This window comes from Perca flavescens, chromosome 16 (genome assembly GCF_004354835.1).
Source record: "Perca flavescens isolate YP-PL-M2 chromosome 16, PFLA_1.0, whole genome shotgun sequence".
NCBI classification, from domain to species: domain Eukaryota; kingdom Metazoa; phylum Chordata; class Actinopteri; order Perciformes; family Percidae; genus Perca; species Perca flavescens.
In genome coordinates, this window is record NC_041346.1 from 33815642 (window position 1) to 33887730 (window position 72089).

A 72089-nucleotide genomic window follows, 5' to 3' on the forward strand; every position below is an offset into this window, starting at 1 on the left:
CATGAGCTTTGTCATGTCTCAAATAGGAAGAATATAGTAGCAATGATAAATAAGGGGTTTAATAAATGGTAGGGAAAGTAGCAGAAATAAATAGTGTTTGTTAAATAATTTTATTGTTAAAATATTTTTTTTTCCACTCTGATATAGGTTGATTCTTCGAAAAGACGTTTTAAAAAACATTTGTTGTGACATCACTGTAGCTCCAGTTTAAAAGATCTTGAATAACCAAAGTGCTAGAATAGTTAACAATTGTACATTTAAAGTAAAAATCTGCTTAGGTGTGAACAAAATTGACAAAATTGATAGTTCAACGGTAAACAAAAGGATCATCTACCCCCTGATTGACACAGTAGTGGAAGGGGATGCAATAGTAATTTGTTTTTGTTTTATTGATTCTGATTTGCTCCAAAGAATTCTGCTCTAAAGATTTTCTTTATTTATACATAGGGAGAGGCCCATAATAAAAAACACCTATTTCTTCCATGGCAGTGGTTAGGTTAGGTTATTGCGTGAGAATTTTCTTCTGCTCTTCTGGATATAGGAATCCAGTTGTCAAGCCTGGGGATTCTGTGGTGATAACAACTTCAGGAGGAAGGATTGGCAGATAGAAGGGGGAGAGAAACCATCAAGATCCTTCCAGTGACACGGAAGTGAGAGGTTCCAGGGAGAGTCACCTGGATACACGCATCACCTGGGTAAAAGGTTCCGGAGGAGAAGAGGAGGACAGGTTTTTCTACAACCTGCAACAAGTGACGAGCAGATCTTCTGCTGAGTCACCTACGAGGGAAATGGATTCAGAGATCAGCCTGACAGACGGCGTTTCTGTGCTATCTCTGAAATCAATCGGGGAAACTGGAGTTTTTCTCACTGTTTGCAACACATTGAGAGAGGAGGAAAAACAAGAAGTTTTTACAAAGGGGGAAATACCAGAAGCTACATATTGGTATTGTAGCCTGCTGTTTAAAATCTTTTCAGAAGACAGCAGTGATACTGATCTCTTCTCTGACAACCACAGCACATTTCAGAGTACATTCTCTGACAGTGACAGCAGAATACATTTCACAATTGTAGAGGACACACCACCTCTCTCTCACATTCTTTTGAGGAGCATCTGACATTCCTCTGAGACAAACACACACACTCTCAGCAGAGTGCCTTGAAACACAAACGCACACATGAAGCAGATGGACAGAAAGGACTGAAACAGGTACCCTTCAAGAAGAACAAGGTTTTTTTTTTTGCCAAATTTGTAGTGTTTATTCTTTGTTACTGCATTTATGATTTTCTATTGCATTTATGGTTTTTGCATTTTATTTTTGATGAGAGAAAAGTGATAAATCACGTGTAGCCATTCTTCCCAACATTTACATACACAAACACACTAGGACGACTAGTGAAGAACATGGAGGGAAAGACGAGTGATGCGTTCACTACTTTCCATGTCAAGGAGAAAATGGTGGTTGGAATACAATAAGTATTAGTACAGAGCTAATATTACTGTAATGATTAACTTACGTCCACTCTTAGGTTCCAATAACAGGCATTAGGATGGTTGGTATACGAATGCTACTAAATTGGGGCTAATTGGGGTTTTGTACCTTATGTGGTTCCTCATGACCACACAAACTCAACTGATAGATTATTGATGAAAGTAAATTATTCCTAAACAGCAATATTGTTAATATTGAACAAAGTTAAGTACACAGATCTAGGTTATTTTGTTGTGTGCTTTATAACTTAAGAAAAGTTCCTTGTGGATCTTCTATTACATTGAAGTAATTTCACTTTCCACATTGACGACACACAGACACCACATTTGACTAAGACTCTTGAAAGATTATCTAATAGATACATTTTCTACTAATGTATGACTTGGGTTTTAGTTAAGAACTGTATGCGTGATGTAGGTTATAATGATTTTTGTTATGTTTGTTCACTATTTCTTCGCTCACAGAAATAAGCTATTTCCAGTAAAACCACACACATTAATAACTGAATTTTATTGGTGCTCTGACAGCACTTAATGATGTCAGAGACAAGGAGGGGTCAGTTTTACTCTGATTCTTCTCAACTTTCACTCTGTGAGAGCTTTGATAATTGCACTGAGCGTGATTCAATTGATTTATATTAAATAACCAAATAGGAGGGAAGCATTTGGTGGCATTGGGTAAATTAATTACAGCTTTATGGAAAATTTGAAATGTACTATACATTGAATGACTTCGCCGTATGGGTTTGCAGTACTTGGGGTTTAACCATGGGTTGTTAATGAATTTGAACTATACATACTATGGGTAGATATGAAATTAGTAAATGTTCACACTTCACACCAGGTTATTTTAATGTTTAAATACATAACACATTCTTTACAAAAATTACAAGGCAATAGTCTGATGTGACATTAACCAGTGACATCCAGGTGCAGGGTTTGTAGCAGATTATGTTTGGTTTTAGGATTTGTTTTTTTGTTTGCTATGTCGTTACCCTAATCAAGAAAAAGAGTTCACTTCATTCTTATGATAAATATGATTGAGCCTTCTGACGTTTTTCATCTTTCTAAATATGATAATAATGTTTGGACACCGTCTCTGATACTGTGTGAGATTGATTAATTTGTTTTATTTTTATTCTTTGACGTGAATGCTTGCTACTATTTAAAAGGTTTTTTTGTACCTTTCCATTTAACAGGTAAGAAATAGACATGAAGATCCATAAGGTTAAATCTTAAGAAGTAAAGTTTGGTTATGTGATTAATTCTATATGGGTTGAATCTTTAAAAGTAAAATTTATTTTGTGTGATTATTTTGTAATCAAAAGGGTGAACTGTGGTGTCAAATTTTATTTTAACCATTTGTTTGATACTAACCATTGGTTTAAAGATTGTTCTAAACCTCCACATAATCCTGTAAAACTATAGCCTAGAGAGTTATTTAGTTTTACTAGCCTGAACTAGGGATGAGTGAGTACAGCATTATCTGTATCTGTTTACCATATGAATTATCTGTATCTGTATCTGTACTCGGACTGGGCGGGGCCTAACCCGGAAGTGGGCGGGATTTAACCCGGAAGTCGGGTCATGTATTGAAATGGGCAGGGCTTTAACCGGTAGCTTATGTTATTTTAAGCATGCAATTGATATGGGTAGATCAGAAATTGTTCTATTTATTGCAGAATTGAAAACTATTTACATGACAGCATTAGCATTGAGCTTCAGATCAACGGTTTTGATCACAATAACAAACAAACTATATACAGAACAAGTTTTGCAACAATGAATACAACACATGCGGTTGCAATTATGAAGTAAAATGTAATGAACAAGAGTTCTTACTCAACATAAACTTTCTTTTTTTAACTTTAAATTTTTTTATGATCAGTGTGATTTTTATTTTTGTTTTGGTTCTTTTTTTTTTTTTTTATTACCACACCAGGTATGTGTGAGTGTGTGAGTGAGAGACAGAGAGAGAGAGAGGGGCGGGGGGACTGTGTGTTTTATACCACTACTTCCTTTATTTTTTTAAAGAAATACAGCAAGAAAGTGTCAGACACATAGACAGTATATAGGTCAGACACTCAGTGCGTGAAGTAAAAAAAACTGGTTAGAGCCAGCGGACTGTTTAAAAAAATAATAATCTGCGACAGGCAGAGTCGCATTCTACCAAGCACCACGGCTGAACAAACCCCATGTTTACCAGAACTCTACTGGTTTATAAGTAACTACAAACCGAAGTAAAAAACAAACCTGAAGCTGAAGAAACCCTAACGTTAACGGAAAAGACCGGCGAACCTGAGTGAATGCAGGAGAGACAGAGAGAGCTGTTCTCTTCTCAGTGTTCTGTGAGTGAGCAGAGCGGAGCGGGACACAGCAACACAATACATCTGTATGTGTGTAGGGGAGGGGCTCTGTGTGACCAGCCAATCACAGAACGCAGACACAGTAAGCTACCTAATGAGGATTTTTATTCAAACCAAGCATAGATATTGACTCGTATTACTTGTACTCGGCAAAAGTGCTTTATCCGTACCGGATACTCGTTTCAGCCGAGTATCCGGCTCAACTCTAGCCTGAACCTTCTCACGTTGTTGACTTTTTCCTTAGATAGAAGTGGAGAAGGCCGATGACTGTTTACAACAGTGAGAACTACGTAGGTTTCTGTCTCCTGAGATAAACCGTTGTTTAGGCTAATGAAAAGAATAGGAGCACAGGGGAAGGTGATCAACTATGGCCATGCTAGAAGATAAAGTTAGAGGGGTGGCTTAACAGAGGTTTTCACTATATGACGTGTGGATGTTTAGAGTTTAGGTTAGAAGACTTTTTCAGACGTGCTGTGTGTACCTTTGAAACTGTGTTTTCTCCATTTGCGAATGTAAATAAATACTCAAAGACCAAACTTTGGTTTAATTCTCAAACAGTCTTATATTCGTTTTTGATTTTATCATGAATATCACTAACTCTGCTGCTTCACGGAAAACTTCCACCACACTACCACAGCACCCTCAGTACTACCACAGCACCCTCAGTACTACCACAGCACCCTCAGTACTACCACAGCTCCCTCAGTACTACCACAGCTCCCTCAGTACTACCACAGCTCCCTCAGTACTACCACAGCTCCCTCAGTACTACCACAGCTCCCTCAGTACTGTGAATCTATCTTTACTTTACAGTGAAGTCTTTGAGTTCTTTCTTCATCTGATCAAACTTGACAACAACCTCCTGACAGCGATCAGCTGACTGGATGATGGAGTCTGTTAACTTTTTATCCTCTTCAGGGGTCGCAGTGACTCTGAAGATGTTCACAAGGATCAATAACATGCCCTGGATATTTTTTATCAGTATTGCAGCTGCAGACAAAACTTCTTCACTCCTTTCTGCCAATTGAGAAACTCGTGTCAGAATCCTCTGAAAGTCCTCCATGTCTGTCAGAGTGTTTCCAGCCTGAAGTTCAGCTGATCTTTGCTCCAACTTCTCACACGTCCTCTTGATTTCTTCCAGGTTGTTCGTCAGCCGTTCAACCATCTCCATGAACTCTTTCCCCAGCTCCTCTACTTTCTTTATACTTCCGTTCTCTTTCATTGCCTTTGTTACATTTACACCAACAACCACAGCCCCTCCTACTGCTGCTAATGCTCCTGCTACTACTACTGCTAAACTCGCCCCCCCAGTGAATGGAGCTGCAAGGATCGCGAGTCCTATTCCTACTCCTCCAGCAACAGCTCCTGCTTGTCTGACTTTATCTGTTGTCTCCTGCATCTTTCTGACTTCATCAGCGATCTCCCTAAACTCTCCTGCAATCTGTCTCATCTTCTGTTCACGGCTGGCAAACTTGCTGATGAATGAAACTGCATGTGTTCTAAATTTGTTTATCAATTCAGACAGATCAGGAGGGAAGTCTTTGCTCCTTCTTCTTAGAACGAAGGCCATCTTCAGGAATCTTCCTCCTCCTGAATGTGTTCAGATTTCCTCTGCAGAGTCTGTTAAAAAGCTAAACTTCTGAGGGAAACAAAGAGACGTCATCAGATAATTCTCTTCAAAGCTTCACAGTCAGTCTGATCTCTTCTTAGATTCAGTTATGAACAGTTTTAATGAGATTATTTGGTGTTATTTGTTAGTGGTTGTTCTCACCTGTTTGCGTGCAGAAGCTGTGTGTGGCTGAGCAGGTAGAGTCTGCACTGAGCGTGCTCAGTCTGCACTGATTAAAGTGCAGCTCCACAGCCAATCAGCGGAGGGCAAACACTGTCCTATCGACCAATCAGCAGAGAGAGAGAGAGAGACACACCTGCAGGTAATAAACAATTAAGATATAAAACATGCAGCATGTGATAACAGAGAGGGTCATGTAGAAAACCACAAATCCACAAAACATGTTTTAAATGTGCCAAAGCTGTGATTATTATTATGATTATTCATACACGGTACGCGGTAGGTTCAAGGAGCTGTACAGAGAAGTTAAAAACACACAATACAAAGTTAAAAACATACAATTTAAAAAGATACAAACATGGAAGACATTTCATTTATTAGTATCTCTACATGAGGTCAAATCACCACCAAAATAAATGATATTCAAACACATATAACACCGACCTAACAGACCAAACAATAATTAAAGAACAAATACAGTTATATAATTAAGTAATAGCTCACAACATGTTGTTAACCACAGTCAGCTCATCATGAGGCGTTTAGGGGTTCCTACCTGTTAGTGAGGCGATGCAGGTACAGCAGCTCAGTCTTCATGTCTGTTTATCAGCATCTGAAATCACATGATCAGAGCAACCAATCAGACAGCAGCAGTGTACTGAAGGTCTAGAGAAAAGTCAATAACAATAAAGTAACCAACAGTCTGTGATAACGGTACTGAACCAAAGAGGCCAAAATATAAAACGCTATCCATCCCAAAATAATCAACCCTAGTGACATGGTTAATTTAAACCAAAGGCACAATTATTATCAGACAAACACTGATTTCAATCAGCAGAGTAAACTGACTTCAGCCCATATGAACAATAACTCTGATATCATAGTTGATGTGTTGTCTTCCTGCAACTGTTTGTTTTTCTAGGTCAAACTTTTTTTTTCAACACTTTGGTCAACTTTATTAACACTTTTTTGTAGTATTTTTTATCATTTGTTTTCAACCTTTTTTAAATATTTTTTCTTCAAATTCTTAAATTTTTTTAAACGTTTCTAGTTGACATAAGCTTTTTCCCAACTTTTTTTAATCACTTTTTAAAGTTTTCTTCCAACATTTTTGTCACTTTTTTTAACGATCTTTTATCAATTTGTTTTTCAAATGTTATCAAATCGAATTAAACACCCAAATTCAAGGAAAGTAGTGAACTGATCGTTTATTTTACTTAAACACGTAAAGAGTAATGGTTGTTTGGAACCATCTACGTTATTTATTTTGGACAATTTGGTTGAAAGAAACCCAAATTTCTGTTATAGAAACTTTTTGAAAATTGGTCAAATTTGACACAGAGAACAACAGTTGGTTTAATATTTAACTTTGGACTCCTGGACTGAGAATTATTTTATTGAAGCTGTAAATTCATGTTGCTTAACGGTTATCAGACCTGATCCTGGTTCATCCAGAGAGAGGAAAGGTAGTTCAGGTCTTACAGTCTCAGTAAAGTCTTAAATATGTAACATGGTTCATATATAATCCTTCCATAACTAATCTAGTGTGTGTGATATGTGGAGAGTTAATAAATATGTAACATGGTTCATATATAATCCTTCCATAACTAATCTAGTGTGTGTGATATGTGGAGAGTTAATAAATATGTAACATGGTTCATATATAATCCTTCCATAACTAATCTAGTGTGTGTGATATGAGGAGAGTTAATAAATATGTAACATGGTTCATATATAATCCTTCCATAACTAATCTAGTGTGTGTGATATGAGGAGAGTTTCCAGCCTCTTCTTTAGAAACTGTGTTGGGTCAACGTGAACAAATCCTGAACATCTAAGATCAGCTACCATGGTTACATCATCACATCACTGAATATATATTTAGTCTTCTGATGACATCACTGAATATATATTTAGTCTTCTGATGACATCACTGAATATATATTTAGTCTTCTGATGACAGTCAGATCTTCATCAAGAGGTTTAGAGGTTCTTACCTGTTAGTTGATGCAGGTAGAGCAGCTCTGAGCTCTCAGTCTTCCCCTCCACACCTCCTCTCTCAGTCTTCCCCTCCACACCTCCTCTCTCAGTCTTCACCTCCACACCTCCTCTCTCAGTCTTCACCTCCTCACCTCCTCTCTCAGTCTCACCTCCTCTCTCAGTCTTCACCTCCTCACCTCCTCTCTCAGTCTCACCTCCTCTCTCAGTCTTCACCTCCACACCTCCTCTCTCAGTCTGTCTGATCAGCAGCCGTCCACCTGAGATATTTCTCTGAAATCACATGACCAGAGTAACCAATCAGACTGCAGCAGCATCTCGCCCACAGTAACTGATTAACTTTTATAGAGATAAAGAACGATAAGGTTATCAACAGTCTGTGATGATGTTTCTGTTTCTGCAGAAAGAAGAGGTCAAAATATGAAATGTTAAAAATGTATTCAAAGTCACATGGAAAAGGCTGAAGCTGTAAGTTAATAAAAATCAAAACAAAATGTCACAAAGATTAAAAAGCGACAGTGCAAATAAAGTGGAACTGGGGAAAGACTTGATGAAGATAACAGAAGGAGCCCCCTCCTAATAGATACTCTGGTATTTGGTGAACAAGATTTGTTTTTTAACTTCCACATGATTCAGTATTTCCCATAAATATGTTCTATATCTCCAACTTGGCCTGGGAACACCTCAGGATCCCTCAGTCGGAGCTGGTTAATGGGGATCGGCAAAAGGAAGTTTGGGGTCCCCTGCTGGAGCTGCTGCCCCCAAGACCCAATGCATGAATAAGTAGAGGAAGATGGATAGAGGTTCTACTACAGGTAGATTAATTAAAGTGATGGTTGGGAGTAATTTTACCCTAGGGTCCTTTGCACCATGACCTCGAGCCAAACACCCCCCCAGAAGCTTTTTTCACCTGGGTCAAACATTGGGAGAGTTAGCGTAGAGTAGCGTTATCAGCTGAATAGCTTAGCGCAGGGGCTAATGGACCCACGTTTGTATCTCGTAAGTTACCCCACTAATAATGCCCGAATTTATACCAAACGTCTACACTAGTACATATAGGTTATGCTCTCATAAAACGATGGATTGGAAAGTTTGTAAGTACACCAGAAGTTTATGTAAATAATACTTGCCTGCTGGCTTCTGCTCTCTGCTGCTGTTGTTGCTGCTGTAAGATGAGTGCTTCGGGACCGTCTACAAATTACAACACCGAAAAGAGATGCAACAAAAATATTTTTTAATTTAACTTTTTTTTTTTAAGTAAGTGCTGTAGTATAACTAGCAGGAGACAAGTAATAATTGAGGTAAGTTTGGAGACATTACCTTATTTAATCATTAACTTAATAAATATTGTTGTTGTATCTCTTTTCGGTGTAGTAATTTGTAGACAGTCCCTAAACACTCCTCTAACTGCAGGTAGCAGCAGCAGACAGCAGAAGCCACCAGGCAAGTGTTCATAAACTTCTGGTGTACTTACAAACTTTACAATCCAACGTTTTATGAGTGCATAACCTATTTGTATCATTTCGGGCATTATTAGTGGGGTAACTTACGAGATACAAACGTGGGTCCATTAGCCCCTGCGCTAAGCTATTCAGCTGATAATGCTACTCTACGCTAACTCTCCCAATGTTCGACCCAGGTGAAAAAAGCTTCTGGGGGGGTGTTTGGCTCGAGGTCATGGTGCAAAGGACCCTAGGGTGAAATTACTCCCAACCATCACTTTAAGACCCACCCAGGTAGATAAAATCAGAATTACATTGTTTTCTCCAATCAACAATGTATTTTTAGAATGCTTCCATCCGGGCCTTAACATGGTTGGCAGTAAAACAAGTGCTTAGGGACCGTCTACACACTACAACACCTTAGGGACCGTCTACACACTACAACACCTTAGGGACCGTCTACACACTACAACACCTTAGGGACCTTCTACACACTAAATCACCTTAGGGACCGTCTACACACTACAACACCTTAGGGACCGTCTACACACTACAACACCTTAGGGACCGTCTACACACTATAACATCTTAGGGACCGTCTACACACTACAACACCTTAGGGACCGTCTACACACTACAACACCTTAGGGACCGTCTACACACTACAACACCTTAGGGACCGTCTACACACTATAACACCTTAGGGACCGTCTACACACTACAACACCTTAGGGACCGTCTACACACTATAACACCTTAGGGACCGTCTACACACTACAACACCTTAGGGACCGTCTACACACTATAACACCTTAGGGACCGTCTACACACTACAACACCTTAGGGACCGTCTACACACTACAACATCTTAGGGACCGTCTACACACTACAACACCTTAGGGACCGTCTACAGACTACAACATCTTAGGGACCGTCTACACACTACAACACCTTAGGGACCGTCTACAGACTACAACATCTTAGGGACCGTCTACACACTACAACACCTTAGGGACCATCTACAGACTACAACACCTTAGGGACCGTCTACAGACTACAACATCTTAGGGACCGTCTACACACTACAACACCTTAGGGACCGTCTACACACTACAACACCTTAGGGACCGTCTACATACTACAACACCTTAGAGACCGTCTACACACTACAACACCTTAGGGACCGTCTACAGACTACAACACCTTAGGGACCGTCTACAGACTACAACACCTTAGGGACCATCTACACACTACAACACCTTAGGGACCGTCTACAGACTACAACACCTTAGGGATCGTCTGACTTTAAATTGTATTTTGAGTGCATTTTGAAGTTTCTGAAGTGAAACATGAAGCCAATAAACCAGTGTATAGCCTAATCTTCATTGATACAACGCTTGCAGAAAAAAAAGCATTGCCTTTCTTTCCTTGTTTCACATGAAACAGCCCCGAAATCTCCATCACCAAACCCACCAGACGCCATGTAAATAATCAGGACTTTTAGTGTGTATAGAGCCAGGAGGTGAAGACTGAGAGAGGAGGTGTTGAGGTGAAGACCGAGAGAGGAGGTGAGGAGGTGAAGACTGAGAGAGGAGGTGAGGAGGTGAAGACTGAGAGAGGAGGTGAGGAGGGGAAGACTGAGAGAGGAGGTGTGGAGGTGAAGACTGAGAGAGGAGGTGTGGAGGTGAAGATTGAGAGAGGAGGTGTGGAGGTGAAGACTGAGAGAGGAGGTGTGGAGGTGAAGATTGAGAGAGGAGGTGTGGAGGTGAAGACTGAGAGAGGAGGTGTGGAGGTGAAGACTGAGAGCTCAGAGCTGCTGTACCTGCATGAACTAAGACTAAATATATATTCAGTGATGTCATCAGAAGACTAAAGACAACCCCAAATCAGAAAAGTTGTGACAGTATGGAAAACACAAATAAAAAAAGAAAGTAGTGATTTCTAAATGTACTTTGACTTGTATTTCATTGCAGACAATGTGAACACAAAATATTTCATGTTTTGTCTGGTAAACTTAATTTCATTAGTAAATATACATCCTTTCCTGTCATTCAGACCTGCAACACATTCCAAAAAAGGTTGGGACAGGAACATTTAGGGCTAGTAATCAGGTAAATTGGTTAAATAATGATGTGATTTGAAACAGGTGATGTCAACAGGTGATTGTAATTATGATTTGGTACAAAAGCAGCATCCAAGAAAGGTCTAGTCCTTTAGGAGCAAAGATGGGCTGAGGATCACCAGTTTGCCATTAAATACGTGAGAAAATTATTGAAATGTTTAAAAACAATGTTCCTCAAAGAAAGATAGGAAGACATTTGCTTATTTCACCTTCAACAGTGCATAACATAATTAAAAGATTCAAGGAATGTGGAGGAATTTCAGTGCGTAAAGGACAAGGGCGCAAGCCTAAGCTGACCAACCGTGATCTCCGATCCCTCAGGCGGCACTGCATCAAGAATCGTCATTCATCTATAAGCGATATCACCACATGGGCTCAGGACTACTTTGGCAAACCTTTGTCAAGTACCACAATACGTAGTTCATCCACAAATACCAGTTAAAACTGTACTGTGCCAAAAGGAAGCCCTATGTTGACCGTGTCCAGAAGCCCCGTCGACTTCTCTGGGCTCGGACTCATCTGGGATGGACCATCACACGGTGGAAACGTGTACTGTGGTCAGATGAATCAGTATTTCAGGTATTTTTTGGGAGAAATGGACGCTGTGTGCTCCGGACCAAAGAAGAAAAGGATGATCCAGACTGTTACCAACAAGTCCAAAAGCCAGGGTCTGTCATGGTATGGGGTTGTGTCAGTGCCCTTGGCCAAGGTAACTTGCACTTCTTTGATGGCACCATTAATGCTGAAAAGTACATAGAGATTTTGGAGCACAATATGCTGCCTTCAAGAAGACATCTTTTCCAGGGACGTCTATGCATATTTCAACAAGATAATGCAAAACCACATTCTGCACACATTACAAAGTCCTGGCTGCAGAGGAAAAGGATACGGGTACTTGACTGGCCTGCCTGCAGTCCCGACCTGTCTCCAATAGAGAATGTGTGGCGCATTTTGAAGCGCAAAATGCGACAACGAAGACCCCGTACTGTTACCCATCTTAAGACTTGTTTGCAGCAAGAATGGGACAAAATTACACCCGGAACACTTCATCACTTGGTGTCTTCAGTCCCTAAATGCTTTTTAAGTGTTGTGAAAAGGAACGGCAACATTACAAAGTGGTAAATGTTTTACTGTTCCAACTTTTTTTGAAATGTGTTGCAAGAACCAAAATAGGAATTTTGTTTTTTTGAGAAAAATACAATGAAAATCATGAGGAACACATTTAATTATGTCCTGTTGTATTGTCTGCAATGAAATACAAGTCAAAGTACATTTAGAAATCACAACTTTCTTTTTTTATTTGTGTTTTCCATACTGTCACAACTTTTTCTGATTTGGGGTTGTATATATTTAGTCATGTCATCAGAAGACTAGATATATATTCAGTGATGTGATGATGTAACAATGGTAGCTGATCTTAGATGTTCAGGATTTGTTCACGTTGACCCAATATATGCTCTTCCTTCATCCTCCAAGTACCCGGATGTCTGTCTCAGTAACTTGAAATTGAATTTGCTGAAACCAGCACAACAATGACAATTACCAGGCAACAAAACACTACATTCTAAACACACGTTTAATAAACGTAATTCATAAAGTTACATTTGTATTTCGAACAAACTGCAAACTTTTCAGCAAATTTTAACAAAACTCTATTTACCGCCTTGTATCATGGGAAATGGCCAGCCAATGAACCAGTTGCAGTCCTGACTGCAATTGGTTGATAACTTAACTTACATACCTAAGTTCAATCAACACATACATTTTTTTAAATAGTCAACCCAACAAATAAATGCAAGTTTAACTTTCAAAAACTCATAAAGTTGAGTTCAAAATCGACAACTTGTATAAGCTTGTTCAGTTAAAAATAAGAAATAAGTGGACATAACTAAATGGGTCTGTAATATTTTACAGTGTAGTCTTCATCACTGAAATCTGTTCTCTTTTAAAACTGGAAAATACTGTTTGAAAATATTTCTGATAAAACATAAATCTCACCTTTATGTTGTCTGTCAAAGTTTGTTTTTTGTTTTTCGTTTTCTCAAAATGATATCAACTATAACTGTCAGGAAAACTACAAGAAATTAGCATAATTTCTTCTTTGCATCTGAGCACAGAAAAACAAGTGTCTCTATTTCTCACAGGAGTTCCTCATCTATTCAGGCCTTCTTTATCAGCTGAGGTAGGACCACACACACACATACACACACACACACACACACACACACACACACACACACACACACACACACACACACAAAACGTCCCTCTATCTCTTTCACTTTCAGATTAAAACTTTTCCCCACCCCAGGTGATTTGTTATAATGTTATAATGTTCCACTTCTTTCTTTATATGCTCACAATATTAAGCACATCAAATCAAGCATGTCATGCATTTGCTTTTGTTTTTTGCTCGCTAATGTTTTGCATGAGCTCACAGAACAGACTTGTAGTGTTATTGAAACTTACTTTAACCTTTTACATCTTAGGATAACATACCTGATAACATATTCTATAGAAGGTGTGGCCGTTCAACCTTTGATTCATTCCTTTGCAGCTTTGTTATTTACAGCAGAAATATTCAATCAGGAAACAGTTCAGAGAATCAGAACAAATGGAAAAGTTTTGTGTAATCTGCACCAACCGGTCAGACTGTCAGTGTGCCAGTTTCATATCATCTCCTGATACTATCTTATATTGTGTACTTCAAAGACATTTCTGTTTTTTACTGACAGGAAATTATTTGAGATGTTGACATCACGTGACTTTGTAAAAATCACCAACAATAAGACATTCTGTAGTCAACAGGGCGATACTGGTGGAAGCTTTTATTATTGTGTCATTAATGTTCCCAGCCTGCAAGAAAATGTTAATTAATTTGAGCCAGATTCAGAGTGCAGCACGTACATTTATATACTACAATTAAAGTCCAATAATAAAAAATCAAATCCTACTAGTATCTTTGTGGGCTCTCTTCATACAAGGACCCTGTATACTCAGTTCCCTTTCCCCGCCTGTCTGATGACTTGGTACATCCCAGGTAGTAGAAGGTATATGCTACCAATATCGTTTTATAGTTTTTACACTAATACAACTAATGAAAACATAAATATTAAACAGGTATATAAATAAAAATAGCACAAATTTAGCATCTATCCTTTTTAGCTGTTTTTTTAAAACTATAAAGGAGATGTGGGATTGTATTCCACTCTAAAATCAAGGTTAGTGATCAGGTGAGCACAGGAAAACACAGACGTGACAAAAACATTTGACTAAATTCTTTTGAACAAAGCACGACCATTTACTGTGAGGTCAGAGACGGTTATCAAGACATGAAAACCCACAGAAGTGTGACCAACATGAGCTGCTCTTCTGATGAAACTTGCACGCAAAGATGACAACTTGATATACTGTACATGTGGAAGTTTGTTAATGATATGTACCCATAAGAGTGATCAATAACTAAATAATCTTTAAATGTAAAACACATTTCTGAAGGGAAAACATTTGACATGAAAACTGCTGCTGGCTGCAATCCCTGGAAAGGACACTGGGTCTCCTCTTCATCATCACCTTGAGTTTAAGGTACACAGACTCTTGTCCTCGTGTGAACCCTGAGGTTACATTTCTATTGCCTGATGTTTGGGCCATTACATTTAGACATGGCATTTATATCTTACCTGAAATAATTTTGACAAATTTTCCCAAAACTGTAATAATTCATGCTGTTATCTGACAAAATGTTCCAACATGTTAAATAATGCAATTTATATCACAAGAGTTTGGGAGAAAAGATGTCTGACACTTGAAATATCTTGTAGAAGATCCGAGACAAAAAAACTATCTAAACAATCTGATTCCTCATCAGACCTGTTTCTGTACGCTGCACTAACATGTTTAACCAAAGAACCAGATATGTTTCAACACAGCTGTTCATCTTTTGTGTGAATAAAGTTCAGCATTATAAGATTTTCTCCTTTCTGTTTATTTCTTTTTGCAGCTTGTACCAGCTGCTAGCCAAAATTACACATCACTGTGGTCTACACAACTGGTTTACCCAGTTTAAACAAAGCATAAACAAACAACTAATACAAATACTAAATTAATAGAGAAAAACTTACTGAGACAAAATAAAAATACTTTAATGCCGCCACGACCACAGGGAGTTACAAAAAGAAAAGAAAATTAAAATCCTTTTAATTAGTGAAAACGCTAAACTTTGTTTCACATCAAACTTTCAAACTCATTATTCTCTTTGATAAAATAATTGATATCAGTGTTTTCTTATTGGCAGATTGTGTCATAGTTGACGTACAAGTTGAAACACGAAAAATGGTAACAATAACAAAAGGTGAGTTTCTCAGAAAAATACTTATTGAACCATGCGAGGCAGTCATGAGAGAAACCAAGGTTGTTGAGTCTGTCGATAAGAATACAATGGTTAACAGAGTCAAAGGCCTTGGACAGATCAATGTAGACGGCTACACAGTGATGGTTTTGTCAATGGTAACGGTGATGTGGTTTATGACATTGAGGGTAGCTGTGGTACAACCATGACTGCCACGGAAGCCAGACTGCATAGCAGAAAGGACACGGTGGGATTCAAGATGGTTGGTAATCTGTTTATTGACCAAGCTTTAGAAGACTTTTGAAAGACAGGGTAAGACAGATAGGGGTCTATAGCAGTTTGGGTCTCCCCCTTTGAAGATAGGGATGACTGCGGCAGATTTCCAATCTCCTGCGATTTCTGAAGATGTGAGAGACAGATTAAACAGGTTGGTAATGGGTGAAGCGATAATACTTGCAGATAATTTATACAATAAAGTCTAGTGCCTATAGACAATGCCACAAGTTATTCCAACAGCATTTAACTCAGTGCCGTTCTTAATATAACAGAGGACTCTTATGTGATGACTTCATGAGCTTCTTTAATGATAAAATTATAACAATTAGAGATAAAATTCATCACTTTTTGCACTCAACTTCTAACGGTTCACCTTTAAATGCAGGACTGCAAAAAAGAAGACCTGACATATACTTAGACTGCTTTTATCCCATAGACCTTCAACTTTTAATGTTAAAGATCTCTTCAGCTAATCCAGTGGTTCTCAAACTTTTTTGGGCCAGCGCCCCCCTATCAATTATCCAGGCCCCTAACCGCCCCCCATCAAATAAGATGTAGGCTAATTGCCCTGAATATTAATGATTACGCCTTAATATTAGGTCTGTTATTGTTGTTACTATTGTTACCAAAAATAATTAAAAAATATCATTGAATGGCAAAGGACATATTTATTAGTTTCCCAGGGATAGAAAATCAATGTGAATAAAAGACAAATATTCAGACTTCATGATGCCAAACAACAAAGCACAGTCGATATCTCTCGCTCGTCTCTTTTCTTTCTCTCTTTCTCCGTGAAATGAAACTGCCTTCAGGTGCAGTAGGAAACGTTGAGTTCTATACACGATCTGACAAAGACTGTTACTGTAAAATATAGAGTCTACTTGTGATACATTGGGGGGTTAAAGAACACAACAGGACGTCAGACAAATGGGCCGTTTCACTGACACTCCCACCACCGCTCAACCCTGCGGCGACTGCTTTTATTTATCTGAACGCAGCTTTTACACTGAAGTACGGAGCTCATATAAGATGATGCTCTGATGTCCTGTTTCCATGAAGGCAGCACGGAGTTGTGCCAAAACGAAGCAGACAGAAGCACAGAAGAGAAGAAGAGTTATGACCGTCCTGTCCAGTTGCAGTGCTGTAAACTGGCAGCTTTTAATGTTGCAGACCAGTAGTTTAAAGTGTATGTATTGTTATTGTGAATCTTTGGTTTAAACTAGCCTTCAAATAATCGCCCCCCAAGGGCACCTCAACACCCCCCTTTCCAAAATATTGCTTCCAGCGCCCCCAGTCATCCTCTGAACACCCCCTGGGGGGCGTACCGCCCCCCCTGTTGAGAAACACTGAGCTAAGCCATCTACCTGTCTCTTAGATCCCATCCCAACGAGGCTACTTAAAGAAGCGCTACCCATGGTTAACACTTCATTACTAGATATTATCAATATGTCTTTAGTAACAGGTTATGTACCGCAGTCATTCAGTGGCTGTGATAAAACCTCTTCTGAGAAAACCCACCCTTGATCCCGAGGTCTTAGCCAACTATAGACCTATATCTAACCTTCCCTTTGTAATGGCAAAATTGCACTTAAGCATAATTCCTTATATTTTTATGTTTTATTTCTACTTTAATTCATCCACGAATTCGGAAAGAGTCTATCACATTTTCGACATGTAGATTCTGATTTTGATTCGGGTGGTGATGGCGCAGTGGATATGACACGTGCCTTTGGTGTGGGAGATCCAGGTTCGATTCCCACTGCGATACATCAACCATTGTGTTCTTGAGCACTTAACCCCTAGTTGCTCCAGAGGCAGAAACTAGTGATTTCTAAATGTACTTTGACTTGTATTTCATTGCAGACAATACAACAGTACATAATTAAATGTGTTCCTCATGATTTTAATTGTATTTTTCTCAAAAAAACAAAATTCCTATTTTGGTTCTTGCAACACATTTCAAAAAAAGTTGGAACAGTAAAACATTTACCACTTTGTAATGTTGCCATTCCTTTTCACAACACTTAAAAAGCATTTAGGGACTGAAGACACCAAGTGATGAAGTGTTCCGGGTGTGATATTGTCCCATTCTTGCTGCAAACAAGTCTTAAGATGGGTAACAGTACGAGGTCTTCGTTGTCGCATTTTGCGCTTCAAAATGCGCCACACATTCTCTATTGGAGACAGGTCGGGACTGCAGGCAGGCCAGTCAAGTACCCGTATCCTTTTCCTCTGCAGCCAGGACTTTGTAATGTGTGCAGAATGTGGTTTTGCATTATCTTGTTGAAATATGCATGGACGTCCCTGGAAAAGATGTCTTCTTGAAGGCAGCATATTGTGCTCCAAAATCTCTATGTACTTTTCAGCATTAATGGTGCCATCACAGAAGTGCAAGTTACCTTGGCCAAGGGCACTGACACAACCCCATACCATGACAGACCCTGGCTTTTGGACTTGTTGCTGGTAACAGTCTTTTCTTCTTTGGTACGGAGCACACGGTGTCCATTTCTCCCAAAAAATACCTGAAATACTGATTCATCTGACCACAGTACACGTTTCCACTGTGTGATGGTCCATCCCAGATGCCTCCGAGCCCAGAGAAGTCGACGGGGCTTCTGTACACTGTTAACATAGGGCTTCCTTTTGACACAGTACAGTTTTAACTGGCATTTGTGGATGTAACTACGTATTGTGGTACTTGACAAAGGTTTGCCAAAGTAGTCCTGAGCCCATGTGGTGATATCGCTTATAGATGAATGATGATTCTTGATGCAGTGCTGCCTGAGGGATCGGAGATCACGGTTGGTCAGCTTAGGCTTGCGCCCTTGTCCTTTACGCACTGAAATTCCTCCACATTCCTTGAATCTTTTAATTATGTTATGCACTGTTGAAGGTGAAATAAGCAAATGTCTTCCTATCTTTCTTTGAGGAACATTGTTATAAAACATTTCAATAATTTTCTCACGTATTTGTTGGCAAACTGGCGATCCTCGGCCCATCTTTGCTCCTAAAGGACTAGACCTTTCCTGGATGCTGCTTTTGTACCAAATCATAGTTACAATCACCTTTTGACATCACCTGTTTCAAATCACATCATTATTTAACTAATTTACCTGATTACTAGCCCTAAATGTTCCTGTCCCAACCTTTTTTGGAATGTGTTGCAGGTCTGAATGACAGGAAAGGATGTATATTTACTAATGAAATTAAGTTGACCAGACAAAACATGAAATATTTTGTGTTCACATTGTCTGCAATGAAATACAATTCAAAGTACATTTAGAAATCACTACTTTCTTTTTTTTATTTGTGTTTTCCATACTGTCCCAACTTTTTCTGATTTGGGGTTGTATCTCATGTTTTCCCATGCCAGTTAAGATGTAACTGGGGGGATGACAGTCGTACAGGGAGGAGGAGGTGAGATGTCTCCAAGATGTCTCTTGTATTGTCTTGATTGTCTTCATGTGTATCAGATTGCCTGTCAAAATTGTAGCGTCATAATAATCCAAGTGTGTGTGTGCTGTCACTCTGAAGATGCATATAAGCCTGGTGTTCTGTTCACTCATTGGAGAAACTGACTCCACACTGGGCTGCGGCCTTTTGTGGAATCATGTTGATCCTATTTGCAAATATATATATTTTTAATAAAATACAAAAACCCAACTTGGTTTTAGTCTCAGACTGTCTTATTTGTTTCAATTTACTAAACTCTGAAAACTCTTCCCCCTGCTGCAAAGGAAAATTCCATAACAGTTCATGGCGACGAGAATAGGGGATCATGTGCGGGTCAGATAAGAGTGGCTCCGTGGTTGACTGAGGACTCGCGATCCGAGATCCAACGATCTTCGCCTCTACCTCGCCCAAAAAGCATTCAGAGAGAGAGGATCAGAAACCACGGAGGCCTCTACTGACCCAACACTGATCTATTAAGACTGAAGCAATTCCACGCAGCAGGGTAAGATCACACTCTAATTTAAATTAAATTCAGAGTAATTTGAATTGGCTGTAGTAAAACATTCCAGAAACAAAAACTGACACTAAAATAGGATAACCACTTTGGGGTTGTTTGTATTAATTTTGGGTAGGCCTAGTCTTTTATGTTTGTGTAAATACATAATTGTGATCGTTCTAGCAGTGTTTTTGCACCATAAAACTGATCCACGCACGGGTGTGACTTGCTTTATAGATTTTCGGGGGACAAATCTAATTAGGTTTTGAAGTAAATCTAATAAACAGTTTTTTCAGAAACTGTTAGGTTTTTTTGTGCTTGGGTTTTTCCAAAATAAGATAGAAACCTGGCCTTACAGTGACGATTGTAAGTAGGATAGAAGTACTTCTTCCCAGTAAAATGGGTAACGGATCGGGTAGATCCGGCTCACACGTCCCTAACGGGAACCGTGGTGGATGACATGACATGAAAATACGGCTCAAAAAGCCTGGGGTGTCTGCCGTATTGGTCCAAAACTTACGTTTTTTCCTGAAAATGAGTCTTTTAGCACGTACAAACTCAAACTGTTAAGACAGGAATTAATTCAATTCAATTCAATTTTATTTATAGTATCAAATCATAACAGAGTTATCTTGAGATACTTTACAGATAGAGTAGGTCTAGACCACACTCTATAATTTGCAATTTACAAAGCCCCAACAGTTACAGTAATTCCCTCAAGAGCAAGCATTATAAATGGCTATTGCGACAGTGGCGAGGAAAAACTCCCTCTTGGGAAGAAACCTCGGCAGACCCAGACTCTTGGTAGGAGGTGTCTGACGAGGCCGGTTGGGGGGGTGAAGGCGATAATAGTCACATTGAAGATAGTGTGACAGTGACTTTGAAGGTAGTCGTTGTAGTTCGTGTCACAGCAGGACGTTGCGGGATGAAACGTGGCGCTGCAGAGCACGGGGGGGTGCAGCAGACGCAGCAGGACACGGCCGGGCGTTGAAGAAGAAACATAAGGACTCCGGGGAGTAAACTCCCCAGAGCTAGATTAGTAACAAGCAGTTCTGGGACAGGAGGCATACAAAAGGAAACACATGAAAACATTGATGAGAGGCTGTACTGACCTGCCCCCCTCAACTCACACTATATTATTGATTATATGATCAATAAATCTGATGACTATGAAGAGAAGCAGGTGGGCCGGGTTAGGCGGACGCTGCAACTCCTCACTCCACCATAGACCCATATCTAACCTAACTATAAGCTTTATCAAAGAGGAGAGTTTTCAGTTTACTCTTAAATGAAGCGATGGTGTCTGCCCCCCGAACCCAGACTGGGAGCTGGTTCCACAGGAAAGGAGCCTGGTAGCTGAAGGCTCTGGCTCCTATTCTACTTTTGGAGACTCTAGGAACCACCAGTAACTCTGCATTCTGGGAGCGCAGTGCTCTAGTGGGACAATAAGGAACTAAGAGCTGTTCTAGATAGGATGGTGCTTGACCATTTAGGGCTTTGTAGGTCAGGAGAAGGACTTTAAAGTCAATCCTGTATTTTACAGGAAGCCAATGCAGAGAAGCTAAAACAGGAGAAATATGATCTCTTTTCTTAGTTCTCGTCAGAACACGTGCTGCATCATTCTGGATCAGCTGGAGAGTCTTAAGGGACTTATTTGAGCAACCTGACAGTAGGGAGTTACAATAGTCCAGCCTGGAAGTAACGAATGCATGGACCAGTTTTTCAGCATCGTTTTGAGACAGGATATTCCTAATTTTGGCAATGTTACGAAGATGAAAAAAGGCTGTTCTCGATGTTTGTTTTAGATGGGCGTTAAAGGATATATCCTGATCAAAAATAACTCCTAGATTTCTGACAGTAGTGCTGGAGGCCAGGACAACACCATCCAGAGTAGCTATGTCTTTAGATAATGAAGTTCTGAGGTGTTTAGGACCCAGCACAATAACTTCAGTTTTGTTACAGTTTAACATCAGAAAATTATAGGTCATCCAGGATTTTATATCTTTAATACATGCTTGAAGTGTAGCTAACTGACTTGTTTCGTCTGGTTTGATTGACAAGTATAATTGGGTGTCGTCCGCATAGCAGTGATAGTTAATTGAGTGTTTCCTAATGATATTACCAAGAGGAAGCATATACAAGGAGAACAAAACTGGTCCAAGCACTGAGCCTTGTGGAACGCCATGTTTAACTTTAGTGTACTTGGAGGATTTATCATTAACATTAACAAATTGAGATCGATCAGAAAAATAAGACTTAAACCAGCTTAGTGCGATTCCTTTAATGCCAACTAAGTGTTCTAATCTCTGTAACAGGATTGAATGGTCAATAGTGTCAAAAGCAGCACTAAGATCTAGTAAAACAAGGATGGAGACAAGTCCTTTGTCTGCAGCAGTTAGAACGTCGTTAGTAATTTTCACCAGTGCCGTCTCTGTGCTATGATGCTTTCTAAATCCTGATTGAAAGTCTTCAAATAAGCTGTTGCTATGGAGAAAATCACATAACTGATTAGCAACCACCTTCTCAAGGACCTTGGAGAGAAAGGGAAGGTTAGATACAGGTCTATAGTTTGCTAAGACCTCAGGATCGAGGGTGGGTTTTTTCAGAAGAGGTTTTATCACAGCTACTTTAAATGACTGCGGTACATGACCTGTTAATAGAGACATATTGATCATATCTAGTAGAGAGGTGTTAACCACGGGTAATGCTTCTTTGAGTAATCTCGTTGGGATGGGGTCTAAGAGACAGGTAGATGGCTTTGCTGAAGATACCTTTACCATTAGTTGTTGAAGGTCTATAGGATAAAAACGGTCTAAGTAAATGTCAGGTCTAGTCGTTCTTTCTTGCAGTCCTGCGTTGAAAGGAGAACCATTAGAAGTTGAGGGCAAAAGGTGATGAATTTTATCTCTAATTGTTGTAATTTTATCATTAAAGAAGCTCATGAAGTCATCACCACTCAGAATTAGAGGAAGTAGAAAGAAAATTAATGGGAAAATCAATAATTAAGACACAGGATTTAAAGCTACTGAGTAGCCTACAGGAAAAACAAAGAATGTTTTAAGAAAACAGTGATCTAGGGAAAGAATGCCAACACACATGCACCAATAACCTGATCAGTTCTAACCAAAGCCCATGTTCTGAAGCTTTCTCTAAAAATCAGGAAGACAAGTTGGAAAAATGGAGGGACGAAGAGGACAAAGACTCAACTATCGGACAGGACCGACAACATCAGTCACACCTGCATCGGGTGGAAAGACCAACGAGTACGTGAGAAAACCATGTTTGAAGCGTTTGTCTGTATGTTACAACAGGCTGGTGGGCAACATATGGAGCGCGGACCCGAAAAAGGCCGCTCCCACGAAGGACGTGGTGGAGCCAGAAGAGGCCGAGGCGGGTACCGTGGGCAAAATAATGAGCCCTACAACCGAGACCAGTGTCTGTACTGCAAGGACTCTGGACATTGGGTATGTAACTGCCCGAAGAAAAAGCTAAAAACCACCTCAGACAGAGAACAACACTAGTCCCTCTGTTTGACTGAGTCCAAAAGCTGATAAGGAAGGTACTGCTAAAAAACACACACACACTCGCTTCATGCAATGAAGAAATGCTTAGCACTGATACACTGTTTTTTTTTGTTTTTGCTATTAGGGACAATTGATAGGTTAGAAAAGTTCTGAAAAAGAATCTAATCAGTTAAACCATTATAGTATGTTATCTTCTAAAACCTAGAAGAAGATGCCTACTACTGAGGGTAAAGTTAAAGGGGTTCCACTCACATAACTTGATTATTAGAGCTAAAGATTTGACACTGAAGTGCAGTGGTCATTCTATTTGGTCAATTGGGAATACAGGTTAAACAGTAAAAGAACAATTTTCTGTTCCTTTCTCATATACATGGGAAACTTTTTTTGGGGGTCTGATTTATGTCCACTTATTTTGCTTAGGTAGTGATTTAATGTGCACTTTTAACATTGGCTTAACCTCAACACCTGATGGATTGAGAATTTCTCGTAATGATGCATCTAACAAAACCACATTTTTTAGTTTTGTCAGTTTGACAACCTCACATCTGATTTGGACTGATACTGACTGTGTTGTAGCTTGACTGACAACCAATATAGTTTTTTAAAGAGCCCAGCTTGTGTTTTTTCTACATCTCTCAAGGCTGTATCTGCTTTTTCCTTCCTCGAGAGAGGTTTTTGGTACAGTGCTGTTTTCATGTAAAATGAACAGAATAGCAGCTTTTTAAGTTTAGTGTTAATAATTAGGATTTTTTTTACTTGAGCCTATCACGTAAAAATGCCTGTACACGTTCCTGAGGTCACTGTAAGACTTTTTGCTGCCGAAGCTAATGAAGCGTTTGTGAATATGAAACTGGCTTCCCTGACGCTGGGACTGCCAGATCCCTAAAAACAGTTTATGCAGACCGTTGATAAGAGCTGCGTGGCTCTGTGTTGCTGCATCACCACGATGACAAAACTCCGTCTGGTTGCAAATTTCTCTGCTAAACTTGATTCTGCCGCTCGAAGTATTAAATACGCCCTGTTCCACATTCTGTGTCACACATTTTGTGGGAACAGAATAAAACTCTCTGTGGCCAGGTACCTTAGATATTACTACTCTGTTAGATTGCTAAATGTCACTCTAACAGATGCACTGTTCTTAACCCTGATTTTCTTCTCCACACACCAGCTGACCGAGAGAAACAATGGTGTTGCAGAGCTACAGGTGGTACCATGACCTGACCTCTCTGACACACCTCTCACTAACTCTGATTTCATTTTTTTTTAGGTTAACAGTTCTTCTTCCAGAGACTCTAGCAGTGGCCTAACTGTGTGGGCTTCTCTGTTGTAGGTGTTTCTGATGCTATCTGATTTGGACCTCTGCCATCTCATCTCTCAGTACAAGCAGTAGAGCTCATTCTTCCTAACAGAAAGCTATCCAGCTTTTTCTTTCCTAAATTTTGCAAAGTTGACACATGGGTTAAAACCAGGTGTAAAAAGTATGATTAGGATGATGGAAATACAATTGAGGGAAAAACAGTTGTTTCACAATGGTGAAGCAACATTGGTTCACAAATGATTTCTTTTTGGATCAAGACTACTGTCAGCTAGTGTAGGAGCCAAAGCCCTACTTACTGAAATAATTCCAAAATGGAGAATTCCTACCAAAATCTCAAGTATAGTGGTTTGCATTCAAAATGCATGTCTACATTTGACAAAAGCTCTGCTTATTGTACTGAGGTATAGAATGTGCACGCGCAAGTGACTTGACCTGTCACCTTTTTGAGATTTTGTTTACAGCACCTCCACACATTGGACTTGGGTGAAGAGGACACCCAGCAGACACACCACTGTGTGAGGACCAACTGGTAACGGATTATGTCTCAGTGCAAAAGGCACAAATTCCTGATGACATGCTAACAACCACAATGAGAGCAGCAGAGCCACTCAGTGAGCTGATTGGTTAACCCTCACTGTAGACTAAGCTTACAGAGCAGCAAGGCCATAGCAACACACACATAGTCAGAGATAAGAGAAAAACAGGAGTTGTGCATATAGAGTTCAGCAATTATTTTGATATAGTTCGTCATGAAATATAAGAATGTGATATGTTTCCCATATCAGGTAACAAATTGGATAAAAAGAGGTCAATCGGAAGTACTTAGGTTTGTTCTATAGGCCTAAAAACTTTAATTTGTAATGATTTTTAGAACTACCAGACAACGGTTAGTATAACTTTGGGTTGCAAACTAAAGATAAAAAGAAAATAAACAACATATTTTTGTTTAATTCGTCTTAGTTTATTGGTTATATTGAAACCAATACAGGTTGATATGAGATTTCAGCCTAAAAACAGTTAATTTAATATTGTACTCTAGTGAGTTTTTTTTTCAGTAAAACTGCATTAAAGACTTTGTTTGTATTTTGATTTGCTATATCACAAATAGGTTAAAACTAAATTAATTGATGTTGACGTTGAAAACACTTTGGTGAATGGTTTTCTTTTAAAAGAAATGATTTGTTGAATTTTGTGTTGCTTTTATTCAGGTTTTGCTGTGTAACACAGGACAGTGTTAATGGCTAAACCACTGAACAGATTTATATGTGCTGCGTTGTTTTGAGTCATGAGCTTGTCATGCCTCAAATAGAAAGGATATAGTAGCAATAATAAATTGGGTGTTTAACGAATGGGGTGTTCACATAATCTTTTAAATTTAAAAACTATTCTAAAGAAAATTTAGTTTTGTTTTGATTGACTTTCACTATTTACTGAAACACAACCCTTAAAGTAATCTAAAAGAGAACAATAACAAAAGTTTCCTTTTTAGCACAATTTGTATGGATTTTATAGAGTTAAACCAGCAAAAGGGAAAGAAATGCGGTTTTATAATTATTGATATTCACTCCAAGTGATAATATTAATAAAAGAACAAATAATGCTTGTTGGAGTTCTGTTTTGTGCCACACGGCGCCTCATTTGTGTCAGTCGGGTCCATCTCGCCCCCCCTCCAGCTGCAGGACCAGTAAAAACTGTCTGGAGGTTCGGACCAGCAGACGGACTGAGAGAAGGAGGGGGGGGGGGAGCACCGTTCTGCTCTGACACATCTGACGCATTGTGAAGTTAAGTAGCACACAGACTCACATTCTGAAAATACAAGCATTATTAGGAGAAGATAATTAGAAGTACTTATTTTTACTTTTAAGATAAGTATTCAGTTGATGTGTCAGGAAATGTTTAAAGTACGTTTCATTGTTTGAATCTGAATTGGATTGATGAAAATTTGATAGAAATAACTTTGGCTTTAGGTAAAGTCTGACATATGTAAACTATTTTTGTGTGAGTGCTGAGATGGGGTTTGAAACCATGATGATTAAATGTATCAACAACTTGGAGATATGATTAAGACTAAATATCTAAATGAAAATGTTTAATGTTGATGTGACTGCTTAATGATGTACATTATGAATAATGTACTGAGACAATGGTATACACATATTCATTTAATATTTACTCTCATATTTATATGTTTACACAAAAAGTAAAATATAATATAAGTTAAAGATAACTCTTATAAACAGTAAAAGATAATACTTTTATACCATAAAGATAATAATATATAATATACTAGTATACTTTATAAATAGAAGGGATAACAATTCAGTCAGGAAAAGCTTAGAGGAAACAAGAGCTTTAGAGAGAAGTGCACTGGATGACTGGCTCAGGTTACAGCAGGCGTGTCCAGCGAGGAGGAGTCTGACACAAGGCCTCGTGTCTCGGAGCTTTCAGCACACCAACATAAAAACTGGAATTGACTCAAATGCCTAAAAGTTTAGAAAAAACAAGAAGTTGCCTTTCAGGCCAGTTCCTGCTGGTACCAGAGAGCTAAAAGTACTTTGGAATTAGGATAATAGGTTTCCTATTGATGGATTGTATAGGAGTTAAATTTAACTTTTACTTTCAATCGGAAGTCAATTATATTTGATCTACTTCTTGCTTTTATCTGAGGGAATTTCCCCACTGGGGGCTAAATAAAATCTTTCTTATGTCATATAGGTGATAAACAAACAGTTGGTTTTTGATTTCAAAGAAAAATTATGTCATTTTTAGGAATAACTAATTTGGATTTCAAAGACAAAAAAGTTAGTATCAGAATTTTGTCAAATGCTTACAGATGCTATTTGTAATCTGACATATTTGGGTTAAAAAGAATTAGGATTTTTTTACACAAAACATATGTTTATGAAATATAATGTTTTATTGTCATCAAACTGCCCGACCAATATATAGGCCTACAAGTCCAACTGAAATGATTAGTTGCTAAATCAATTAATTGATTGACAGAAAAACTGCTTTGATCGTTTCCAGTTTCAAAAAATGTGAGGACTTTTTGATATTGCTGTTGTAATCAAAAGGGTGGAATGTAATGGGAAAATTACATTTAAGCACTATTCTTATATTTTTATGTTTAATTCGTACTTTACTTCTCTCACAAATGCTGAAAGAGTTTATCTCATTTTCCACATGTAGATTTTGATTCTAACTTTGTGAGACATCCAGTCTGGAACATTATGTGAGCCTGAACCGATAAAGGTACAAGGTCACCCTAAAACTATCTCTAGTTTTCCCATGCCAGTTAAGATGTAACGGGGGGTGAAAGTCGTACAGGGAGGAGGATGTGAGATGACTCCAAGATGTCTCTTGCATTTCTCTGATTGTCTGCATGTGTATCAGATTGAAGAAGAAGAATTGTAAGAATTTTATTGTCATAGTAAGCCAAGTGCATGTGTGTTGTCACTCTGAAGATGTATATAAGCCTGGTGTTTCTGTTCACTCATTTGAGAAACTGACTCCACACTGGGCTGAGGCCTTTTGTGAAATCATGTTGATCCTATTTGCAAATATATCTTTCTTAATAAAATACAAAAACCCAACTTGGTTTTAGTCTCAGGCTGTCTTATTTGTTTCAATTTACTAAACTCTGAAATGTCCCCCCCCTGCTACAAAGGAAACTTCCACTACAAGTGCAGGAAATGTTTCAGAGCCAGAAACACCGCCATAAGCTCCAAGACATTTATGTGAGCCTGGGCTAATCTCCGGCTCCATGTGCCATTCACTGTTCTCCCCAACAGTGTCGCTCCCCATCCTGACAGGGAAGCGTCCGTTGTCATGGTTACTCTGGATGACACCACCCCTAGCGAGACGCCCGATGCGAGCGCCGCCGTGTCTCTCCATGAGCGGAGGGCTGATATGCACGCCGGAGTTATTCTCACCCTCCGGCTGAGATGACGGTGTGGGCACAGGTGTAAAGCCGCAACCCAACGCTGAAAATTCCTCATCATTAACAGCCCCAAATGTACCACAGACACTACTGACGCCCTCAGGCCGAGCAGGCGCAGGCACAGTCTGAACGGCACGGCTTTGCTCAGCCGGAAAAGAGAGAGACACTGCCCCAGAGGCGCTAATCTCCCCTCCGATAGCGTGACGCGGTAGGAGAGGGAGTTCATTTTCAGACCCAAATATTCCGTACATTGCGTGGGTTCTACTCGGCTCTTTGCCCAGTTTATGTTTAACCCCAAATCCGTGAGATGAGTTATCTAGTGGAATCTCTAACTGCCTGCTCCCGGGAGTGGGAGCAGATCAGATAGTCGTATATGTACGAAAATATTCTGATACCGCTGTTCCTTAACGGTGACAGCACCGCCTCCACACACCTGGTGAACACCCTCGGTGCTAACGACAGCCCGAATGGGATAGCATGGTATTCGTAGGCTCTGCCCCGATACGCAAACCTCTATCGTCAAAGAAGATCTATCGTCACAAACCAATCCCCCGGGCGGATTGAACGACAGAGCACTTTGTGTGTTAACATCCTGAACGTGTATTTTCGTAGGTGCCTGTTTAACACACGGAGATCCAAAATCGGGCGAAGTGATGCACCCCCTTTTTTTGGAATGAGGAAATAGCGGGATTAAAACCCCTGATGCGATTCCTCGCTCGGTACAGCTCTGATGGCTCGTTTTTTCAATAGGGATGTTATTTTGTCCTCTAGGACTTGTGCTGCATCCCCTTTCGTCACTGAAACTAACACACCGTTGAATCTGGGTGGTTTCATAGCAAACTGTAGCCTGTAATCCTGACAAACAGTGGCTAAAACCCACGGGTGAACTGCGCATGCGCGCCACCGGTCCGCTTGAGCAGCGAGGGGGCCCCTGGAGCCGCACTGCAGTGACGTCACCTCCCTGGGCTGGAGGGAGCGGTCTGCCCTGGGAAGAGTGTGAGCTCCCCCTGCAGGGACCTGGCAGTTCAGATTCATTTTTATTTTGTTTTGAGGGTAGCATTTCGCCCTTGGCTCTGCGCCTGGATGCGAGAATGCAGGCTTTATTTGCCTCTTTGAACATGGTGCTTGGTGACACTGTGAACATGGTGAAAGTGCTTGGTGACACTGGAACACCTTCTGCCCCTCACTCTTCTCCTCTTGGATGAGGAGGGAGAGAAACTGAGAGGGCCCCCCTGGAGAACTGTGAAACACCAGGGGCCCTGAACCACAAACCTCGGGGCTCTGCTATACCTCTCCAACCTTCCTCCTCTTTGTAGGAGGGGTGGAGGAAGAAGCTGGGGGGGTTAGGATGGCCGCTTTTTCTTCCCCTCTCCGGAGTGGGAGTGGCGGCTCTTTGCTGCCACAGCCGCAAAGGAGTGTTTTCCCCACGGCTTGGGATTGTCTGACCGAGACTGCTGGCTAGTCTGTTGACCAGCGGCTTGTCTCTGTGGCTTTGCACCCCCTTGCTTTGCCTTCGCTGCCGCTGCGGCAAAGCCACCTCTCTGACCCTGCTGGGGGCGGGGTGTGTGTTTTCGGGGTAGGCAGAGGTCAAAGGCTTCGCCCTCCTGTTTCCTGAGGGTGCTGGCCTCTCTCATCTTCTCCAAAGCTGGGCCAAACAGACCTTTGGTGGGGTCGTATGTTGCGTCCATAACCTCTGCTTTCTGTGTGTCACTCAGGCCCGACAGGTTCAGCCACAAGGCCCTCTCACCTGCGACTGTGAGCCCCATTACACAGCCACAGCCCTGCACCGCACCCCGTGAGGAGCGCAGCACCAGGTCGTTCAACACACAGATTTTGTCCCAGAGGACTGGGTTAGGAGCCCCCGAGTCCAGCTGACGGCCCATCTCCTCAAGGATTTCAGCCTGGTACGCAGCCGAGTCATTGCATTTAGACAGCACACAGACTGCGCTGCATACCTGTACAACCTCTGAAACATGGAGGCGATGAGGCGCTCCATCTTGTTAGGCAGAGGAATGCTGTGAGAGGCTGAGAGAGAGCAGCGGTTAGAGTGGAGGTGATGAGCCACTGAAGGCTCCACCACTGGGGGTTCGGTCAGCCCCAGTGCCTCCATCCTGCGGATCTCCAGTTTAGAGCAGCCCTTGGTTGGGAGCCTACTCTTAAATGGGCTGGACCAGTACCGGCTCATTTCCTTCATACAGGCAGGCACCGCTGGCAGAAGCTGTTTCGCAGGTGGCTGGGCAGGTGGGAGCCTCTTGCCGTCGTATAGGTCTCTCTCTGCCACCTCGGGGTCCTGGGCTGCCGGCCATTGTATTCCTAATTTGGCCGCCGCCCGCTTACAGACCTCGTACAAGCTGCTGTCCACTGGGGGAGCAGTGTCTGTGTCTGGCCTTGACTGTGGAATGGGGAATGTGGAGTCCTCCTCCTCGTCCTCCATCCCATCCATGTCGAGGATATCAGAGATGGCATCGCCCTCTGCGTCCTCGCCGCCCGGTTCCACTTCGAGGAGGTCCTGGCAGGGGACTCCTCGTCCATCATGTCCGCCCAGCTAGGTGTAGCTCGCGGCTGATGGGTACTGCTCCTGGCTTGTGGGGTGGTTCCCGACAGACATGGGTCATGACTGTTGGCCACGGCCACTCTCAGACGCCTTTCCAGTATCTTTTCAGTCATTGACGCGCAGTGGGCGCATGACTGGGGGTCAGCCAGCGCTGCCTGAGCGTGTTTAATGCTCATGCAGGCTATGCACATCGGGTGAGGGTCCCTGCCCGAGATGGATGCCCCGCATGACGCATGATTTGCAAGGAGCCAGTCAACTGTGATTATATGAGGGGGCGTGGCCCTAGCACAGTTCGACCTGTCTATCATGGACAGACGTGGTGTCATTGGAGCTTCCTTAGTTGGTCACGCCAAGGCGATTCCCATAGTGAAACACCGAACAAAGTTAGAAAAAGAACTTCTCCCCCTGCTACAAAGGAAACTTCCACTACATGGGGCCCCTAGAAATAGGGATGCCCTTGTTGGCTGGTTCCAAAAGGATGATAGCCATTAATTATTACACACCCCCATCTATGATACAAACTTATAGATAAATATACGGTCTTCAAACAAAGAAAGACATAGTGACCGTATTGAGAATTGGGTGCTGTCGCTCTCCGAGCTTCTGCAGGAGCTTGTAAATTGATGCTGAATTCTTTGATGTAATAAACCTTTTATAATCAAGAACAGTGTCAGCGGATCCCTCTTCATACAACATCACAGCATCAAACCCCATAGATATATACACTAGATGTCGCCTTGAGGTTCTAAGCATATGTCAAAACCGCCGCCATCTTGGAACAGGGGTCTGAAGTTTTCCCGTATTCAGATCAACGCTAAAGATGCCTGACTTTTGTGCTGCTTATTGATGTTCGATAGAGGAAATAAAACAAACAAACAGCAAGGGATAACATTTAACAGGTGATGATGTGTTTTATGATATATATGCCGCCTCCGACCAGCAATCTGAGCTCTGGCGGCAGCGGGAGGCAGAGAGCCCCGGCCAAAGACAGAGTGGTCATCGGGAGGATCTTACACATAGTTCGGGAGTATCTTACACGTAGTACAGGACGACCTGTATGTCGATATCGGCGTGAAGTTCCACTAAGTTTGCCGGTGGCAGGCGGACGGAGAGTCCTGCGGCTGCAGGATCTGGAGCTCAGTGCCCGTTAAAATTATATTTAACGCATAAATACAAACAGAAATAAATAATGGAGGAGTGAGCCTGGACATTTCAGTCTGTTTAAACTTCACTTTGAAGCAGAAACTCTTAGTTCAGACGGGTGAAGTTTCCGTTTGGACTCAGATCTGTGAACCGATTATAATAAATATTATTTGCATTAACACTTTAATTAGTCTCTTTGTTTTGTATTCGATAGTTCATCTTAAGTTTACTTAAGTGGAAGCAGTATGAAGTGGAAGAATGGGACTATAAACCTAGGCTTACAGGCACTAGGCATTACATTTTGAACAAAGTAGATTATATTAATATCAAAAGCTTAATTTTTCTCTGGACTCGATCATAAATTTATGTCTGACCTTTGGAACGAACCACAAAAACTAGAAAATCACTTGAGATTGAGGATTTATGGTGATATTATTTCCGTTAGCCCTTTGCCTACATTGACGCTGATGCATTAAAGAGGATCGACTCCCCTGTTCCAAGATGGCGGCTCTGTTGACGCATTCGTTCCAATGAACCGCAGCAGCCAGGAGTCATCTTGTGTTTATATCTATGACCAAACCTAACCTTTAGGGAACGTTCCTGCAACAAAAAACTAATGTTCCCAGAACATTCTGGGAACCAAAAATTGTTAGCTGGGTAGTACCTTGTTCTTTTCGCTAGCTTAGCAATTTTAGCTTAGGTTAGCTACTAGCCTCGCTAGCTTAGTGACTTTAGCTTAGGTTAGCTACCAGCCTTGCTTGCTTAGTGAATAGCTTAGGTTAGCTACGAGACTAGTTCTGTTTAGTAAGTGACTTTAGTTACTGACCGAATGCTTGTTCACGTTAAATATTCGGTTAACGTGAATATTTTTAGGCACTATGGTCGTTTTCAAAAGTAATTCCAATTCAATTTTAACTTTGACCAATGTTTAGCTAATGTTAGCTGATGGGAAGAGATGCAATGCCAATTGTAGCCACAACAGGTTTAGATAGTTTAAGAAAACTTGATTTTAAGATTTGTATTTGTTATTTATTTATTTACTGTAAAGAAAAGAAAAATGTGTGAATCACACATTTGAATCTAGAGTCAATATTAGGGTTGGGTATTGCTTGGTTTGGATACCGGTGCTAAAGCGGTACTTTTAAAATGGTACCGGTGCCTTAACGGTGCCTGAACTTTTTAAACTTTTTAAGAAATTTAAAAAAAGAAGGGTACTAAACAACAGTTGGTGACCTTAAAGAACGGCTTGTTTATTGCTAAGGCGATATGGTCAAAATTTAATGATTTAATAATAATGTAATAACTATAACAAAAACTTATTTCACTAGTAAATAGCTGTAAACAACCACCAGATGGGAAAAGGGCATTTAACAATAATTTTGAATGCACCACGAGGCTGTAGGTTACCAGTTTCATTGAACGCACTGTCTGTGTTTTTCCGATAACGGCAGCTGCAGATTGTTACATCCCGGTGTTGAATCCTCTACAGTGAAAAACAGATAAACTTTGCACTGTTTAGCATTAGCTGTCAGCATTGTAAGTGTGTTTACTCCAGCTACTAGCTAGCGGTAGGCTAATGTTAGCTGCTGTCGAGTGTAGTTAACTAGCGTTACGTGCAGCAATGTTTCTGTTGTCTGTAACGTCTGTTTTCAGAGCATCAGAGAGAAGCACAGTCATATCAGTAGCACCGGAAGGAGGCACCGAAATCAGCGTTGCTATTCCTGCAGCAGCAGGATGTGTTACAAGGAAGTATGGCAAAATGCGGCAAAAGTGAAAAATAAATTAATAAATGGCGGCATGCGATTAATGCGATTTAAAAAAATGAACGCGTTATGCTTGGACCTTAATCGCATCGCGATTAATGCGTAAATGCTAACAGCCCTACTATAAATACATGAATAAACATAAAATTAAGTAATCTGACCAAACTTACTTTCAACTTAGTGGAAAACAACGGTTTGATCCAGAGACGGTTTAAAACACTTTGGCTGAACAGAGCGGCCATTAGCTTCCATGAAACATGCCGAATCGTGCCAAATGCTTGGTGTGTTGCCTTGGCCAATCAGGGTGGTGTTTACTGGTTGAAATTAAATTATTTAAATTGTATTTCCAAATAAATAAATAAATTGATTAATTAATCGTTTAAAATAAATTGAAATAAACCAGTAGACGGAAAACAGGTAAAATATAAAATAACAAAATATAATGTACTAAATAAATAATAAATTTATGACAAATAATGTTTTAATCACAAATCATCATTAATCATATTGATGACAACAATGTTGATATTTGTCATAAATAAACAATATTATATCCATTAATAATGTAAATTTCCTGCATCTGTTTAAGATGTCCACATGACATCCAAAAAAGTTACCTAGTCTGACGTTCAATGTTGAACTGCATATTGACGTCCAATTGGGGTCATGGTTAGACGTCCAAATAGCAGACCTAGTCTGCACGTTGTGCAGACGTCCAGAATTGGTCTTGGACCGACGAACGCAATATAGACATAATCTGCACATCCATCAGATGTCTAATGTTTAGTGGGTAAAAACATGTAACACTCAATGCTTTACTTACTATAAATCACACGTGTCAAACTCAAGGCCCGTGGGCCAAATCCGGCCCCTCAAAGATTCTGATCCGGCCCGCATATAAATTTAGGTTCACAATACATTTTGGCCCAACTACTTTTTGACACTTTTGCCATCATTTTTATTATTTTTTTCTGGTGTTTTTGTCACTTTTGCCAAAATTTTTGGGCGCTTCTTTTCCGTGATGGCTGAGGAACTTTTTCCTGACTTCTTTAGGACTTTATGTTGTTTATGTTTTAACTTTAAGTGAGAAGACTATATATGTCACATGCAATAATACAGTCAAAGATATTTTACTTCTTCGATTAATTAAAAGCCCATCAATAAACTAAACATTTCCGGCCCTTGATGTGATTCTTATTTTGCAGTGTGGCCCTCTGGGAAGTTGAGTTTGACAGCCCTGCTATAAATAAAGACAGGAATATTCTCTTCAAAAGACCTTTGTTTATTGTGAAGTCTTTTGTTCCATTAGTGCACCTTAATAGAGAAATGTACTTCTCCCAGTGTATCTAAAATCAAGGTTCGTGATCAGGTGAGCACAGAAAAGCACACAGACATGATAAAAACAGTTGACTAAATTCTTTTGAACAAAGCACAACCTTTCACTGTGAGGTCAGAGACGGTAATCAAGATATGAAAACCCACAGAAGTGTGACCAACATGAGCTGCTCTTGTTGTTTGGGAACTTCAACGATGAGACTTGCACGCAAAGATGAGTCATAACAACTCAATAGGGGAAAACATTTGACATTGAAACTGCTGCTGGCTGCAGTCTCTGGAAAGGACACTGGGTCTCCTCTTCATCATCACCTTGAGTTTAAGGTGCACAGGCTCTTGTCCTGGTGAAAACCCTGAGGTTACATTTCTATTACCTGATGTTTGGGCCCTTACATTTAGACATGGCATGTATATTTAACTTGAAATAATTTTGACTTTAATTTTCCCAAAACTGTAATAATTCATGCTGTTATTTGACATCAAACATGAAATTTTAAGCACAGTTTAAAAATCCACAAAATATTTCCAACATGTGAAAAAATGCAATTTATATCACAAGAGTTTGGGAGAAAATATGTTTGACACAGTGGTTGAAATATCTTGTAGAAGATCAGAGACAAAAAAACAGTCTAAACACGAGCTGATTCCTCATCAGACCTGTATCTGTACGCTGCACTAACATGTTTAACCAAAGAACCAGATATGTTTCAACACAGCATTCATCTTTTGTGTGAATAAAGTTTAGCATTATAAGACTTTCTCTTTTCTGCCAGCTGCTAGCCAAAATGACACATCACTGCTGGTCTACACAATTGGTTCACCCAGTATAAACAAAAGATAATTAGCATAACAACTAATAACTGATTAACAAGAGAAGAAAACATTATGTTTAACAGCTTGAGCACAAAAAATATAAAACTTACACAAAAAACTAATAATGCTCCACTTCTTTTTTTATATGCTCACAATACCACACCAAATCAAGCATTTCATGCATTTTCTTTTCAGTGGTTTAAGTGTTTTTAAAGCCCTGATGCTGCAGGACTGACAAAAACAGAATTAAGTTCAGCATCAAAGTACATCTCGGTTTGTGAACTATTATCTTTAAAGTGATGAATTCCATCTCGGTGATATTCAAATGGACCATTCTGATGAACACAGTAAACAGTCCCACTTGTATCTAAACACCAGTTGACCCATAGGCGGAGTTTGACATTCGAGCCAGGGGGGGCAAAAAAAACAAAACAACTCATTGTAGTAACTGAGACCTGGGGAACACAGCACGATGACATATGGACAAAACAAACATGCTAAATAAACATATGTTTATTTTGTTAAGCAGATTTGAATTTACATTGTAACAATTTAAAACCTCGAGCTCAATTTAGTTAAAAAAAGAAGTCCATAACACATATAATTCTTGAGCGACAGATGCAAAAAATCCCCAACAATCTGTGTCCCCACAGGGCAGGCTGTACGCTGCTCTGTTCACAACGCTGCCTGTTCTGCTTAACGTGACAAAGCTTAACGTGGTTTAATGTACCTCAACAACGATCACCAAATGTATCATGGCCATATCTTCAAATGAACACTTATGCCTGTCAAAAGAACTTGACAGGCTATGGCGAGGAAAAAGCTTGTACCTAAACAATGATTACCAAATTTTATCTCATATTGCTCCTCATAACCACTGAAAACTGTCAAAAAATCTAACCAGAAATGTGGTGATGATTGATGGTTGTTTAGGTACATTAAACCACGTTAAGCTTTTTAATGTTAGGACTTATAAAGCCCATGAGAACCGGAGTCAACCAACAGCTGCTCCGCTGCCCTGCTGAAAATGTGAAGCAGAAACGCTAAATGTCAGATAACGTCCATAATAATTGGACTTTGGGTTCTATTTTTAGACAGTTTTCAGTGGTTATGAGGAGCAATGTTAGAGAGAAATGTAATCATTGATCATTGTTTATGTACATTAAACCTGACCTGTGCGAAAGAGAAAAAAACGTATGCGTCATTGTACCCAGCACTTCTGGAAATGTTCCTCCGAATGAGTCTCTGTCCCCAGCACATTTCAAACCAAACTGACGCCCGTGGGCACGGCTGTGTTGGAGCACAATAGACAGACGGTGGCAGAATGCCCCGACACTTAAATTCAACTAACATGTAGGTTAACAGTGAACAATCAGTGTTGGACCTCCAGTCTGTTGAGATGCCTCTCCAAACGCAGAAACCAAGCGCAATCGCACCATAAAACGTTAAGACACGTTAAGAAAAGATCAGTATTTTGCCGTAATCCAATGACATGAAAACAAGTCATCCACAGCGATCAGTAGATCCACAAACAGAGTCCCGGTGTATCCAGCAAGGCCTATACAAGCGTCACATTCACCAGTCAGCTCCAAACAGGTGGACGAGGTGAACTTCACCGTTTAAACAAAGTGGAATAAAACGTATCAAAGTCCAAATCTACACAAAACGCACATTCAATTAGTAAGCTGACAGCAAATTTATATACATGGCATTTAGGCAACCTTTATTGTAACGTTGGCACGGTAACATGTCCCGACTGATGCAACAAATTATTGTTTTTTGCGTCCTGCATATGCGTCGACAATGGTCTCAGGTGAGAAGCAGAGCCCTGAAAAAATATTATTTTTACTAAAGCAGTATATGAAACCAGATGTATTACCTATCACCATTTAGTTGTTTTGTGTTTTTAAAGTATTTATAAAATATCTGGTTATGTCAGAAGTAATTATTCCACTCATTTTTGAAACAATGCAATTACCCGTTTCAGCTACCAGGGGGGGCAGTGCTCCCCCTGCCCCCCCCCCGCAAACTCCGCGCATGAGTTGACCTGCATGTTTTTAGATTGTACAGGTAGCCCTTCAGTGATTTTAAGCCTGTAGTAGTAAACTACGATTATTTAGCTAGGTGTGTTTATCTTAGCCCAGTCTCATGGCAGTTTGTGAAATGGTGACGTTATTTAATCTATTGATTCGTGTACAGGGACACGTTTTTCTGTTTTTTATCGTGTTAGTGAGCACGAATTTTAAAACTAATGTATTTGAATTACTATGGAAGCATATTACGTGATAACAGCACGATTACGGTAGCAAGTAGTATTGAAAAACAAAAAAAATCTGCTTAAGGAAGAAGGTCGGGGTGGTGGATGGGTCAAACAACACAGGGCTTTCACCCCGGAGACCGGGGACCGCATCCCACGTGTGGTAGTTCCTTTCCGTGTTCTTCTTCTCCTAACCACAACCTTTCCCCGTCTTTCTTCCCGTGGTTCTCGCCGTTGTTCTTGCCGTTGTTGTCGTCGCCGTTCAGCATTTAATTTCCCCTTTGGTGTCCCAGCGGCTGTTGTTGTCACCGTCTACCGTATGTGGCGTCCCTGTTGTTGCATCCCCCAGAGCAGCCTAGTGTCATTGCAGTTGTCGCCAGCGTGCAGCGTTTCATTTCCCCGTTTTTGTTTATCCCCAGAGACCACGGATCATGTTGTCACCATCTCCCCCAGAGAAGTCTCATGGCAGTTCGTGAAATGGTAACGTTCCAATTTCGTGGTGACCACCACGAAAAAAAGTAGGAAATCGTTTCCCTTGTATCAATAGATCAAAATAACGTGACCATTTCACGAACTGCCGTGAGACCGGGTTGTTTATCTACATGTAGTTAACTAGGGGGAGTTCACCATTATCTTTTCAGCTTTACTGCAGATCTACAGTAGATGATGAATTAATTGAAACAAGATGCATTATATTAGTACTAGAATATATTGGTGTAATTGTGATTACCTTTAAGGTTTGTTTTTGGGGAGAGTATGTTTGAGATTCTCCATATTTGAGTAATATGTTGATTATTAATCTGATAGTCTGTTCTGTGAAGGTTTCCCTTGTTGGTCATATTAACTAAACTAGTGGACTCTTAATCCACACTAACTAGAAATATAACGGCCTCTCTAATCACCTGAGACTACTTTTGTTTTATACACTTATAATTACAATTTTACTTTTATTTGCTGCTGCAACACCTGAACTTTGTCTCAGGTGATCAATAAAAGTCTTATCTAAAGAGAAGTCCTCCCTCTCTTCCCCTCTGGTTTTACTGATGATTTGAAGTCAAAGCATTTCTGGGAAATCATGTGACCCCAGAGCGTCCTCCCTCTCTACTGATATATAAACTGTTCTCTTCTCTCTCTGTCTCCTCAGCATCACAGACCAACAACACAGGTAAGAACACTTTGGAACTGGAAATACCTTAAAATGATAAGATCTAGAAACACATCAGATATACAATATATGCATGGGGAAAAAGTATTTGACATAACTAATAACTGAACTGAACCTAACCTTACATTCAAATAATTTATTTTTTTTCTTCCAGACAGTGTCTGTAGTCAGCTCGTCACCAAGCTTCAGGAACTTCAGATCCATTTCAGGTATGGATCACATGTTGGATGGTTCTCAATCAGTCGGTCTTCTTGTGTGTTACATTAATGGATCTTTAAAGGTTTTCCTAGAAAAGAAAAAAAAGAAAAGAAGAAGTAGTAAAGTATTAAACTGTTTGATAAATGTCCATCATGTGAAATGTTTAACAGCTCTAACTGTGCTGGACCCTCCAGTCGGTCCAGTGTTGTCCTGTTGTTGTTGTTGTTGTTGTTGTTGTGTTGTTGGTCGAGCATTTAAAAAGACTTAAGTTTCTGAAGATGGAGTCTAGAGAGAAGTTTCCACATACAGACACCTCTGATTTTACCTCTGGTCAGTGTTTGAACTTCATACAACTTGATAGATGGCTCCATTTCAGATTAAAATATTTTATACTTTTGAAACATAATCTGTTTAAAGGATGGTAAACAGACAGTTTTAAGTCTATATTTTTTTCTGTGAAAACATCATTATAGAGATATACTGTATGTTATGGTTTCTCTCTCTCAAGAAGTTATTGATTATAATTAAAGTGATGTCATAAAGCAGGAATGTAACTGATCTAGTTTAGAGCCCCCTGACCTCCCCACATATCAAACTCACTGTGGTTGATCACTGACTTCTTCTTCCAGAAAACTCACAAGGTTCTCCATCCTCAACTCCTGGGAAGCCGTTACCATGGCAACGTGAGTAATACTTCCTAAAACAGCACAGTTTTAGTGTTAAACACTGCTGGATCACATTTTACTACAAGAGAGGTTTGTCACAATACTTATAAATATTAACTATCATCACTATCTATATTGCAAAAAAGAGCCATAAGAATAATTCATAATAGAGCTCAACAGTGTGGTTCTGGAAGTAACAATCCGATTGATTGATTGATTGATTGATTGATTGATTGATTGATTTGACTGATTGATTAGATTATCAGAGATAAAGTCTAAAGACAATCTGAGGTAGACCGACCCCAAGCACTGAGGCTGTGAAACGACAGTTTCTGCTCCGATAGAAGACAAAAGTCTGTATGAAATCAACCTGGTTTTATTCACCAAGTCATGGAAAAATACTACACTACCCACAATCCTTAGCCTAACAGCGACGTCTCTGATTGGTCCAACTCTGGGTTACAAGGGAAATGTTTATTATACAGCTACAGTGAACAGTCTTGTTCCTTTAACTTTTTTGCTGTTTTCAAAATGTTTTTTGCGCCAAATCAAATGTTTTCTGGTCCTGATTCCTCTCGTAGTTTGTTGAACAGAGGGAACTCACTTCTGGAGGCAGAGCAGTTCAGAAAATGTGTGGTCACTGTTGAGCTGTATACTGGTTATAGCGATCACACACATTCAGAATTCTTCAAATCAAAAAACATTGATATTCACTGATCTGGTTCATTTTCAAACAGCACCAATAATGTTTAAAGCCATAAACCACCTGCTCCCTGTTTTTAAATCCTCTGATGTACAACGGGGGGCAAAAGAGACCCGAGAGAATTACTTTGTTTCATATCTTTGCATGTTATGCATTTTATTACACAATATTTCATGAATTCCTCATAAGTTGTTATTTAGAGAAGCCGCACGACATTTCGGAGCAATAACGCTGCCTCTAACCTTCTTTACCACAAAGACTGGCCCTGGGTGGCAGCCAACGGCAACTTTCACATTCCTCCTCCTCACCTCATTCCGTTTTTCTCTTTTCCCTCCATTCTCTTACAATTCTTCTATTGAGTTCTGTAAGATACTTTCATTGTTTTAAAGATTATTTTTCTTGCATTTCCACCTTTAATCACCAGGACAGAATCAGGGGCATTTCTAGGACTTGAGGAGGTTCGGGGCTTAGCCCGGATCCATTTAAATAAACTGAATGCAGTGCAAAACGGCGATTGCCCAGCTTGTTAATTGCATGTGTATGTTCATTTCAGCTGGCCAGTTTGTGGTTATTAGTTAGATGGGCCATTTGGCCTAATCATAACTGGCCTGCCAACCCACAGGGTTTTGTTTCCAGATATGTGTGGTGACTTATGATGCGGGGGGATATATTGCAGTAAGGCTCTCAGCCATTCTGTATTGCGTTCATCTATTTATTCTCCTGTAGATCGACTTTTCTAATTCTATCTGAGTCAGCACACATGTAGCTTAGGCGTCATTTATTCTTACCTTCTCTTTTGCATCTTTTGTTGGGAAGGTTACCTCCTTAACCCTTGTGTTTTCCTCCCGTCGACCATGCACTAGTTGTCCTCCCGGGTCAAAATTGACCCGGTCTGTTTTGCCAGTTTATAAAGCATGAAGTATAAATTATCACCCAATTCTGTGTTACATCTTCTTAACAACTTCTTTCCAACATATTACCACTCATTTTACACTTATTTTTTTATATATATATGGTCAAAAAAACGCATTTATATGAAATTATACCTAATTTCTGAGTTAAAAAAGCTGAAATTATGAATTATTTTGACTAACAGTTGAGATCAATGGGAACATATTTTGATGGTTTATCACAGACTGGTATAAGTCAAATTTTAATGAAAATACTGTTTTGAAACTATTTCAATTTTTTTAATGGCAGCCAATAATCACACTTGTTGTCCTCCCGGGTCAAAATTGACCCGGTCTGTTTTGGCTATTAATAAAGCATAAAGTATGAATTATCACCCAATTCTATTTTACACCGTCTTAACAACTTCATGCCAACTCATTACCACAAGTTTTACACTTATTTTTGGAATTTATGGTGAATAAACTTCATTTACATAAAATAATACCTAATTTTAGGGGTAAAATAAGCATAAATTATGAATTATTTTCATTATAGTTAAGATAAGATGAACCTATCTTTGTGGATAATCACTGACTGGTATATGGTAGTGATTAGTCAGGATATGGTTTTGAAACCATTTTATTATTTTGAATGGCAGCCAATAATCACACCTGGTGTCTTCCTGGGCAAAAAGTGACCTGATCTGCTTTGCGTGTTTATAAAGCATAGACAATTATAATTAATCACTCAAATCTGTGTTACCACTTTTATTCAACTTCATTCCAATTCATCTCAACTAGTTTTACACTTATTCTGTTCTATTTATGGTCAACAGACCTCATTTACATGAAATTATACCTACCTTCTGGGTAAAATCAGTTGAGATTGTTGTTGAGAAAGTTGTGTTTGGATTAATGGCTGGTATGTGACAATTATTATATTCCCAGGTTAAAATTAACGAATGCAATTGTATTCACAAACAAAGGAGAGCTACCAAAAAGGAAAAAAATAATTTACGGAAAGTTTACTTGGCCCCTTTTAGGAAAAGACACATCAAAGTTGTTATAACAACAAGTTTACAAAACTGTAGTTTGAAGTTGTGTCTGTATGTTTGTATTTTGTGTGTGTGTGTGTGTGTGTGTGTGTGTGTGTGTGTGTGTGTGTATGTGTATGTGTGTGTGTTTGTGTACGTAAGCGCACATGTCTGTGTGTGCATGTGTGTCTGTGTACATTTTTATGTCAGGACAGCTCAATAGTGTGATATATTGCAGGTCTCAGCCTTGTTTTGTGAGTGTGTGTGTGTGTGTGTGTGTGTTTGTGTGTGTGTGTGTGTGTGTGTGTGTGTGTGTGTGTGTGTGTGTGGGCACGCATGTGCGTGCGTGCATGTGCACGTCTGCATGTACATGTGTGTCTGTGTGTGTGCGTGTTCATCTGCTGAAAAGAACAGTAGTGTGATCCACTGCAACGGGTGTGTGTGTGTGTGTGTGTGTGTGTGTGTGTGTGTGTGTGTGTGTGTGTGTGTGTGTGTGTGTGTGTGTGTGTGTGTGTGGGCATGTGTGTGTGTGTATGCATGCGTGTGTGTTTGTGTGTGTGCGTGTGTTCATGTGGTGAAACGCACAATAGTGTAATCTTTTGCAGGTCTCAGCTACTGTGTGTGTGTGTGTGTGTGTGTGTGTGTGTGTGTGTGTGTGTGTGTGTGTGTGTGTGTGTGTGTGTGTGTGTGTGTGTGTGTGCGTGTGTGTGTGTGTGTGTGCGTGTGTACTGTATGTGTGTGTGTGTGTGTGCACACGTGTTAGCGCCAATTAGCATGGATGCTAGCGAACTCAAGGCCTAGTGTTAAGGAATGACTCACCATTTTACCGGAATTCACTGCCTTTAACTCCGTGACGACAGTGGATTCAGACACAGCTCCCTTTTCACTCTATTTACAACAAGGCATAGCCAGTATTAGATAGGATTTAGTACTATTCACTAAATTAGGGTGACCAGATTTCCCGGAGCTAAAACCGGGACACTATGCGTGTGACCGTAGTGCTAGTGCACGCACACGCTTTTTAACGTGAACATGTGCCAGCCCAGGTCAGACATATCCACAGACAGTAACTTAATTATGTTGATCGTAGGCTCCTCATCTAATAATAACCGTGTTGTAAAATTAACAAAATTGCAGCAACAGCCTTTTTCAGTTCAGTGTGAGATTTATGTTGAGATTTTTTCTAAAAAAGATTTTTTTAAGTGTTATTTATTCTAATAACACCAAAAGAACTACAATGACTTATTGAAAACCTATTACTACGTTTTTCTGAATCAATGTATGCTGCAAATATCTTTATGTAAAGAGAAACATAGATTACAATCCAAATATAAAAACATAATGGAATATATTGAAGTAATGCTCTCAGGCATTCTGTATTGCTTTCAGCTATTCTCCTTTGGATCGACTTTTCTAATTATATCTGAGTCAGCACACATGTAGCCTAGGCATTATTTACTCCTCCCTCCTGTTTTGCGTCTTTTGTTGTTAATGTATTAATAAACCCCTGGACTATAATATTTCAGATGTGTCTGAGCAATGTCCAAAACTTTGTGCACATTCAAAATACAGTATATCTGTGTTCTCTGTGATTTGGAGGAGTCGTGATATTTTGAGAAAAATAAAGTTATAATAGGCTATTACAAGAATAAAGTCACTATATTTCAGAAAATAATCTATAGGCTACCTGCACCATAGTCTGCTGTGCATTAAGTGATTGCTCTGCTGATACGGTAGATCTCAGACCTTCTGACAGACTCAGAGCCCCGTTTGGGTCTCTGGTCTCTGAATGAGACAAATAGTTTAGCTAGAGAAGTGGCTGTACGCTGCTCTACATCGGAGGTGGAAAACCGAAACTACAGAAATACACGGAGCACAAACGCAACACATCTGCCGCAGCGGGGCTACACTCAAAACATTCGTGGCTGAAGCCCCGGCAAAATCGGCTGACGCCGCTCCTGGTGTAAACCGGGACATTTTTGCGTCCCGACAGGCTTTTGTCGGGACAAGCAATTCAAAATCGGGACTGTCCCGGTCAAACCGGGACGTCTGGTCACCCTACGCTAAATGTCGTTCTTTTTCTCTTACCGAGGGAATAACTGCCTACCAACGTTCTGATGCAGGCGCAAATAGGGACGTGAGGAGACGTAAATCTAGCGATCTAACATAGCCTACTTCAGTGGTTCCCAACCTTTTTTCCTTGGCGCCTCCCTACTCATGTCTAAGAAAAGCTGAGCCCCCCCCCCCCCCCCGCCCGAAACCGAAGTTGAGGTAACTCTCGAGATAGAGCCTTACTTTCTTTTTTGATACAGAGGAGTTATCAGCACTGTTTCTCCGGCATGTTTCATTCATAAAATTGTGATGCCGTGGCGGCAGGAAAAACAAGGATACAACAAAATATATAGTTTTCATACAGACTTTTGTATACATTAGATATTCTAGTGTATTATCATCATCTGTTTAACATGTGCAAAACAATTTTTTTTACCTCAACCTCAAACCAGATAAAGACTCGCGCCCCCCCTTGTGATCTTTGCCGCCCCCCCTGGGGGTGCCCGGACCCCAGGTTGGGAACCACTGGCCTAGTTGATAGCTGATTGGTCATTTTTCTCTATTGATCTCCATATAAAGACAATCCATTTAGTGCGCTACAAGAGTCAAATGACACCAAATGACACCAAACGCACCATTTTATGGGAACGTACACAGAGCATGAGAAAGATGACATAATTGTTTATTGTTGTGAAAACACTGTTTTGAACATCTGCAGGCCACATCTGATGCTATACAGTCACACCTATTCCATCTCAAACTTGTGTTAAATGCTGAAAAAAACCAAGGTTATGCTGTTTTCTAACAACATGAAGGTGCCAGCAGTTCTCCCTTTGAGGAATAAACCTCTTTATAGCAACTGAGCTACCCGACGCCCACAATCATATCTTTCTGAGGGGTTTTGGTTTCCTCATTATGATATTACTGGCCTACATAATTACTGCTATTACTTTTTAAACCAGTCTCTAATGTACCAATTCATGTTTTGAACTCTGGTCTTTACTTTTCTACAGGAACACCTCATCTAAGTATGACAACATCCCCAACAAAGATCTTATCCACTCAGGATCTCCTGCTCTGTATCGGCTGATACCAAAGAAAGAGAAGATTGGATCTCTGAGGAGAATGACTCTTGGTGAAAAAAATCCAAACAAGATCAACAAAACCATCTTACTTGTTGGTGAAACAGGAACAGGAAAATCTACTCTGATCAACGCTCTGGTCAACTACGCCATGGGAGTGAAGTGGGAGGATGATGTCTGGTTTAAGATCGTAGAAGACGAGAAGAGAAGTCAATCAGAAAGTCAGACATCGGATGTGATCGTGTACCAGATCTTTGGTTTTGAAGATAAAACTCTGCCCTACTCTCTGACCATCATCGATACTCCTGGATACGGAGACACCAGAGGGATCGAACATGATGACATCATCAGTCAAAGATTATTAGACTTGTTCCACTCAGAAGATGGAGTTCATGAGATTAATGCAGTGGGTCTGGTGATGAAAGGAAGTGAGAATCGACTGACTGACCGACAGAGGTACATCTTAGATTCAGTGATCTCTCTGTTTGGAAAAAACATGGAGAAGAACATTGTCACCCTCATCACACACTCAGATGGAAGAACACCTAAAAACATTCTGGAAGCTCTCGAGGCTGTGGAGATTAAATGTGCCATAAATGAGAAGAATCAACCTGTTCACTTCCTGTTTAATAACCGCCAGCATGAAGACAGGACAGAGGATGAAGAAGTCCTCAAACATGCAGATAAAACATCAATGAAAGGAATGAATCAGTTCACAAACTTTCTGGTAAAAACTGCACCTCAGAGATTGGAGAAAACCGTAAATGTCTTGAACGGGCGAATCAGACTGACAGCCTGCATCAACAACCTGAAAGAGAGAATTAAGTTCATTGATCAAAAGCAAACAGAGATCCAACAGACTCAGGATGGTCTGAAGATGTATGAAGGAGAGATGAAGAACAATGAGAAGTTCACTGTAGAAGGTGATGAGGTCTACAAAGATAAAGAACGTATTGATGGTGGGAGGTGGGGGTTGGTGTTCTATGAAGCAGCAACCTGCTGTACTGTCTGTGAGGAGAACTGTCACTATCCTGGATGCACACTGGCCCAGAAACCAGAAAGCTGTGAGGTCATGAAAAATGGCCGCTGCACTTCATGTACCAGGAAGTGTCCTGCATCAGATCATGTGAAAGAAAACTATAAGTATGTGAACAAGACAAGAAAAGTAAAAAAAACTCTAGAAGATGTGAAACAGAAGTATGAAAAGAATAAAGAAGAGACTGCAAAGAAAGAGAGACTTTTGGAAAGTCTTCAGAAACAGAAGGAAACCCTTGAAGCAGATAAAACATCTTTGCTGGATGAAGCCTACCATCATGTTGTCAAACTGGAGGAGAATGCCCTAAATGTGGTTTCAATGTCTACTAATGTCCACCTGGACTTCCTGATTAAGGAGATGGAGAAGAAACATGACACAGAGAAGGTCAACCATCTAAAACAAATGAAAAGTCGAAAAGATGAAGGACTTCTGGCAGGGCTGCGGCATGTATAGTGCACTATCTCAAATATTCAGAAAGAAAAATGACTAGAGGGGCACCGAGGTCTAGACTGCTGACCCAGAGACATGTCCCAGTGTCCTGGAGTTACAGCTGCTCATCACTGGACCAAGGTGGACATTTAGACCACAGGAGAAAGATCTCAAGTCCATCTGTGTGTTTAGTTTGCTAAAACTGAACCAACATCTATGAGATCAACTAGAGCCTATTATTCTTCATTCTTCTATTCTTCATGTAATGGGTTTGTGCAGTTATTTATCATTGCAGTATGGACAGTTTATATTAATGAAGACAGTATGTGTGTGTGTGTGTGTGTGTTTGTGTTTGTGTCTTCTCAGATTACAACTGCTGAATTCAAATAAACAATGTGTATATAGATAAAATGTATAATTATCTAAACATTTTCTCTTATAGTCATAAGGCCAATATGAAATTGTGTAAATAAGTAATTTACTGTTTCACTGTTTCCCATCAGTACATGGTTTAATATAAATCTGGTGTTAAAGGGTCCTTTCATAAAATATTTAAGGAAGGATTTTTTGAAATGTTTAAATTCTGCTTTGGTGTCATTTGTTTATTTTTTATAATGTTAGGGGGTTTCTTGCCTTTATTAGAGAGAAAGAGAGAGAGAGAGAGAGAGAGAGAGACAGAGACAGAGATTTTATCAATATATGTGATATACCCTGGTGTTTTCATGTGCATTCATGCTTAATGTCTAGTTATATTTCAGAACACAAAAGCATGTTAATCCATTTATGTTGTACTTTGTTTTATTTTGAATGATTACATATATTGACAATAAATATATATTTGAAGAAGAGGGTAGTCTGAGTGTGGACTGGTAGCTGGAGAGGTGCCAGTCATCCTCCTGGTGTGCTGTCCATGTTAATACGTATTAGTGCATGTCTATATCTTTTCGTGTGTGTAAGTGAAGCAACAAAAAAGGTTTAAAATTATATAGAAGTCAAGAAGACTAATAACTTCTTTACTATATGCTGTTGTTGCTCCTAGAATAACATCCTGATTGATGTAGTTTTCTGTGAATCATTAATAAAATGTCTGCTTGATATGAGTTTGTTCAGAGTGTCTTCACTGGATCATCAGCAGCTTTATGAATCTGTTGAACTTTCTGCTAAACTTTCTTCAATAAACATGTATTTCTCTTTTTTATGTTAATGATATTAGCAGTAGCTTTTTGAGTTTCTTTCTTCAAGAAACGTCTATTTCTCTTTGTTATGCCATTTCATGTTATATATTATCATATATATATTTACATACATACATAAGTATACACTTGAAATTAAAGTTCTGAATATGTTGATGTGTTGAAACTGAATTGAAGAATTGAAAAATTGAATATGAATCAGTCTAATAAAGTTCAGGTCAAACCCAATATAACTTGTGATGTTTAGTATTTGATATCAAACATTGTTGATATTAAATAATTGGAGGACGTAGAGACAGAAACTCATCACCTTTTGGTAATGTTTCCTTTCATGTTTCAGTTGGACCTCAAGACCTGATCAGCCAATCAGAAAACACTCCTATTATTATTATATAAATACAGAAGATAATCAGTTTGGGAGTCTGATAACTAACGATATGAAACAAAGTTTATTATCCAATCAAAAAGAGGATTTGAACATGTTTTATTTGGTGACTCCTTTTGTCTCAGTGAGTTTCTCTGTTTCTATTTAGTATTTTATTGGTTGTTATGCTGATTATGTTTCATAGTTTTAAACTGGGTTGTTATTAAAAAGTGTCCTAAAGTCAATAAAGTTTTCATTTTAAGGGAGAAGATGAACCAGCAGTGATGTTTCCTTTTGAACAGCAGGTGGTGAAAGAAACTAACTGAAGCTGAAACACCCACTGGAGCTGGAAATTATACATCCTTTATAGTTTACATAGTTTACAGGTCCCATGACATGCTGCTTTTTGGATGCTTTTATATAGACCTTAGTGGTCCCCTAATACAGTATCTGAAGTCTCTTTTATATAGACCTTAGTGGTCCCCTAATACTGTATCTGAAGTCTCTTTTATATAGACCTTAGTGGTCCCCTAATACTGTATCTGAAGTCTCTTTTATATAGACCTTAGTGGTCCCCTAATACTGTATCTGAAGTCTCTTTTATATAGACCTTAGTGGTCCCCTAATACTGTATCTGAAGTCTCTTTTATATAGACCTTAGTGGTCCCCTAATACTGTATCTGAAGTCTCTTTTATATAGACCTTAGTGGTCCCCTAATACACCCCTAACTTTCCTGAAATTCAGCGATAAATCATCAATAAACGAAGGAGTGGAACGTTGCTCTTGCATCTAGTAAGTTCATTCTCCCGAACAAAAGGACTTTTGCTGATCAAACTTTGTGAAGTAGCAACTAGCTTACAAACTGTTAGCTATTAGCCAAAGTTTTGCTATACCGGGACACGTGCGCAGTGCGCTGTAAACCAAAGTTTTGCTAACAGCCAGGAAACGTGTGCTAAGATGTCAAAGAGAGATGCCAAGAATGTAAGAAAGGGAGGCCTGATAATGGATATAGATATAGATATAGATAGATATGATAATTCGTTCTCTGGTTTATGTATACACCTCTTCCTGATACTCCCACGAAAAGCCCAAATCCCAAGAAGGTCTGCACCAAAGAAGAGGAAACGGTATCAAATGCTTGAAACGTTTACAAAAACTTTCAATATCAGAACTATGACAAAAGAACGTGGAAAAAAGCTGTTTTTTTTAAAACACTAAAAAAAGTGACTAAAAAAAAAAACATTGGAGAAAGCGAGAAAAAGAACTTGTTAAAAATTGACTACTCTATCTCTACAGCGCTGTGGAGGAAGGTCTGACTGTACCACAGATGCATTCTGGGATAAGTCCTGGCATTTACTAATGAGATTGAAAGACCAGCAGATCCCCAACATTCACAAAAAGTCTCAGTTATCTTCTAAATTAAGTTAGTTCTTCCTATTTCTACAACTTCAGAGGAGCACTTTCTAACTGATCTTATGAACCATTGACAGCTTCTAAATACCTAGTTTGTAATTGATATAATAATTTAGAAATTGGGAATACATCCTGCATGAAGTATGAACATACAATGATTAAACACATTGTAGATAAGCTTATTAAAGAACAAATTTATGATTGATAACTTTGACTAGGAATTACATACTAATGTGTAAGTATGTAGGATAGTTGAAAAAAAACAATGCTGTTTTAACTTTGTGCTCTAAGACAGAACAGATTGTCCCCACTCTGTCAGTCTGTCAGTGCTTTAGTTACATTTAGTTACACCCACCAGACTCCATGTAAATAATCAGTACTTTTATCATCGTAAAACACACTTCATTCAAAGTGGACAGAAACTAAATTAAACTACCAAAAGCCGTCTTGGTTCATCTTTCCACTGTTCCAACAATCACCACTCTGGTTTGGTTGAAATAAACCCTTAATTCACCCATTTACATGTGGAGATATGCTGGCTCTATACACGCTAAAAGTCCTGATTATTTACATGGAGTCTGGTGGAAATATGTTGGCTCTATACACACTAAAAGTCCTGATTATTTACATGGAGTCTGGTGGAAATATGTTGGCTCTATACACACTAAAAGTCCTGATTATTTACATGGAGTCTGGTGGAGTTATGCTGGCTCTATACACACTAAAAGTCCTGATTATTTACATGGAGTCTGGTGGAGATATGCTGGCTCTATACATGCTAAAAGTACTGATTATTTACATGGAGTCTGGTGGAAATATGTTGGCTCTATACACACTAAAAGTCCTGATTATTTACATGGAGTCTGGTGGAAATATGTTGGCTCTATACACGCTAAAAGTCCTGATTATTTACATGGAGTGGGTTTGGTGATTTCGGGGCTGTTACATCTTAACTGAAGCTGTCAGATAGAGAAGTAAAGTCAAACATACTTTTAATATTTCCGTTTAATAAAAAAATAAATGAATTAAAAAATATTTTGGGTAATTTCTTCTGTTGGTTGAACTAATTAACCCTCCTGTAGGTCAAGCGGCTATTAGTGGTCCCCTAATACTGTATCTGAAGTCTCTTTTATATAGACCTTAGTGGTCCCCTAATACTGTATCTGAAGTCTCTTTTATATAGACCTTAGTGGTCCCCTAATACTGTATCTGAAGTCTCTTTTATATAGACCTTAGTGGTCCCCTAATACTGTATCTGAAGTCTCTTTATATAGACCTTAGTGGTCCCCTAATACTGTATCTGAAGTCTCTTTTATATAGACCTTAGTGGTCCCCTAATACTGTATCTGAAGTCTCTTTTATATAGACCTTAGTGGTCCCCTAATACTGTATCTGAAGTCTCTTTTATATAGACCTTAGTGGTCCCCTAATACTGTATCTGAAGTCTCTTTTATATAGGCCTTAGTGGTTCTCTAATACTGTATCTGAAGTCTCTTTTATATAGACCTTAGTGGTCCTCTAATACTGTATCTGAAGTCTCTTTTATATAGACCTTAGTGGTCCCCTAATACTGTATCTGAAGTCTCTTTTATATAGACCTTAGTGGTCCCCTAATACTGTATCTGAAGTCTCTTTTATATAGACCTTAGTGGTCCCCTAATACTGAATCTGAAGTCTCTTTTATATAGACCTTAGTGGTCCCCTAATACTGTATCTGAAGTCTCTTTTATATAGACCTTAGTGGTCCCCTAATACTGTATCTGAAGTCTCTTTTATATAGACCTTAGTGGTCCCCTAATACTGTATCTGAAGTCTCTTTTGTATAGACCTTAGTGGTCCCCTAATACTGTATCTGAAGTCTCTTTTATATAGACCTTAGTGGTCCTCTAATACTGTATCTGAAGTCTCTTTTATATAGACCTTAGTGGTCCCCTAATACTGTATCTGAAGTCTCTTTTATATAGACCTTAGTGGTCCCCTAATACTGTATCTGAAGTCTCTTTTATATAGACCTTAGTGGTCCCCTAATACTGTATCTGAAGTCTCTTTTATATAGACCTTAGTGGTCCCCTAATACTGTATCTGAAGTCTCTTTTATATAGACCTTAGTGGTCCCCTAATACTGTATCTGAAGTCTCTTTTATATAGACCTTAGTGGTCCCCTAATACTGTATCTGAAGTCTCTTTTATATAGACCTTAGTGGTCCCCTAATACTGTATCTGAAGTCTCTTTTATATAGACCTTAGAGGTCCCCTAATACTGTATCTGAAGTCTCTTTTATATAGACCTTAGTGGTCCCCTAATACTGTATCTGAAGTCTCTTTTATATAGACCTTAGTGGTCCCCTAATACTGTATCTGAAGTCTCTTTTTATATAGACCTTAGTGGTCCCCTAATACTGTATCTGAAGTCTCTTTTATATAGACCTTAGTGGTCCCCTAATACTGTATCTGAAGTCTCTTTTATATAGACCTTAGTGGTCCCCTAATACTGTATCTGAAGTCTCTTTTATATAGACCTTAGTGGTCCCCTAATACTGTATCTGAAGTCTCTTTTAAGGACATGAACGTCAATTTCCACATGTTACAACCGGCTGTAAAGATAAAATTAATAAAACTAAATATTTTAAACTCAAACCTTTCTGACCAGTGGCGGTTTCTCTAGGAGGCCAAAGGAAGCCTGGCCTCCCCATGAAAATATAAAACATAATTTAAAATATAAAATAAATTTTATTTTTAAATAAAATAATATACATTTTTTTTACGATAAATGTTATAATTTAAAATATATTTTAATATTTTAAATTATGTTTTATATTTTTAACCGTAGGAATTATAAATGTCCCTAATCAAAACATTCCATTATAATTTTCTTCTATTGCTGGTAGAGCGAAACAGCGCCCCTCTGTCACTGTGTGTGTGGTGCAGTCCTGTCTAGTGGCCAGTAAAATGGTAAAATGCTACGAACGCTCAAAGGAGAAAAAAATTTATATTTTCAGCCAATCAGATTGAGTCTAGGTTTGACTGAGCTCGACATTGAATGGTCAATTTATCATAAATAAAAACCACCAATCACATGCCTCAGACAGATGCGTAACTATGGTAACAGTACGCTACTACGCAGTGGTGCCGACTGGCGTCAGCTGAGCTAATTGTTAACAGCAAGTTTACACAATGGATGGTGATCTTGAGTTTCTTGTTAAAAATGACTTCACTATAACTTGCTTTTGAGCTACAACTGAAGCGAGCGAGTCGCCGTGCACCTCTGACGCTCATTCATGAGTGGTGGAGATAGTTGTGGAAACTTTCCCGGCTGGTCAACAGTACAGAAGTTAGCTAGCTAGCCATGGCACAAAAGCGCATTTTGGATTTCTTTATGGATTAACCACAAGCTAAAAAGCGTAAAGTACTGGAGGTAGAAAACTCAGCAACTGTAACTGAATGAAGTAGCTACCCTGCTAGCAACAGACGACGAGGGAGCTAATCTTGTAAACCAAGCTGGCAGCACCAGGCTAGCCGCGGAGCCAAGCTAGCAGCACCAGGCTAGCCGCGGAGCCAAGCTAGCAGCACCAGGCTAGCCGCGGAGCCAAGCTAGCAGCAGCAGGCTAGCCGCAGAGGGAACATCAACGTCAACTGAGTGCTGCCAGCCTCGGGGTCACACTTTTCCTGCTAGATGTTTTGGAGATGAGGATTTGTTTTAGTGTTATGACTGCAACACAAGGTAATAATGCTGGTTTATTATTATGCTGCCGCCGTGCAGTAAATCTGCATTATTTATCAACTGTTCAGTAACAGTTCAACTGGAAGTTTATACGAATTATTGGAGATAATTGTGTTTTTGTTACACTTGTGTAAAGCCTACTTAGCCTACGTATTGGAAAACCAGAATGAGGACACACCAATTTTTAATTATCCTACCGTATTGTTATAAAATTATTAGGCCCATCTTAACACTCAGGCCTAATATCTTCATGCCTTTAATTTGCTATTGCTGTGCTACAAAAACTTAAGGCTGCATTTCTCTATTTCAGTGTTTATGTCAGGACTGACTGGCTTCGCTTTGATTTGATTTAATATAATTCAGTGACGTGTTTTATACCCTTGTGTTTTGTGGCTCAGTGTTTGAGCTTGTAGTAGCCCTATTCTGTACCATTGTCGTAGCCGTGTGTCTATATCCTGCGTTACCCGTGCCTGGTTTGTTCTGTCTTGGATTTTGGACTTTATTTAGGCCCCGTCCACACATACCAAAACGATCTTTTTTTTACCCGTCTTCCCTGGATTCATTTCAAGAATAGTTGCGTCCAAACGAATCCACTTGTAAATGACTCAATACGCTACTTCATATGCCAGGCCTATAGGCGGCGCTGTTTCTGCTACAGAAATTCACCAAAAAACGGAGAAGAAGAGCATAGTCACTTCCACTTCCCATCATCTAACATTAGCGCGCTAACGTTCGCTAGCTCTAACATCGGCAGTCAAACAAACATCAATGATCCATGAATAATGTCTTTTTAATAATCTATACGTTTTTCTTGCAGTAGCCTTTCTACAATAAGCCGTGGTAAAAGTTACTATAATCCGTTCAAGGAGTTTATAAGCAGACAGATTAGCTAGCTAGTTGATAAGTTGTCTACTTCCACTTTATAAACAGATACCCATAGCAGCTAACGTTAAGGTTACGTCAATGGTTACTTCGCTGCTGGAGGGGTCAGCTACTTTAGCGGTTAGCTACTTTAGCGATGTTTAACGTAGGCTACATAACATTAGCAATATATCTTGTGTAGAATCCAGAGGGAAGGGTCAGGGAGCAGAGACACAGTATTTAGATGAAGTGAGCTGGTGTAACCATGGAGATGCGACATGCTCGCTTCCCCGCAGTTGTGTGTGCGTCAGCTGGCGTGGGAGAGGGTGTAAAAGAGGGATGTGGCGATGACATCATCAATACGGATCCGTATTCACCGTCCATACGGAGCCAAACGAGAGCCGTTTTCGGATTTTTTCACCCTGAGACCTGGTTTCAAAAAAGTGCGTTTTCAGGCAGTGCGTTTGCAGGATTCATCTGGACGGTCGGCCCAAACGATGCAAAACATGTGCGACAAAAAAACGTTTCCGTGTGGACGGCCCCTTATTCTTGTTTTTGTTTTTTTGCTTGTGGAGAGTGTACCTGTGTTCCAGTTTTATTACCAAAGCCTTAGTACTGTTTTGACACCACGAAGTGCCTTTGTTTTAATAAATAGAGATATTTTGTCCTCATCTTGACAGTACGGGTATGAAATAAATGTATCTTGGTTGAATAGCGATAATGGTCTATTAAACACGGGGAAATATATTTCCCGGTGTTTGGGGACCAGTAGCCCACGGCAGACTAATTACGGTCTTGGATAGGCTATTTATATGAATTGAATCTCTATACAGTTCAATAAATTGTGATGGCTGCAGTTTGGTGTGTGGTGGTTGACTTTGGCTGAAAACTTTGTCAGCACCCCCAATTCAAAATATGTTCCCGCGGCTCTGGTGCAAGCTGTCGCCAAGTTTGACACAACGCTAGCAGAGCACCTAGCATCAGCTACAACATTTACGGGTGTGTCAAAGACAGTTCAGAATGACATATAGATAGAGAGCACTGCTCATGTTATTCAGGAAGAAATAGATAAAGAAATAAACACAGCGTCATTCATAGCAGTGGAAGTGGATGACACCACAGACATATCATGCAAGTGCCAATTGACGGTCATTATCCGCTACGTAAATAAAAAGGGAATGATGTGTGAGGGGTTTCTGGGTTTCTTTGACCTTAGCCTTGAACGAGATGCTGAAGCCATAACTGCTGTGGTGATGCTGGCACTTGCCAACTACAATCCTGAAACAAAGCTCATTTGTCAGACATACGATGGAGCAGGGGCGGAGCCAGACGATACAAACATTCGGGGCTTAGCCTAAACCTAGGGGGGTCTGGGGGCATGCTCCCCCGGTGGAGATTTTTTTCCCAATTACGTCAGCTAAATGTACTATTTTTCAGGCTGTTTAAGATAATAGAGTGCATAAGCATGCAAAGGAATAGGAACATTTTGAGCATTAAACTCTTCATTTCCTGCATTCTGGTGAATTTGTATGCACCTATTTATACCTTTTTCTGAATAAATTGATGCTGGAAATCTTTATGTAAAAAGGTTACATAGATTATAATCCAAATATAAAAACATAATGGAATATATTGCAGTAAGGCTCTCAGGCATTCTGTATTGCTTTCATCTATTTATTCTCCTGTAGATCAGCTTTTCTAATTCTATCTGAGTCAGCACACATGTAGCCTAGAGGCATCATTTACTCTTCCCTTTTCTTTTGCATCTTTTGTTGAGGAAATAACCTCCTTAAATGTGCATATGACAATTATTCACGTCAATGATAAATTAATTCATTTTAATGAATTAATAAACCCCTGAACTGTAATATTTCAGATGTGTCAGATGTCCAAAACTTTGAGCACATTCAAAATATATCTGTGTTATCTGAGTTTTGGAGTAGTTGTGATATTTTGAGAAAAATAAAGTTATAATAGTCAATATATTTCAGAAAATTATCCACCTGCACCATAATCTGCTGTGCATTACGTGATTGCTCTGCTGATCTCAGACCTTCTGACAGACACAGAGCCCAGTTTGGGTCTCTGAATGAGTGAATATTTAGGGAAGTGTCTGAACGCTGCTCTTGGCTTTTTTTCATTGGTTGTTGAGTTAAATCTTATTAGCTGTTGTGTAGCCCCTTTCTTTTTTGATTGGCTGAAAAGTGGCAGGCTCGACTAACAACTCCAGGGGAGACGCGCTTGATTCCTGCCGGTTCCATAGTGAGAGCGGCGCGCCAGAGACATTTTGGGCGCTGCAGCATATTCAGTTTATTATAAATAGTTTTTCCACGTGAGAAATACAATGTGTGCGGGAGTGCGTGACAAAAGACAGAAATGAGTGACTGTCACGCTCAGTTCGTGACACTTGAGAGCCTGCAGTCACTTAACTCAAGTGTTACAACAGCGGATTCACAAACCTGCACCACTTGTCTGAATCACTCTCCGGCCGGTGAGGTCTGTTACTATGGTTACTAGTGTTCCTGTTCTGTACTATAAAAAACTTTGTTATATCCATAACTTAAGCCGGTTGGGCAGTAAGCTCGCGACACCGATGAAACATACAACATGCATGACAACAGCCAGCCAGCCCCTGATGACAAGTTAAGGACGAAGAAGAAGATTTATATTCTTCTTCGTTAGTTTTTATTGGCAGTTGGCAAACAAGCTGAGTGATGCGCGATGAATTACCGTTCGCCACCACGCACGGTAATAGAGCTGTTGTTTCATTTTTTGCCGCTCCAGTCACAAAGACTGAGAGAGGAAATGAAACAAAGTTGAAGTTATTTTAAAAAACCTAAAAGATTCGGGGCTTTTGACAAAACATTCGGGGCTTAAGCCCAATTAACCACCCCCCCGCTCCGCCGATGCGATGGAGCAAGTATACATACTAAGCTCACTGGCTTCCTCGGTCAAATTTGCCACGCACCGCCACTGGTATGTACTGAAAGAAGTGCAGCTGATTGAGAGAGCTGGTGCCTGATGTTTTTAAAATTATTCAAATTGAATTTAACATTAAATTCAATTGAGCTGGTGGTTGACCTCTAGCAGACTGTGATGATGTTTGCGTGGAATGCACATTTTACCTTTGTGGCAAAGCCTGATTAAAACTAATTGTTGAAATAAATTATTTTGTGTATCTTTTTTATATAACATTGGCCATTACTAATGACATACACAGTAATTAATCTAGCATACTTTCATTAAATAAATCAATTCAAGCTACAATTGAAGAGTCTACAATTAGGCTATACTGAGTCTGATCTATTTGAAGAGATTTTCTTAAAATGAAGTTAATACCTTTTAGAAAAATGTCACCTGGGGTAAAACTCCCCCTGCTGCTACCCTGATTTGCATTTGTATAGCTCACAGCATTTTCATTTACATGTGAAAGCCTCCCCTAGAATTAGAGGGAGGGGGGGTCATGGGGGGACAACTGCCAAGGAAGGCCCACGTCAATTTACGACAATTCATGGCAGTTTTCAGTGTTGCCTGTAAATTGCCGTGTACAGCCGTAAACCTGAAGTTCCACGACAATCTACAGTCCCGCATACTGACGAAAGTCCCACTTTTCATGCAGTGTTAATGCAATATCTACATTGCCCATTATCAGCAACCATTCACCCAATGTTCCAAAGGCACATTGTGTTTACTAATCTGATATCATTTTAAAAGGTTAACTGAGAAAACATTGGATAAATACTACCTTTCCTCTCTCTGTATGAATCAGGATCTCAGGGTTGAGGGCTGATAAACTTAATGAAAATGAATTTACAGCTTCAATAGAATAATTCTTAGTCCAGGAGTCCAAAGTTAAATATTAAACCGACCGTCCAACATATTGAATATCAGATCAGTATTATTGTTCATGTTGACTGAGGTTAGTTTACTCTGCTGCTCAAACTCAGTGTTTTCTTTTATTTTGAAAGGAATAGTGAGTTTTTAAATGTCAGAAATCTAAGGTGAGTTAGAGTTTCCTCCCAGCTGCAGCAGCGTGTACCTGAGTGGAGCTGAGGAAACACCTGTGTGTGTTTATTCTGATGATGTGTGTCTCTTCCTGTCTCCAGAGAACCTTTCTGATCACATCAGATCACAGTTTGATTTAAAGTCAGCTTCTTCATCACTCTGAAGAGGAGATTTCAACACTTCAGGAGGACCAGGAGACCCGGAGATGGCTTCAAAACCAAAAAGAAGACAGAGCAAAGAACTGTTTCCAGATCTTTCTGAATTAATGGAGAAACTTGCAGCTTCATTCATCAGAGAGTTTGACAGCAGTGAACACAGGATGAGAGAGATTGTTAGAGAGTTTAGTGAGATCTCTGATGAAGTCAGAAAGATGCAGGTGAGAACAGATAGAGTCAGAACAGCAGGAGCTGTTGCTGGAGGAGTAGGAATAGGACTCCTGGTCCTTGCTGCTCCGTTCACTGGGGGGGCTAGTTTATTAGCAGTAGGACCGTTAGCATTAGGAGGAGTAGCTGTGGTTGTTGGTGTAAATGTAACAAAAACAATGAAAGAGAACAGAAGTGTAAAGAAAGTCGAAGAGCTGGGGAAAGACTTCATGGAGATGGTTGAACCGCTGAAGAATGACCTGGAAGAAATAAAGAGGAGGTGTGAGGAGTTGGAGCAAAGATCAGCTGAAGAAATAAAGAGTACGAGTGAGAAGTTGGAGCAAATATCAGCTAAACTTGAGGCTGAAAACACTCTGACAGACATGGAGGACTTTCAGAGGAGTCTGACACAAGTTTCTAAACTGGCAGAAAGGAGTGAAGAAGTTTTGTCTGCAGCTGCAATACTGATGAGTTTCATAGGTGGTCTGTTATTGATCCTTCTGACAATCTTCAGAGTCACTGCGACCCCTGAAGAGGATAAAAAGTTAACAGACTCCATCATCCAGTCAGCTGATCACTGTCAGGAGGTTGTTGTCAAGTTTGATCAGATGAAGAAAGAACTCAAAGACTTCAGTGTAAAGTAAAGATAGAAGCAGCAGGAGAAGAGAAATACTTGTTCACACTGAAACTGCTGACTAACTGTATTTGGTCAGAAAACCCTTAATATTTATCTAACCAACTTGACTTTTTGTAACCAAAACAGATGAATAATAGATCTTTTTCATGGCCGACATTATGACTTTTTGTGGAATGCAGCCATCACTAATGTTTTTGATTACACCTGTGCTTTTCCTACTATGACATTTTAACATGTCCACCGTGAAAAGGGTCTATAATACTTTGTTATTCAATATGTTGGACTTTTGAACTCTGGTTTAATGTTTAATCTCAATCACTTTTGGACTTTTGGACATATACCATTCCGACACCCTATTGGTCTGTACGCGATCCATTACACCTGCACAGACCCGGTGCTAATATGCCACAGACCGGTTATCTACGGACCGAATAGCAACGCAGATTTCGGTGCCTTATTTAGGTGCCACTTAAATAACTGCACTTCTCTCTGATGCTCTGAAAACGGATGTTAGAGGGAACTGAAACATCGCCACACGGGACGCTAGTCAATACTACAGTTGGCAGCAGCTAACGTTAGCCTACCGTTAGCTAGTTAACACTACAGATGGCCAGAGGTGTCAAAAGTATTCACATTCATTACTCAAGTAGAAGTATAGATACTAGGGTTTGAAAAGACTTTTGTAGAAGTTGAAGTATCAACTCAAGCTTTTTACTTAAGTAAAAGTGTAAAAGTACTGGTTTCAAAACCACTTAAAGTATAAAAGTAAAAGTAATGTAAGGCAGAGATCTTCAACAGGGGGTCCTCAGAGTCATTGCAGGGGGGCCTCCAAATTATTGTACATTTTTGAGTCTTTAAAAAAAATAAAAATAAAATGCCTTAACATAATTCCAACATGTTATTAGCAAATATAAATTCCCACTGATGATAGGCTTACTGGCCTATAGGTAAGGTAGTCACTAAGATATCAGCCCACAGATACAGTTAATCCTAGATTTACTGTGCCACATACAGTATGTAACATTAAAATATGATTTATAAAATCATGCCAACAATTAATATTTTAATAGCTTATGAAAAAAGGTATGTAAGAAGGCTTTAGGTTGCCCTAACAGTTATTGCAGGCCCAGTTTAATATGCAACTTAATTTCATACAATATGTAGTAGGGGGTCCCTGCTACATCTCACTTTAAGTTAAGGGGTCCTTGGCTTAAAAAACATTCAAGACCCCTGATGTAAGGGGGGGGGGGGAATGCCATTAAGGACAACAGCTTAACTCTAAAACGCGGGGACAAAATCATATGACTATAATAATGTTACAGTATATTAAAATCATACCTGCAAACTCAGAAGGGCAGAAAAATGTGACACGTAGGCTACATCTCTTCTACAGCTACAGTCTGGTGTCAGACTCCTCTCCAGTGAAATATAGACACACTTTTACACCGTTTAGCTCTCAGCATTTTATCATGTTTACTCCAGCTGCTAGCTAACGCTAGGCTAACCTGCTTCCAACTGTAGTGTTGACTAGCGTCCCGTGCGGCGATGTTCAGTTCCCTCTAACGTCCGTTTTCGGAGCATCGCGCAGGCACCTAAGGCACCGAAATCCGTGTTGCTATTCGGTCCGGTAGATAACGGTCGTTAAGGCACCGGTGTCGTATTAGCACCGGGTCTGTACAGGTGTTATGGATCGCGTACAAACCAATAGGGTGTCGGAATAGCTATGTTTATACTTCTCATCCAACCACAATCAAATTCACTCTCTCCGGATGGAGCGATTTGGATAGGGTTTTTTGTGTGTGTGTTTTTTTGAACTATGACTGACGAGCTGGAATGAAAACAAGCCGAACTGAAATATGAGTAACGAGGCTATTTTTAAAACGTAGGGAGTAGAAAGTACAGATAATTGCGTGAAAATGCAAGGAGTAGAAGTAAAAAGTATGCTGTAAAATAATTACTCCAGTAAAGTATAGATACCCAAAATTTCTACTTAAGTAAGGTAACGAAGTATTTGTACTTCGTTACTTGACACCTCTGAGGGTGGGGAGGCAGTCAGACTGGTTTGAACCAGCTGAGGTAGGAACACACACACACACACACACACACGGTGGATGCAGGAAAAAGCAGAGATGAGACGACACAATGACCTAAATTGAGGACAGCTACACTCCTTATTGTGAGTGCAATGAGAAGTTAAAGTCAAATAAATATGAATGTGTGTCCCAGGATAGGACATTAACTAACAATGTAAAGATCAACAAGCCACTGACACATTTGTTAAAATTTGATTCATCCAATAAATTATTATTTTTCTGTCTTAAATCCACCAGCCGTTATCATATTATACCAACATTTGCAGCATCCTGAGCATTTTTGGTGTCGTACGTTCCTGTCCTACTGCTGCTACATCCAAAGGAACCATGAGTGTCCTTTAGGCACACTTTAACATTTGAAATAATATAAACAATATGATATTCACTTTAGACTGCTTTCTTTAATAACTACATAACACAATACTTGTACTTTTACTTGAGTAGTACAATTTAAAAGAAACTACTTACAATACTTAAGTACAGAAAATGTTGAATACGTTAGTAGTTCCACTTAAGTGTGGTGCTGAAAGAGCACTTCATCTTCTACTCAAGTCACTTTTTTGATAGAGAAGTTGTACTTTTACTTAAGTATGGGTCTCTAGTACTTTATATATGTTTGACACACACACGCACGCACGCACGCACGCGCGCAGACAGACGGACAGACATTGCATTTCACGAAACCAGATAATCCTAACATTTAAAAAAATGGTTAAAACAGAAATAATATTTTAAACAAACAATCCAAAAAAAACACAACACAAATAAAACAATTTACCATCACTGTGAATGTTAATGTTGTATGTTACTAAGTAGAAAAGGTAATAGGACATAATGGGCCCTATTTTAACGATCTGAAACGCAAGTATGAAACGCAAAACCAATCAGCGCGTCATCTCACATTCCCTTTAAGAGCCGGGCTCTTGTTCCATGGCGGATTGCTATTATAACGGTGGATTTGCCTGGCGCATGCCAGCGGGAGCTGTCTGGGATGCGGCAAAGTAATAAATGCCGTCTTGACCGGGTGGTGATGTTGCTGCTCCTCTCGGGCTCATCTCCTCAAGTCTGGAGAGGATTGCTGCAGCCATGGAGCGTGGGCCTCCAAACGCACCACCTGCTCCTGCTGTTACCCCCCCCCCCCCCCCCACTCCATCTCCGTCCACCCGCTCCATCAGGAGCACATCGTGTGTCCAATCCCACCGGAGTTCAACATCACGTCTCCTTAAGTCCTCTAATATATCATTTATGTCATCAACACATCTATGATTCATGGAAATGTGTAAATCACAACAAGCCACAAAGAATGCTGGGACTCCTCATCTATCCAAACACCTGAAGCGCATTTTCAGTAATATTTTCCTTTGTAATTATGTAAAAATGGGAACTGCTGCTGCGTCCGTTTATATGAGAGAAGTGTATGCGCGTTGTGCCCACGCTACATTATGGCCAAGCATGCTCCCCTAAAATAGCATCTGAATAACGCGCTACTGACTTTAGACTAGCACCACTGACTTTAGACTAGCGCCACTGACTTTAGACTAGCTCCACTGACTTTAGACTAGCGCCACTGACTTTAGACTAGCGCCACTGACTTTAGACTAGCACTACTGACTTTAGACTAGCACCACTGACTTTAGACTAGCACCACTGACTTTAGACTAGCACTACTGACTTTAGACTAGCGCCACTGACTTTAGACTAGCGCCACTGACTTTAGACTAGCACCACTGACTTTAGACTAGCATCACTGACTTTAGACTAGCACCACTGACTTTAGACTAGCACCACTGACTTTAGACTAGCACCACTGACTTTAGACTAGCTCCACTGACTTTAGACTAGCACCACTGACTTTAGACTAGCACCAATGACTTTAGACTAGCACCACTGACTTTAGACTAGCACTATTGACTTTAGACTAGCGCCACTGACTTTAGACTAGCACTACTGACTTTAGACTAGCGCCACTGACTTTAGACTAGCGCCACTGACTTTAGACTAGCACCACTGACTTTAGACTAGCACCACTGACTTTAGACTAGCTCCACTGACTTTAGACTAGCACCACTGACTTTAGACTAGCTCCACTGACTTTAGACTAGCACCACTGACTTTAGACTAGCACCACTGACTTTAGACTAGCTCCACTGACTTTAGACTAGCTCCACTGACTTTAGACTAGCACCACTGACTTTAGACTAGCACCAATGACTTTAGACTAGCGCCACTGACTTTAGACTAGCACCACTGACTTTAGACTAGCACCAATGACTTTAGACTAGCACCAATGACTTTAGACTAGCACTATTGACTTTAGACCAGGTTTTTCCTGGTCTGTGGTGGAATTGTTTTCTGAAACTGCAAAATAGCACCAAGTAACGTTTGCGCCGGAACATGCCTCCTCTTTTCGCTGAACCGCCCCCGGAGCACTAATACATTCCCTAATTTACCGACATGCGTCTGTGGAGGGAAAAGTCCGCTGGGCGTCGGGTGCAAAATAGGAATGATACATGCGTCGGTGTACAAAGGCAAGTGCACTGAGTTCAAGATAGGGCCCAATGTCTCTATCTCTTTCAGATGATTAGATTAAAACATTTTCCTACCCCAGGTGTTTTATTATAATGTTATAATGCTCCACTTCTTTCTTTATATAATATTAAGCACACCAAATCAAGCATGTCATGCATTTGCTTTTGTTTTTTGCTCGCTAATATTTTGCATGAGCTCACAGAACAGACTTGTAGTGATAGTGAAACTTACTTTAACCTTTTACATCTTAGGATAACATAACCTGATAACATATTCTATTAAAGGTGTGGCCGTTCAACCTTTGCTTCATTCCTCTGCAGCTTTGTTATTTACAGCAGAAATATTCAATCAGGAAACAGTTCAGAAAATCAGAACAAATGGAAAAGTTTTCTGTAATCTGCACCAACCAGTCAGACTGTCAGTGTGCCATTTTCATACCATCTCCTGATACTATCGCTCATTGTGTACTTGTCACACGGTTGTGTGAGGTCCTTTGGTACCAGCAAGCAAATCAGGGTGGTTCCACTGTTAAAAAAACAAAACAACTTCAGTTCCACGGAATGGTTCCTTTAAGGTACAGTATTTATTTAAAATCAAACCGGTTACTTCTGCATATCAATAAAAAAAAACTCTCCTCTCGCAGGTCACATCTTTCTTTGTCCTCCTTTTCCCTCCTCTGCACCGGTTTCGCATCCACCTTTAACAAGCACATCATTAGATCCTGTGGCCAATCATGAGCTGTGGGGGGGGGGGGGTCAAGGTAATCACAGTTGCTTCTCATAATCCTAATTCCAAATCCAACAGGTACACCACCAGTTTCCCATAGTACGAGGCTGTGTTGGGGCATTGACTACCGGTAGCTCTCTCTCTCTCTCGTAGCCCTTTCACGGAGCTCCCGCAGCTCTTCTGTCTGTACACTTACAACGTTCTCAATGCTTTGGTTAACATTTAGGGACCCTCATTATGCTACCGTGTAAGTTCGGTGATATTTTGAGCCTTTTAAGTGGTATATATAGCGATTTGTTTTTACTTTCCCTGTGCCCCGAATTCTAGCGTTGTAAGCTAATCAGCGGTCCGTGCTAGCTTGTTTCAAGCTACAAACTCATTCGATTACCATGAAAACATGTCCCAGGGAACAACAGAGTGCTACTGATGGCTACTTTCTAATTTGCCAGAAGAAGTTGTTGACAAACTGGAAATCGACCCAACTCTAAGATACAGTTGTTTATAGCAGCTGCAAATTGTGAACATGACATTTCCTGTCTGTAGAAATATGTGTAAATAAGTTAATTTTAAAGCTGAGGTAGCAGCCTAAATTCCTCTTTAATCTGACCAATGAACAGCCAGGTGAATGGAGTAGGAGTAGGAGGCTAAAGAATAGGAGATGTGACGGGCAGTGGAGTATAAACAGAATCACTGTGATGTGACGCTAAAACTTCCTCATCACCGTTTGCTCAGCACCATTAATTTGTATCTACAGAATGCAGGTTCTCCAATCACCTGGGACAAGTTTTGTTTTTATACACTTATAATTATTCATTATTTTATTTTATTTGCTGCTGCAACACCTGAACTTCATCTCAGGTGATCAATACAAGTATTATCTAAAGAGAACTCCTCCCTCATTTCCCCTCTGGTTAAACTGATGATTTGAAATCAAACTGTTTCTGTGAAATCACGTGACATTAAAATCTTCAAAAAAGGACTTCACTGTAGTCTATGAAGTTACTCCATCTCTGAGACAGTTTCGGTGAAATCATGTGACTACATAGCATCCGCCCCTTTCTGCAGATATATAAACTGTTCTTTTCTCTCTCTCTGCCTCCCCAACATCACAGACCAACAACACAGGTAAGAACACTTTGGAACTGGAAATACTTTACAATGATACGATTTGGAGACACATCAGATATAAATGCATGAAGAAAATGTATTTGCCATAACTAATAACTGAACATACTACATTACATTCATATGATTTAATATTTTCTTTCTTCCAGACGGTGTCCGTAGTCACCTCGTCACCAAGCTTCAGGAACTTCAGATCCATTTCTCTGGACCTCTTTCTGGGTTGACCAGGACTTTAAAAACACAGGTATGGATCACCAACACGGTCGCACGGCAGTTCGTGAAATGGTCACACTTTTTTTTAATTTATTGATATGTGTACCGGACACGATTATGTCGTTATTTCCGTGAAATGGTCACGCTTTTACGCTTTGTGTACCGTACACGATTATGTCATTTTTTTAGAACAGGGAAAGGACACGTTACACGCCGGAACATGTCACACAACTAGGTTTAGGAAAAGTAGAACGGGGAAAGAACAAGCCACACACCTATACGACCCGTGTCTCTGGGGGACGCAGGACAACAATGAGACGGTTGTGTTTAGGGAAAGAAGAACGGGAAAAGGAACCGTCAACAACGAGGAAATAAAAAGCCACAACCTGGACATTGGGTGAAAGTCCTGTATTGTTTGACCCATCCACCCCCCCAAACCAACCTCCCTATGTGGATTTTCAGCTTTCATACTACTCGCTACTGTAGTTGTGCTGTTATTACAAAATATGCTTCCCATTTAAATACATTACATTGATATTTGTGCTCAGCACACAAAAAAAACCGACATAATCGTGTCCTGGTTACGAATCAATAGATTAAATAACGTAACCATTTCACGAAGTGCCGTGAGACTGGGTTGGTATCACAGGTTGGATGATTCTGAATCAGTCTGTCTTCCTGTTTGTTACCTCAGCTGACCTTTCAAAGGTTTTCCTAGAAAAGAAAAGAAATAGTATTAAAGTGTTAATTCCGTTTGATAAATGTCCATAATGTGAAATGTTAAACACCTCTAACTGTGCTGGACCCTCCAGTCGGTCCAGTGTTGTCCTGTTGTTGTTGTTGTTGGTCGAGCATTTAAAAAGACTTAAGTTTCTAAAGATGGAGTCTAGAGAGAAGCTTCCACATACAGACACCTCTGATTTTACCTCTGGTCAGTGTTTGAACTTGATAAATGATTCTGTTTCAGTTTAAAATCATTTAAACTTTTGAAACGTTATCTGTTTAAAGGATAATGAATATTGAGATAAATAGAATGTTATGGTTTCTCTATCAAGAAGATATTTTATTTTGAGTTATTGTGTCATTGAGTTATTGTTATTAACTCTGATTAAAGTGATGTCATAAAGCAGGACTGTAACTGATGTATCTTAGGGGCCCCTGACACCACCACCCCCCACATATCAAACTCACTGTGGTTGATCACTGACTTGTTCTTCCAGAAAACTTACAAGGTTCTCCATCCTCAACTCCTGGGAAGACGTTACCATGGCAACGTGAGTATTACGTGCTAAAACAGCACAGTTTTAGTGTTAAACACTGCTGGATCACATTTTACTACATGATGAGACAATTCACTACATCAGAGAGGATTTTCTCAGTACTTATACAGTATACTGTATGTCACCAACTATGTTGCAAAAAAGAGCCATAAGAATAATTCATAATAGAGCTCAACAGTGTGGTTCTGGAAATAACAATCTCATTGATTGATTGATTGATTGATTTGATTGTCAGAGATAATGTCTAAAGACAATCTGAGGTAGACCGACCCCGAGCTCTGAGGACTGTTGAGCTCTATACCGGTTATAGGGATCACACATATTCATTATTCTTCAAATCATAATCATTGATATTCACTGATCTGGTTTATTGTCAAACAGCACAAAAATGTATAAAGCCATTCACAACCTGCTCCCTGGTTTTAACCCTTTATAGGGCACTCATTGAAATCTTTGGAAATTCTAAATTGTAACCTCAGAAAGCTAATGGGGAATGGTACAGGACATTTAAAAAAAAAAAAGGTTATCAATATTTTTCATGTTTGCATTGCAAATCAAGGTCAATGAAGTTACCATATATGAGCACTTGCCCGTCTAGGTTGAACAAAAATTACCCAGAGTGAATTTTAAAAATTATGTGAAAAACACACAACCTGCAAGGAACATTTATTTAGAGACATCTCAATCTTGAGGTAGGCTACTGATACTGGCTTGACTGTTAGGGTTGTGCCGATGGACGATACCATCGTCCATCGTGATGGCTGACAGACACCCAACCCTATTGACTGTCATACAAGAAAAACTCTTAACATCATAACTAAACATGGTAAGTTGATTTAACTCACAAATTATTTGGTCGAATAGTCGTGTTAAAAATTGGAGATTGTTGTTATTTGCATAGCATTTCTAAAAATCAGAGTTGGCCTAATATTGACTTAAAAGCATATACCTTTTGCAGCTGCTCGGCTCTTTTATGGGGAGAGGGATACCGTTGTTGTTCCTGTAAACCCTGCCAGTGATGATGATAGCTCAGAGGAAGAAGACAACGATGTGGCAGATCCTGACTTCCTTCCACGCACCCACAACCTGGACATTGATGGCCCTTCTGCCAAAAGGAAGTGTGTGCGGCCTGCAGTGGAGGTGCTTGTAGATGAGGACCTGGGCGAAAATGATGACAATCAAGAGCTGGCACCAACAGCAAAAAGGCCCACTAACAAAAGGAAGCCAGAACCCCAGGAACCCTCTAGAAGAAGGTTGATCTGGACAACCCACCCCTGACTTCATCCAAAGTCCATTTGATTATTTCAGCAGATACTTCAGTCGTAAAGTAATCTCGCACCTAACATATCAAACCAACTTATATGCAACCCAGATGAACATCAACACCACCTTTGCCACCACTGATGATGAAATTATTAACTTTGTGGCTCATAATTTCTAACTCAGTGGTGGCAAAGGGGTGTTGATGTTCATCTGGGTTGGTTTGATATGTTATGTGCGAGATTACTTATTACGACTGAAGTACCTGCTGAAATAATCAAATGGACTTTTGAATCAGGGGAAAGTCAGGGATGGGGTCCAGATCAAAGAGGGCTGGTATTCAGGCAGGGGTGGGTTGTCCAAATGTCCAGGTTATAAAGCACCTCCACTTCAGGGTGCGTGGAAGGAAGTCCGGGATCTGAAGGACATCGTTGTCTTCTTCCTCTGAGCTATCATCATCACTGGCAGGGTTTACAGGAACAACAACGGTATCCCTCTCCCCATAAAAGAGCCGAGCAGACAGCTGCAAAAGGAATATGCTTATTAAGCCAAAGGAAAACAGTAACAGTGTAATTTAAAAAAAAAAAAAAAAAGAGTATTGACATTGAAAATATAAAAACAGAAAAATCAATTATAATTACTGGTAGCCCACTTATATTTACTCATAGTTGTGTTTTATCACAAACCAATAATGAGTACTTAAAATGAATTCACACAGTACTACGCCTCACGCTAAAAATAAGCACCTATGTATGCCATTTAACTATAATAAAAAACATACATTCATAGACATATGTCTAAAAATGGACACTTGTGCCACTCATGCTAGTCTTAGGTGAACGGGGCATATGATCAAATATGGTGCATTTAGATTTCAGCCCAACATTAAGCTAATTTTTTGAAATGCTGTGCAAATAACAACAATCTCAATCTTTAACACAACTATTCAACCAAATAATTTGTGAGTTACAGCAACTTACCATGTTTAGTTATGATGTTATTACCATAGCTGTGGGAGAAGCCAGGTTCAAAAAAGCGATATTTATGATTTCTGCAAGATAGCTGTGTTTGAGGTCCTCCAGGCCACTGCTGATTGTTCAGATGCCATGATGTCAATATCTGTCAGATAGCTTGATCTCCCCTGATTGGCTGAGAACCACATGACTCCACTACTCCAAATGGTGGCAGGGGGAGGGCATTTTGAGTGTGTGCAGAAGTGACTAAATATGGTTACTTGCCCCATAAAGGGTTAAACCCTCTGAGTATAACAGGGCTCAAAAGAGACCTGAGAGAATTACTTTGTTTCATATCTTTGCATGTTATGCATTTTATTACCCAATATTTCATGAATTCTTCATATAAATTGTTATTTAGAGAAGCCGCACGACATCTGGGAACAATAACGATGCCTTAAACCCTTCATTACCACAAAGGTTGGGCCCTTTGTTTATTTATTTATTTAAGCTTATTTAACCAGGTAGGCCGTTGAGAACAGGTTCTCATTTGCAACGGCGACCTGGCCAAGAAAAGCGTAGGCATGCAAAACAAAAAAATAGTTTCACATTCAATACAGAACAAGAACAAAGAATACGATATGCTACATAAAGTGAAGAATTAGTGGGCATTACAAATGCTGGCAAGTAGTGAGGTGTGAGTAAGTCGATGGATGTGCAGTATACATGAACAGAGAGTCTATATCACTGCTGAGATGGTGTTAAGAGTCAATAAACAGTTAATCTAGTGGTCTAGTTAGTGAGGTAGATCAGTTATAACACAATGTATATGATGCTGAGATGGTGTAAAGAGTCAATAAACAGTTAATCTAGTGGTCTAGTAAGTGAGGTAGATCAGTTAAAACACAATGTATATGATGCTGAGATGTAGTAAAGAGTCAATAAACAGTCTAGTGGTCTAGTAATTGAGGTAGATCAGTTATAAGACAATGTATATGATGCTGAGATGTAGTAAAGAGTCAATAAACAGTTAATCTAGTGGTCTAGTAAGTGAGGTAGATCAGTTATAAGACAATGTATATGATGCTGAGATGTAGTAAAGAGTCAATAAACAGTTAATCTAGTGGTCTAGTAAGTGAGGTAGATCAGTTATAAGACAATGTATATGATGCTGAGATTAAAGAGTCAATAAACAGTTAATCTAGTGGTCTAGTAAGTGAGGTAGATCAGTTATAACACAATGTATATGAAAATGAGACGTAAAAGAGTCAATAAACAGTTAATCTAGTGGTCTTAAGTGAGGTAGATCAGTTATAAGACAATGTATATGATTTGAGATGTAAAATTAGTCAATAAACAGTTAATCTAGTGGTTAGTAAGTGAGGTACCCAAGTTATAAGACAATGTAAATGATGCTGAGATGTAGAAAAGAGTCAATAAACAGTTAATCTAGTGGTCTACAGTGAGGGATCAGTTATAAGACAATGTATATGATGCTGAGATGTAGTAAAGAGTCAATAAACAGTTAATCTAGTGGTCTAGTAAGTGAGGTAGATCAGTTATAAGACAATGTAAATGATGCTGAGATGTAGTAAAGAGTCAATAAACAGTTAATCTAGTGGTCTAGTAAGTGAGGTAGATCAGTTATAAGACAATGTATATGATGCTGAGAT

General features: G+C 39.8%; 1 protein-coding gene across 1 annotated transcript; it reads left to right on the plus strand.

Annotated features, from left to right (window-relative positions):
* The first annotated feature begins 32038 nt into the window (after window positions 1-32038).
* LOC114570581 (uncharacterized) lies at window positions 32039-47704 on the plus strand. The gene is made up of 5 exons (XM_028600904.1): window positions 32039-32153; window positions 39571-39591; window positions 39746-39800; window positions 40419-40472; window positions 46147-47704. The coding sequence occupies exons 1-5, from the start codon at window positions 32039-32041 to the stop codon at window positions 47702-47704; spliced, it is 1803 nt and encodes a 600-aa protein (XP_028456705.1).
* The last annotated feature ends 24385 nt before the right edge of the window (window positions 47705-72089 follow it).

Excerpts from the sequence above, each read along its gene's own strand:
- LOC114570581 (XM_028600904.1), top strand. The coding sequence starts at position 32,039 with ATGCCGCCTCCGACCAGCAATCTGAGCTCTGGCGGCAGCGGGAGGCAG. Across the intron at positions 39,592-39,745 it reads ATCACAGACCAACAACACAG|ACAGTGTCTGTAGTCAGCTC; the intron begins GTAAGAACACTT and ends TTTTTCTTCCAG. Across the intron at positions 40,473-46,146 it reads GAAGCCGTTACCATGGCAAC|GAACACCTCATCTAAGTATG; the intron begins GTGAGTAATACT and ends ACTTTTCTACAG.